Source organism: Uloborus diversus, chromosome 2 (assembly GCF_026930045.1).
Source record: "Uloborus diversus isolate 005 chromosome 2, Udiv.v.3.1, whole genome shotgun sequence".
NCBI lineage: Eukaryota > Metazoa > Arthropoda > Arachnida > Araneae > Uloboridae > Uloborus > Uloborus diversus.
The window spans coordinates 14590841-14662929 of record NC_072732.1 but is presented as its reverse complement, the minus strand read 5'-3'; the positions used below and the strand labels follow the sequence as shown (position 1 = coordinate 14662929).

Sequence of the window (72089 nt, the reverse complement as noted above, 5' to 3'; positions counted from 1 at the left end):
GAGAAACAGGGGCGTTCTTAGAGTTTTAGGGGCTCTGTGCGAAATTTGTTTTAATAGTCGATAAATAATGTTTTTTGTTATTTGTTTATTCTCTCCTAAAACATAACCCGACGTAGAGTGTCACTCAGCTGTATAAGTTAGTTCGAGATTTTTATAAGTAATTACAAAATTAATGTGAAATAATATGACAGAAAATATGATTCTAAAGAAAACTTTTGGAATCCGAAAGAGTTGTAATTGATGAAATAAAGGCTAGTATCCAAATTGCGTTGTTTACAGTTCGGGAGGGGGGATATGAAATACGAAATTAAAATTTAACTTCAGAACAATGTTCGGAAAAAGAATAAAATATTTTGACCTTTTTATGCATTTTCACGAATTTTGACTACTAGTAAATACAGTGGCCGCCGCTTATACGACTCTCGTTTGACTAAAAACAGTTTCGATTCCACAACGCGGCTGATTCAATAAAGCTGGATTTTGTTCTGTTTTTGACAATTTGATTTATTAAAGTGGTTGATTCATTTAACCATCGATTCAATTAACCACTGATTCAATCAACCGGTGTCCACTGTATAGAAGAGTAATATTCCATATCAAGTGACCTAGGGGTCCCCACTCGACCATCTCCAATTTGGATGAAATTTTATAGAAGTGTAGAGATGCCTTTAAAACTAAACTACGCAAATTTTATTCTCTCACAGGAAAGGCTTCCGTTTCACTTCCGCGGCAATTTTTCGAAATTCAAACTCCAACAACGCAGTTTTAAACAATGGTTTGGTAATGTTAGAGGGAGAGAGGGGGATCCGGGGGGGGGCTCTCCCCCGGAATGTTTTTGAAATCATAGTTCTAAAAAGCTGTTTTAGACGATATTTGGTAAAGTTCGCAGAGGAGAGGCTTAGTGACCCTCCCACGGCAATTCTTCGAAATTGAGACCTCCAAAAACACATTTTTGGATTGTCTTCGGTTATGTTAGGTAAAGAAGGTTCGGCAGGTGTTCTTGGGAAAATTGTGAAATTAAAGTGTTAAAAACGCAATTGAGAGCCATATTTGGCAAAGTTAGGTAGCTATGAATTTTTCAAAACTGAAGCTCTCCAAACACAATTTTAGCCGACCTTCGATGATGTTAGGAGGGGGAAGGGGTTTGGAAGCTCTCCCACGCATTTTTATTGAATTTGTCGTACTGGAACGCAGTTTTGGGCGGTCTTCAGTAATGTTTGGGGGGGGGGGGGAGTTGGTTCGGTGGCACTCACTTTCGAAAAGAAAATTCCAATAGCAGTTTTACACGATCTTTGGTAACGATAGGGAGAAGGGAGTTCAGGGGTTCCTGTTTAAACTTTTTTGAAATTGTAGGTCTAAAAACGCAAATTTAAATGATCTTTGGTAATGTTAGGCAGAGAAGTTCCATTGCCCTTTGCGGCAATCTTGAAATCGGAACTCCAAAAATGTACTTGTAGATTGTCTTTAAGCATGTTAAGGAACGAAGAGGGGATTTCTTGAAATTTTAGTGTTAACAAGAAAATCCGTCTACAACTAAACGAGCCTACTTTCCCGTATACCAATATCGACTTTCTTGTATATGATCAATATTCTCAAAATTAACTAAAATCGCAAATTATTTCAAACGTAATATTTTGATTTTTTAAGCGGATTTTTAAAAACAAAATATGCCTCGCTCATCTAAAGAATTAGATGCGTAAAAAATAAGTAAACGAACAAATAAAGTAGCAACACCTTTTAAACAAAGCAGCTAATGCTTTTTTTTCCATCAAAAAAAAAAAAAAAATCAAACCGTTTTCAAAACGAAGAAAAAAAGAAATAAAATTAAAAGCGCATTAAAATAAATACTATCAAGGGGAAAAAACATTAATTTAATAATTTTTAAAATTAACTAATGTACTTTCAAAAATAAATAAAACAATATAATGTCTACTTAAAGAAATAATTTTCATTGTGGAAAAAAAAACCGTCTGCCCATATTTTATGTAGAAACATAACGTACTCCGAATTTCTTCGCCAAAAACTGAATACATGAATTAAAACTTTAGAATGAAAATAAAAATAAATCATATCAAAAATAATTATTTCACGGTAAACACCATGGCTGTGGAGTCGGAGTCAATCTCATTTTAAGATAAAGGAGTCGGAGTCGAATATTTAAGAATCGGAGTCAGTCATTTGTCTGACAAAAAAAAACCGTCTGCCCATATTTTATGTAGAAACATAAAGTACTCCGAATTTCTACGCCAAAAACTGAATACATGAATTAAAACTTTAGAATGAAAATAAAAATAAATCATATCAAAAATAATTATTTCACGGTAAACACCATGGCTGTGGAGTCGGAGTCAATCTCATTTTAAGATAAAGGAGTCGGAGTCGAATATTTAAGAATCGGAGTCGGTCATTTGTCACCATGGCTGCAGAGTCGAAGTCAATCTGATTGTGGAGTCAAATTTGAGAGCCGAAAGTTTTTTAATCAAAAACTCGGAGTTGGAATCGGTCATTTTCCCTTCAAGTCCGCAACTCTGCCAATGTTTGTGGAGTTATTTTTTGATACAGGAGTCAGAGTCGAATTTCCAAGGGTCGGAGTCAGTCATTTTTCCTCCATGTATAAATTTTTACCAAAGCTACGAAGTCAGTGTCGAAGTGGGGAGTCTGAGTCGAGTGTAAGTCGTCAAGAGCTATTTCCAACAAAATTTGTTTGAAGTAGATTCGCCTTTAAGTTCGGAATCTATATTGACTTTCAGTCTCTCCGTAGGAACTAATGTTAAGAGATTTGAACTGTTCAAAATTGAAGGAGGGGAGGGAGATTGAGATTTCCAATTTGTTCTATTTCTAACGTGTATTTCATTCTGATTCTTAATACAGATGAATTAAATCTTCGCGCTACCAAGTTAGATAGCGAACAAATCTTCGGGGGCTGGTGAACCTCAACGAGCAGGGGGCCGATCCTCCTTGTATTTTTTTTTTTTTAATCAAAAAGATAATGCACGCAATGTACCAAAAACCCGATTATGACATCCAGAGACTATACAGTTTTGCCCTTGTTATGGACTCATCAGCCTGGGTTGTCAATAACCGAGCAGGACGCAGATGTTATATTTCGCTACCAGTTTGTAGTCACTCTCAGCTTGAATGAGATGACATCTGCCTCCAACTCGTTTATTGACTATCCTAGACAGATGAGGAAAGCCCGACTAACTAAGAGTGAGGCCCTAGGCCCACATTAATTTGGAGGCCCCGTGATGACTATGCAGTGTTTGATTTACATTTTTAAAGCACGAATGCACTTTTGGAGGCTTCTTTGTCTAATCACACAATTATGTATAAATCACTTACGTGCATTTATGAATCCCCTTTGGGCCCCTCATAATCGTGACCAAGTAAATTCGTTACTGGCAGAATGATTAAAAATTCCCCTTTAAAGAAGTTTTTTTCCATTAACACTCCGTCGGGCGCAACTGATCTATTAGGCACACCTCGAATTCTTTAGTTAGCCACGCGCCCTCAATAGCTTATGGAAAAATGTATATTAATTTTCTCAAATAAACTTGTTACATTCGAAAATCATGAAAAACTTTTATTTCTCTTCTTTGGTGTTTGTAGTTGACATTTTTTTCGTAAGAAAATGTGAACATGCGTAGAAAAGATCAGTAGATCAAAGTGTGCTTCCCAGGCTCAATTCGCCCGATCATGTTCTACAACATATTGCGCCCGACGGAGTGTTAATGAGTAATATTTTTTATTTTTTTTAAAAAATACATGTATTTTTCACATAGTTGCAATGCTATGCATAATTCTTTTAAAAATGTGGGGTCCCTTAGGAACATGGGGCCCCAGGCCTAGGCCTAGTCAGCCTGTGTGGTAATCAGGTTCTGCTGATGAGTCCATAACAAGGACGAAATTGCAGTCTCTGGATGTCGTAACCGGGCTGTAGGTATATGGCATATATAATCAGTCGCGTCATTTTGGGGCGGGGGAGGGTCAATTGACCCCTCCTGACTTTTGAACGGAATGTTTTTATTCTCAAGTGGGCATCGTTTCTGCTGTTTTCCGATAAAATGCATTGAGTTACTCAATTTGAGTACAGTGCCCGCCACTAATAAAATCACTGGATTATAAAATCAGCCGCTTTATAGAATCAAATCTGGAAGAACAGAATCATTTCTATATCAAAACATGTTAGGTTTATCCTTTAATAAAATCATCCTCGCCGTTTCATAAAATCAAACTTTTGGAGAGCATATGTTAATTCTTCTCTGAATAGAACCATGATTTTATTTTTTCTTTTAAGGATTTAAAACATTGCTGCACTAATAAAATAACAAATTCCACATAAACAAAAACGAAAAAAAAGGTGAAGGTTGTACGATTTTTTTTTTTTGGGGGGGGGGGGGGGGGAGTTGAATGAAACAAAAGGAAGAAGAATGAAGCAGTCTCAAGAGAATTTTTTAAGAGCCATGTATTATTAGTTGGTGCTGCCCGTTTCCACTTCGCAGAACTGTTTCGACATGCAGCCCTGCTCATTCACCACTGAGTCAATCAGTTCGTGCTCATTCAGCTATCTACAGGGGTTGACAGTTCATTTTTACAATTGAATTAAAATTGTTAGCTAGCAAGTCCTGACGACTTGAGTGTGAAAGATTAATTCGAAATTTTGAATTAGTATGACAAGCTTCCTAAATGTAGTTAGTGTGATGCTGCAATTAAATAACTGATTTCTCAATCTTTACTTTCAAATTCTCTTATTCAAACAACAATAAGTCAATATTTTATGACCCTTGAGAAATTTTAACTTTACATAAATACCTTATGTAAGTTAAAATGTCAACTGTATTTTGCAACTGAACTAAAATAATACACTACAACTAGACTAAAAATAAAATACAACTAATAGTTATTTATTTCTTTTTTAGAGTATTTATACATAAAAACCTTTTTTTTTTCTTTGCATGAGTGCCGGTTTATAAAATCAGCCGCTTTATGAAATCAAATGTCCTCAGAACGAATGTGATTTTAAAACGCGGCGGGCACTGTATATACCCTGTTCCCTCTCCTGGAAAAAATTGAAATGAGGAACCTGCATGTAGTTCTGCCGTAGCCCTGGCTTAAAAGCGGTAACTTATTGCATAACAATAAGGTAATGTTTTCTAACCATTTTCATCTTTTAGCATCAAAACTATCATTCATTGGGTAAAAACATTAAATAAACAAACTTACTTGAAAGTTGATTCCAAATTGGTTTATTTTAGCAGCTACCAACTGTATGACATTACATTTTCTTAATTAATCATCATTAGTAATTATTTGTGAGAAAAATCCATTCATTACCATTTAGAATTTTGTATAATCTTGTTAACTTTGCTATTGACTTTTTTAGAAATATTCTTCAGTATCTTTTTCCGAACTTTTTTTTTCTTTCTTAAATTGAGGGAAATCCTTAATTTCTATTAAAATTAAGGAATCCTTAATTTTTATCCTTAATTTCTATCAAAACAAAGCACAGAAATTATAATAAACCTTTTTGATGTTAAGATTAAGGCAGAATACAGGAGCTTAATCATATGATGGGGTTGAATATTTTGACTGTTGAGTTTATCCTAATATCTGTATTTTAGAGCCAGACTAGTCCAAAAATTGCGATTTTTTGTTTATTAGTGCATTGTATGTAGAATCCTACTCCGCATCGAACCATTTGAACGTTCTTATAAAAATACTCCTCTGTAATTTTTACCAGTGTTAAAAGAGCACGTTCCATCCTTTGCATGAGCCAGACAAACGTTTTCTCTCTCTCCTGTAAAGTAGCGATTATGTGACTTACATTGTTCTGGCTCTGAGGTATACAGATATGTGTGCAATTTGAAAATCGCAAAATACAAACACGTTTGAAGTTCTCACTGGAATGAAGCATACTGTTACAAATTCTGTAAATAGTAATTATTTTTGTGATTAATTTGTCGTAATCTAGCCAAATTTGGCGTTTATTAAACTATCTTTTATCTAAAATTATTGTAGTAACGTAACCTGTAAATAGTTTCTTGTAATGAGTATACAGCCCCCGTACATTCGGCTGAAGTATACGGTCACGTCATTTCTGAATGATAAATTTGTGAATGGAAAAAAATAAGAAAGTGTAGAACGGTGTAGCATTTTCTGCAATAGTTCAGAGGTCTCTTTCGATGTCTATAAAAAGCCGTTACGCATGATAAAAAGTCAGTCTCGATTGAGAAGTTGTACTGAGAGTGTATTAGCTCTGTTTATTGCGAGGCATTTTGCTGTGTTGTATTTGGAAGTAAATACGTGTGTAACCGTTGAGTTTACGGTGTTGTGTGATATTTGCTTAATTGCTGATGATTAATTTAGCAGTTGTTAATGATCTTTCCTGTATATAGTGTAAATAAATTTCCTGTGTTTTTCTCAAGAACTGTGTCGTCCTTTCAAGAAAGTTGGAAGTCGCACCGGATCCGTAACAATACTTATAATTACTATTTGATTTATGAGTCCTTTTTCCCGGGTTGAATTTTAAATGCTCGTGGGCCATAGTTTGGTGATCCCTACCTAAGAGCATCAGGTTATCTTTCTGTTATTCTTAAATATGCTTTTTTTTCATATAATGTTTTTTTTTCCCCTTTCAGGATCCCCTGTTGTGGTCTGTTGTCGTTATTCAGCAAGTAAATTCAATTCCCATTTTAAAAATCAGCTGAGTGGATAATGTCATGTTTTAATATTGGACGATTCTACTTTTAGAAGAATAATATTTTATGTAAAAATTGTACCTGAACGTTCAGAAGAAACTAGTTTCCTTCATGGTAAATAAAACTTTCTCTCGAAGAAGATATTATCCTTTGGCGTTTGCCGAATCATTTCAAGCAATATATTTCTACATTGAACAAAAAATAGATCATAAAAAAAAAATAATAATAATTTGAATTTCGACCTCTTGAATTCATTTTATGTTTTTCGCAATCACGAGTGTGTGTGTGTGTATGTAGGGGCGTGTGTTTATGTGTGTGTGGGGTTGAATGCGTGTATGTGTCTGCGTGCAGGTATGAGGGTGTGGGTAGTTGTGTGTATGAGTGTTTGTGTGTGTGTACGTGCGTGTACACACACACACAAAGTGTAGTGTAGGATATTGACGCAACCTGAGGACGGTTTTCGCTATAGGAGCAGCATCGTGAGGCGACCGGTCGACGGTGATGCTGCAGGGGTGCTGGTGGGAAAATAAAATGATAGCACATCAAAACGGTCAAATGAAAGCAATAAGCAATCGTGATTGCTCAAAAAAAGGCCATTTATTGAATCAAAGCACACGCTTAGCGAATTTCATCACCGTTTGTATTTTACAACTCAGTATGAACAGGAAAGAAGAACAGAAAATGAATTCTGCATTGAAACTATGTTAAGCTGGACCTATTTTTTGATAACGTTCATGGTCGTTCTTTGCAGAAAGTAATCGATAATTCGGTTCCAACACTTTCGGACCATGGGTAAGAATTCGACCAGCGGGACAGAGGGCAGCTCGTAGGCCGTCGAAGTCTTCCTGATACGTTGTCACAAGGTGTCTATTGTCTTTGCTTCCAGAAACGTTGTTGCCAACAGAGCTGCGTAGTTGATCAGGTACTTCGGGCTACATGAAAAAAAAGAGAAAAAAGGAAGAATTGTTGTTTTTAACTCATCAGTGATTTATAGATTTACTACAAAATGTCTTACAATTGGTTACTTGGTTTCTGTCGGTGCATTAGACGTTAGAGCTTTACAGGGCTGAACAGGGCCGGATTTGGAAGTGTGGAGGCCCCGGGGCAACGAAAGAGTGGAAGCCTCTAATCAGGGTTCGAAAAGATCATCATATTTTCGAAAATATCCGATACTTTGATATATATCAGAATATTTTGGTATATATGTATACATCCGATATTTTCGACCCGTGAAAGTTAGGATTTTTGTAAAAATTTTATTGTGGAGGCCCCGGGGCTGTAGCCCCACCTGCCCTCCCTTAAATCTGGCCCTGGGGCTGGACAGCACCAAACTATAGTTCAAGTTTTGGATAAGATGAAACTTCAGAAATTAAAGACCGAAATTTTCAAAGTTATTCCAAAGGGTTTGCACAAATACGAAATTATTACCTTCTTTTTTTTCAGACGAGAACTAGAAGATAACTAACTGCAAAAGTTACATCTAGCTAGAGCAGGAATCGGCATGCTGCGACTCAGGAGAACTGTATTTGTGGTTTTTGAGTAGTTTAATAGTATTGAAAAGTTAGCTGCTGTGTTGTCATTGCCCTGCACACACGAAAATGCGCTGCATGCATGAATATACTGCAATTGAGATATCCGGACACTGCTGTGGATGGCAGAAAAGGACGCGTTCTGCATGGAACCTTAATAAGTGTTGGATCTTCTCACTGCAGTGAACAATTGTTTTCAACTATGTCTATCATAAAAACAAATTATGAAATACATTTAGTGATGAAAACCGCCAGCGTTAATTACCCCATTCTGACATATCATGGGCATGTTCAGCTACATGTATTTACACGTGTTAACACATCTGACCCTAGTAGATCTCCTGATTGGTCTTTCACTCCACTCTGCCTTTTCGTTCCGATGAAATCTTGATTTTTCAACTTCATCCTTAAATTTTACACACCAGTATATGTACAGTACAAGCATTAAAAAACAAAACTTTTCACATCTGGGAAAAAAGGGCTCTTAACTTCAAAAGGATTATCAACCTTAAACAAGAAAGCCAAAAACACTACGATTCTCAGACTGAAGTGAACTTATTGCTTCAAGTCAACTTCAGTTGGGGTTTAAGCACACATAAACGGGGAACTAATTCCACCATTGGAAATCAGTGTGCGTCATTTTAGCGTCCAGTTTATACCTTTGGTGGTTCGGAGACTTCCTTTTTAAGTCTCATGGAGGGACGCTGTGTTGTGCTTCATCGTAGCCCACACAATCGAACATGGTCTTGAACACCGCTTCTAAATCGGGCCTGTCGCCCCAAATCCAAGATAGGTGAAAGCGGCTCCGCTTTCGATTGTTCTTGGATTGAAGTGAATTAATAGCTATTATTCCTCTTCAGTTTGAGTTTATACACCATGGTTTATACTTACCTGAACGGGTACCTCATCCCACCATTGGAAATCAGAATTATGCGTCGCTTTAGCCTCCAGTTTATACCTTTGGTGGTTCGGGGACTTCCTTTTTAAGTCTCATGGAGGGACGCTGTGTTGTGCCTCATCGTAGCCCACACAATCGAACATGGTCTTGAACACCGCTTCCAAATTAGACCTGTCGCCCCAAACCCAAGATAGGTGAAAGCGGCTCCGCTTTCGATTGTTCTTGGATTGAAGTGAAGTAATAGCTATTATTCCTCTTCAGTTTGAGTTTATACACCATGGTTTATACTTACCTGAACGGGTACCTCATCCCACCATTGGAAATCAGAATTATGCGTCGTTTTAGCCTCCAGTTTATACCTTTGGTGGTTCGGGGACTTCCTTTTTAAGTCTCATGGAGGGACGCTGTGTTGTGCCTCATCGTAGCCCACACAATCGAACATGGTCTTGAACACCGCTTCCAAATTGGACCTGTCGCCCCAAACCCAAGATAGGTGAAAGCGGCTCCGCTTTCGATTGTTCTTGGATTGAAGTGAATTAATAGCTATTATTCCTCTTCAGTTTGAGTTTATACACCATGGTTTATACTTACCTGAACGGGTACCTCATCCCACCATTGGAAATCAGAATTATGCGTCGTTTTAGCCTCCAGTTTATACCTTTGGTGGTTCGGGGACTTCCTTTTTAAGTCTCATGGAGGGACGCTGTGTTGTGCCTCATCGTAGCCCACACAATCGAACATGGTCTTGAACACCGCTTCCAAATTGGACCTGTCGCCCCAAACCCAAGATAGGTGAAAGCGGCTCCGCTTTCGATTGTTCTTGGATTGAAGTGAATTAATAGCTATTATTCCTCTTCAGTTTGAGTTTATACACCATGGTTTATACTTACCTGAACGGGTACCTCATCCCACCATTGGAAATCAGAATTATGCGTCGTTTTAGCCTCCAGTTTATACCTTTGGTGGTTCGGGGACTTCCTTTTTAAGTCTCATGGAGGGACGCTGTGTTGTGCCTCATCGTAGCCCACACAATCGAACATGGTCTTGAACACCGCTTCCAAATTGGACCTGTCGCCCCAAACCCAAGATAGGTGAAAGCGGCTCCGCTTTCGATTGTTCTTGGATTGAAGTGAATTAATAGCTATTATTCCTCTTCAGTTTGAGTTTATACACCATGGTTTATACTTACCTGAACGGGAACCTCATCCCACCATTGGAAATCAGAATTATGCGTCGTTTTAACCTCCAGTTTGCACCTTGGTGGTTCAAAGACTTCCCTTTTAGGTCTCATAGAGGGACGCTGTGCCACATCGTGGTCCACATAATCCAACATGGCGCTGGACACCACTTCCATCGGACCTTTCCCAAGACCCAAGGTGGCTGCAGGTGGCTCTGATCTCGAAGGTCTTGCTGCTTGAAAATCTTGAGGTGGATAAGAGTAATCGGACTGATGCGTCGTGTCAGAGGACATGGGTGCGGAAGAGCGTTTTGGACTCTGGATTGTCTTCGGTTTCCTGTCGATAAGATACCTATTTTTAAAACAAATTTGTCTGCATTAAACTTAAAGATTGTCCAACAAAATTTTGGGTCGAACTAACAAACATGGAGCTTTCAAAATACACTTTTGCCAAAAAACACCTTTATGCAACAAAGTAACAATAGTAAACACAACGTTGACAAGACACAAATTATCGAAAAATATCCCATTGCTGAAATTGCTGCTGTCATTTGTTTCTCCTCATGATTTAGTTTTACATTTTAAATGATTTTTCATGACTTAATGCATTTATTTGGTGAATTATTTTACACTAGCATTTCCGTACCCTGCGTTAAGCGCATTAGCTAACAGCACGCAGAGTATTTCACTATAAACTTAACGAAAACCTGAAAACGAACAGAAGAAATGTTACACTGAAATTTGAAATAAAAATAGCTTTTTGATTTGAAAAAATATGATCTTCTCTGAAGGAATTGGATTTTTTTACTGTGCACGATTTCTTTTCCTTCCATTTTTTGAGCAATCACGATTGCTTATTGTTCTCATTTGACTGTTTTTGGCGTCCTATCATTTTATTTTCCCACCGCCACCCTCCGCACCATCACCGTCGACCGGCTCCTCACGATGCTGCTATTATAGCGAAAGCCGTCTCCAGGTTGCGTCCATGTCCTACACACACGCGCATACAAACACGCACCTACACACACACAAACACATACGCACACATACACATATACACCTACACACACATACATACACATACACCTACACACACATACATAAACACATACACACAACTACCCACACATTCATGCCTGCACACAGGCACAAACACATATGCCTACACACATACACATACCCCCCCACACACACACACATTCATACACACAACTACCCACACACTTATGCACACAGACACAAACACACATGCCTACACACACACATACACATACCCCCTAAACACAGACACACATACCCCCACACACAAACACACACGCCTACATACACACACTCGTGATTGCGAAAAACATAATTTGAATTCAAGATGTCAAAATTCAAATTAATTTTTTTTTAATTATTTTCTTTTTTTTTTAAATCCAGTAAAAATAAATGCCGACCCTAAAAGCACACTCTTCACCGCACTGACCGTGTGGGCTCCTTTGGACAACATGCCTGGCCGTTTCGACTTAATGGTCCGTCTAAGGTTCTGTAAAGTGGCTGGATAGCACTGAACATTGATGGTGATTTCCCGCTCCAGGAACTCGACAAGCAGGTACCCTTGAGGTAAAAAAAAGGACATGTTCCGCAATGGGTGATAACTTGTGTAACCACCTTCTCTTCGGTACGGAACCACACTGTCGCTGTGCAACATCAAACGTTGCGCATGCGTTAGTCCCTCTACCAATGGATGGTGGCTCCATACACGCAGTTACGTGACACCATCTAACGTCTAATGTGAAGTTAGACACGCTGACCGGGTTTCATTTGAATGAACCATAAGGTTCGTTATAGATATAAATCAATTTTAGAAAACCCCTCATACTCGGGACACATGATGACGGAGACCTAATATCTAAGCAGAGATCCTGAACAGTCTATTGACGTTCTATGAAAAGGAGACCACCACTCAGGATGTCAATCTGATCTTGAGGAACGGAGAGCCGACCTGTGTGTCGTAAATCCGCAGTCTCATTTTAACTGAAACGAAATACTTTAAAGTATCGTGCAACTGCAAGGTAATGCATTTTTTCCACAGGATTATCGTGTATTTTTACCACAGGCTTCCTGCAATCCTCGATATCATTCAGTTGCATTTTTGCCACTGGCCACCTCGATTTTAAGCTACGATCCCTGAACATCTTTGGAAAACATCTTTTAGAACGATGAAAACGAAACTCTTCTCTTTGATGCCTCCCAACAACTACCTTCAGACTAAATCGGCTGTTTCAGTATTTTACACATTGACAAGACCCTCACCTCTCCACTGCCACAACCTTGCTTGCGCATGCCCGCTCCTCGTCGAGTTTGTAGATTAAGTTACCATCATTTAATTTACAGGAACATTTTCAAAATAACATATTCGCATTGTTTTTTTCCCTATTCATATATGTTTCCTTTTAATTTCGGCTTTTAGAAAAGGTCTGAAAGGAGAAAAAGTTTGAGGTTGGGAGATCTACTGCTTTGAGCAAATATGGGAGGCGGTGTGGCATAATTTCCTGCACGGTTTGGGAGGCTTGTTAAAGCAAACGTATTTCAAATGCAGCTACAACGTTGACTTACTGGAGCAAGAAACTCTACAAGTTTTGTTTCACAAATGGTCGATATGTGAACCTTTCGTACTGCGGCAGATATCAAGTTTTATCCTCGTTTCACTAAACAAGTCGTAATATTGGTTCACTGGACGTAATTTTTGGTTCATTGCTGTAGCATGTTACGATCAATGGTAGCAAATGCGATTGTGATCTTTCCGTGTGAATCTTGTAAACCGCGTGGCATCGGGGGAACGAGCACGCGATATTTGATGCGCCCCATAAAAGAATTTGGAAGGAGCTAGGTCTCGAGATCATGATGGCCGCTTAGGAAGTCGATTGTCAGACCCTCATCCAATTCAACGACCAGGAAGCTTGTTATTGAGAAAATGGCGGTCGTCTCTTAGATAATGTGTGTGTGGGGGGGGGGCAAGTTGTTTTTAATAAATGACCATTGGTCGCTGCATGTTACAGCTAGTGAAACGTGAATTATACTTTAAACTTGACATCTGCTTCATCACGAAACGTTCACATAAATCGACCGTTTGTGAAACAAAACTTGTAACATTTTTACTTCCTTTTACAAAAAGGGAAGTATTGTATTCGCGAAAAAATTTTCACTCAAAAATCGGCCTTAATTTCCATTTTTCTCACCCCCGAATGAATTTTGAGTTTTTTTTTCCGACCCGACCACACGTGGATATATGCCTAGGAACGTACAGACACCCGAAATATCCATTTTGACGAGCCCCGAGTTAATTACAACGAATTTTCTCGTGACGTCCGTATGTACTTATGTGTTATGTGTGTATGTATCTCGCACAACTCAAAAACGGTATGTCCTAGAAAGTTGAAATTTGGTACGTCGACTCCAAGTTGGGTCTAGTTGTGCACCTTTCCTTTTGGTTGCATTCGGATTTTCTTAAGAGGGTCTTTTGCCCCTTTTTGGGGGGAAATCATTGTTAATTTCGGTGTAAACTCAAGTTGTTTTATAATTTGTTGGACACCTGGCGATTTATCGCCAGTCTTTTGGTCGCCAAGTTTTTGTCGCTAACTTGGCGACAAATTTGGCGTTTTTTTTTTTTTTTTTTAAGTTTCAATTTGTCCACTGTTGGTGATATTTAGAAAGTAAACAATTGAATCACCTTAAAATTGCCAATAATGGGGAAATGACATTAAATTGGAGTAAAAAGAAGTCATGTGATGCACACATCCTCTCGTTTTCTCCAGTAAAGCTGCTACTGCATTGCTAATATGTTTGTTTTAGCAAGCCTTCCAAATCCCACTGGGAACTGTGACACATCCTGTATGTGAGGACACTGAGTTATCGCTTTTAATTCTTTCACCTCATGGCACATTCATGGGGCACATAATCCAACTTATAGCTAGTGAACTTCGAGAACGGCTTCCGGGGTTTTACATCGAACTCTTGCGTCTTCTTGGAAGGCGGACCGAGGTTAAAATGCCTTTTGTACTGGGCCATGACATTCTCAGTCGAAGGTAATTCATCTCCAGCACAGTGCGGTGGGAAATAATACAAAAGCATGTCATCTGAAACAGAATGCAAAAAAATAAATAAATAAATAAAATAAAGAAATTTCAAGTATCTCATTGAATTAGACCAGAGGATTGTTGGTTTGGGCGAAATAAATCTGTGGGATGTTGCACTTTGTTGTTATCTGTTTAGACATCGTGGTACGGACGAATAAATGATCTGCAGTTGACACAACTCCTTTTCTATCGGGGTCCTTTAGGTACGTCATTTCGAATTTTCACAGAGGGGGAGGGGGGGCAATATGTGTATACTGAATGGAAAAATATCACCAAAAAAAAACAGCAGAAACAACGTTCATTTTACATAAAAACATTAATTTTTCAAACCCACGGGGGACAATTGACCCCCGCCCATTGGCACTCCTAAATGACGAGCAGCCAGTCCTTAAAGAATTTTTAGGTAACCAGTGATGAAAACTATTGTCTATAGCAGTTCACAAACTTTTTCCTTCTGTGGACCCCTTTCCGATTTTTTTCTGCTTTTCTTGGAGTCCTTACGATCCAAAATTGACTTGACAATGTAATATTTATATTTCAGCTCGTCGAAACAAAAGGAATCAAGGGCAGAGCAGATTTAAGTGGGGGCCGAAGTAAAGAGTGCTGTCGGATGCGTCTTTCCCCTATGTTCCACATATTTTCTAAGGGGTTAAGATATATGGGCTATATGCGGTGACTGGGGAAGGTGTTGGAAGTTAGACTGATGCTCAGGGAAGAAATTTTCAACACTTGTGACACGATGTATAGTTGCATTATCGTTCATGAAGTATCCGTCGCCATCAGGATAAAAATGTTGCATCGCAGGGTGCACTTGATCTGCCAGTATATCTAGGTTTTGCATAACTTTTTGTTTACCCTCGTGGAACACCATGGCACCACTTCTATGCCAGCAGAACTTGCTCCATATCATGATACTCCCTCCAGACCCTTGCACAGTGCAAGTAAGGCAAGAAGTTTATCTCAAAGGCTTCTAATTCATTGGCCAGTGAGTGTATTTAGGTTGTCCTAAGCACCATTAAATTTAAATTATCTTGATTGAATCATGTAATTTACAGTTACCATCAATTGGGACTACTTAGCCAAGTGGGACATCTTTTTCGGTTTTAACGATAATATTTGACGCTCTACAAAATTCCAAAATCAGAAAATAGATGCTTTAGGGCACAAAGAAACCTTGGTATCTGTATTAGCTGATTTTGGAACCTAACATAGAGTCCCAAATGTCATCGTTTTCAAAAACCGGTAAAGATGCACCTCTGGGTAAATCTTTGTTCCTGTTGTCTGTATATTAAGAGTTATTTTGAAAATGTGTACGTCCGTCATGCCCAACGAAAACTGAGTGCAATACCTGTTACAATCTTTTTGGCATCAGCTATCGGCTTCGAATTTTCGTTGACCTCACTGATAGGTCTCTGCAGTTTCGCTCGGCAGATTTCTATCTCTTCGGGGTGCCAAGGAACGTAGCTTCTGGCACTAATGCTCTTCTTCTCCATGTCCCCCGCTTCTGGTTTCAGATTGGCGACATGTCTGAACTGTTCCAAAGGAAATGCGTCTACAACGTTTCTGTGGGAACAGTAGCCATGCTTGTATGTAGTGTTGTGATAAAGATCGCTTTCTGGTAAGTTGCTGTAACCCTGTAAGCAAACGAACAGCTTACAAATGAGTGACCGAGTGTTGAGAATAAACGTTCTATGAGGCAGTGAGAAGCAAAAGGATGTAAGTGGCAAAATGAAAAATTTGGAGACAACCAGTACAAACAGTAGGGGAACCTCTCCTCTATCTTGGGGCAAGAGATTAGCTCTGGTTAGGTGCTGCTATGCAGCATGATTGAGGAAAAATTTTCAATGGAAGCCTACCTAGGACGTTTTCTTTCAACGCATTTTACTCAAAACTTGAAAATGTCCACTTACTTCCCTTTGCTTCTCACTGCCTCATCTATCTTCATTAGGATGCCTCATCTATCTCCATTATGAGGCAGTAAGAAGCAAAGGGATGTAAGTGGCAAAATGAAAAATTTGGAGGTAACCACTACAAATGGTAGGTGAACCTTTCCTCTGTCTTGAGGCCCGAGATAGTACTAGTAGCCCTGGTAGGTGTTGCTGTACAGAATGATTTAGAAAAAAATGTTCGATGAAAACCTACCGAGCCCCACAACTTTAAACACATTTTTCTCAAAACTTGAAAATGTCCACTTATATCCCTTTGCTTCTAGCCTGGCTGGTGGCGTGATGGCTAGGCGCTGGCCTTCTACGCCTGTGGACCCCAGGTTCTGACCTGGGGTGGCCAGTCGGCGGATTTTCGAGATGCAGAAAATCATCAGCGCCCATGTCGTATGACTATGCGGCATGTAAAAGATCCTTTGGGTATTCGTTTGGCTTAGAATATCCCTCGGCTAGATTAAATTCCTATTGCAATTTCTCATCAAAAGGGAGTCCAGCTTCTTTTCCTTTTAGTCATGTAATGCCAGTAGAATCAAGTTTATTTGGTACATAGCATGACCTTAGCGGCGTTGATATGACGTTTATTTTGGTAGACTTTGCCACAATCTGAAACTCGACGATTATTAACAAGCACGTTGAAATAATAAGTCAGTGTCGGTTCTTAGAGGGGAGCGAGCTGGAGATCTTGAATTGAGTTAACTTCGTACAGCTGTTAAATACAAATATACAAATACAAAAGTGACGACCAGCAACAGGCTCTGGGCCCAGCTAGACTGGTCCTAGTCAATTTACAATCCAGAGTGAAGATCAATGGCCCTCTTAAAACTATCTACTCCCTTGCTCATTACCACCTCTTCCGGTAAGCTGTTCCAAGGTTCCACTACCCTGCTAAAATAATAATTTTTCCTAATATCCATGTTAGCCTGAGATTTAAATAGCTTAAAACAGTGACCCCTTGTCCTGTTTTCAGTGCTGAACTTAAGCCTCGTAACATCTTTCATTTTAATAAATTTAAACAACTGAATCATGTCCCCTCGGTCTCTTCTTTGCTCAAGACTGTACTGCGGTTCAGTCAAAAGTTTTTTCGTATTTTCACCTACAAAAGAAATGCACAACGAGCCCCAGTTGGTGGAGGTGTCGATTGATGGTACTTTGGGAAGGACCAAGTTCTGCTGATAATGCTCGGGTGCTAGAACTCGGCTGGTATTGGATAGCTTCCAGCAAAGTTTCGTTATAGACAACAGACCTTGTTTTCTCTTCAAGGTTTTTATCATCTTCCTTGATACGCTTAAACCAATTTTGAGCAGTGCGCTCCTTCACAGAACCTGGATAATCAACTTCTTTTGCCGCTGTCCTTGAGTAAAGACCTTTTTTCCAGAAGAAAAGCAAAATAAGACGAATTGCTAGCTTATCATCCGCCATTTTAAGAGACTGCAACGTCGAAGAAATAACAGAAACTGATAAGGATTAACAAAGTCAAACTCCGCTCTATCATTTTAAATCAGCTGCGTAGGAACTGTAATTTGCAAATGTTACATTCAGCCTGCCAATCCGGGACAGGGAAAATACGAAAAAACTTTTGACTCAACCTGGTATTAAAAGTAGAGCTGATAAAAATTTGTTTTTTACCTTACAAATCAGGTTTCGTTCTTCCGGTTTACATTTAGTGTCGGCACTGAGTTCTCTCCTAAAATCTCCTTTCAACTTGAGGCTCATTTGCTGGGGGCATTCGTGATTGCCACAAATACACATCTCGCAGAGGCAGGTCGGATGTGCCGAAGTTGTCTCCGAATTCCTTTCGGCCATTTTCTCGTGTGAGTTCAATTCTATTGGAAAAGTTTCAATTGTAAGGCAATTCAGAGTGTTTGTCACATTGAAAATGTTTAAAACTTCCTTTAGCAGCGAATTTAGTGATAAATCAGGTTCAGCTTAGTTATTTGCAACTTATTTGGTTGTCTCTAAGGGGGATGATAATTGATTTTATTTTTTACAGATCTAGTCATTTCTCCCACGCGGAGGAAGCAAGAGGGTGTAGAGCAATAGGGCTTAAAATAGGCTCAAAGGAGATTAAAATACATTGTAAACCAACATATTTCTAAGCTTGACAAAACTGCATTAGGGTCCACTGCGTGATCAGATAAGGGAGCCTTGGGAGGCCATGAATCTAGTGCCCCCCCCCAAGAGCCTGGCATTCAGAACAGATTGGGGTTCTATTTCGAAATAAAATAGTAATTTTTCTTAGTACTTAAATTTTAAAACACCACAATTTCGAGGAACTACGAAGTCAAATCAAATTTTATAAATTTTAAACGTCGTCACTAAACCAATTTAATCAACGCTGCAAACTTGTGAAATATTACAAGTTTATCCTAAAATGTATTTCGTACAGTATACCTCTCTATTGTCGAACCAGAACAATTTCCATCAATGGTATCATTTAACAACACAGATGTTAATATTATTGTAAGCTTGTAGTGTAAAATCAAAACTGTAGATCACGAGGAACGATATTTATATTCTATTAACAAATAGCTGGAAGAACGCAGCAGGAAAGTATATATATATATATATATATATATATATATATATATACCCCGAAGTGGTTTTTTGGGGGGAAAAAGTAGGAAAATTAGGAAAAAAATCACGTAAAAAAGTAGGAAAAAATAGGAAGAGATAAGAATAAACAGATTTTGTGTAAACTTTATTTCTAATGTAAAATAAACTAACAGTATTTTTGATTTAAAACTGTCCCAAAAATAAACTAACAGTACTTTTGAATTATTAAAGGGATTTAATGAAAGACCGAGTCAAATAACAAAACGAAAGAAACAAACTGATAATTTTCAATATGAAAAATAAACTAGTGGAAATAAAGGTATTAAATACAAAAATATGAAAATAAAATCCAAACAAAAAAACACCTTTCAACAATACAGTAATAAAAATTTCAAGAAGAAAAGAATAAAATGCAATATGGCGATCGCAATAATAATAATAATAATGAATAAAAAGAATAATAATAATAATAAAACTCATATTTTGGTGCAATAAAACCATTTTTGTTAAAGATTTGTTTTGTCAAAAACGAAAACATTCCTTCGAGAGCATCCATTTATCATTTGAAAATACTAACAATTTCAGTTCCTGTTGTCATAAACTATGATACAAAAAGCAAAGCAAATATTAAATTAGTTTTAGTTGAAAATAATCAGCAACTGACATGCGGTTTTGCATAAGCAGGGGCAGATGTTTGAGTTTGAAAAAAAAGGAAATAGACTATAAGTGCAGAACTAAAATAAATTTGTTCTTAAATATGGGACATAAAATTCATAATAAAATAATTAATCTAAATAAATAACGAAATAAGTAAACTAAAGGGTTTATATTATGTTATATATTTTTAGTATACAAGAAAATTTTTCTTTCGGGAACGTCATTTAGGGGGGTCAGTGAGAAAAATTTCTCCCTTCCCTGGCTTTAGAAAATTAATGCTTAACTATAAGTTTGTGTGGTTTTTGTTGTTTTCAGACAAAATTTGCATTCAGAATACATACTTCGCTAGCCATCCCCGGTGGAAAAATCAAAATGACGGGCCAGTTTTAATTTTAATCAAGCAATAAAAACGAATTGTTTTATTGGTTTGATGATTTTTTACCTCCTTCTTCCAAAATTTTTGTCACGGAAAAAAAGGGATAATCATGCACGGTAAACAATTCATTCCTCACCATACAACAAAAATATTCATCCGGAAATTGTTCACGAAATTGAGAGTGATAGGGGGAGGGGGGAGCAACTCCTCGATATTGATGATATATCAGATTAAAAATATCTATTAAAGAGGAAAAAGAAATACAGTACATATTTGCTTGTGGCTCTATCCCCCCCCCCCCCACTTTTAAAAATGTGAAGAAATAAAAACGGTATCTTGCATTTAAATTGATTTCCGATTTTTCTCCAAAAATCGGGTACGTTTTGCCCATCTAGGTTTTGCCGAGTTTTTTTTTCTTTGCAAATACACTCTTTCCAAAGAAAGAAACTGAAATTTTATAAATTTTATAATCATGTTTCCTATTTAAAATGAACAATAATCATATTTATGTATGAAAAAGGTTAGTTTCTGCGATTATTTTTGAAGTGTTCCGTTTTTGCGAATTTCTGTTATATGTCGCTTTTATTTTGTACTAATATCAAGAAAATATGTACTGTGTACAGGTTTTTCAATTTTTGCTTCCTTACGTTCCTTTTAAGGTTTTACACTGCCTTTCTGTTTAAATGGAGCTCCATTTCCCTTGTAATCATCTATACAAAAAATTGGTGAATAGGAAATTCTGCTTTTCCCGCACTTCTTTTACACTCGGCCGTTTACTTTAATTAAAGCTTCTAATTAACGGGTAAGTAATATATAATTGCATTAGAATGTGTGGTATCCACTTCTTTGTTTCGTTAAAACAGTAGGACTGAAGTCGGAGCGATAAAAAGAAAAGTCGATCATAAACGGAGCAATGGTAAAAAAGTCACTTTCGAAAATTTAACTTTTAAACACGCAGACGCCGCCCCGCGGCAATCCTTAAAGAAATTACTGTAGTCAGTCAATGTCAGTTTAGGAATGTCAATGTAGTCGGTTCAGGAACCGTTTGTTTCTTTTGTTTTTCAAATTTGAAACATGCAGAAAATTATGGGGGCGGCATGGTAAAAATAATAATCAATGCACAATTAGAAGTGCTATACTAAAGAAAGAAAAAGTAGGGAAAAAAAAGGAAAAAGTAGGAAAATAAGGACAGTGCTCTAAAAAATAGGAAAAAGTAGGAACTCTTCGGGGTCTGTATATATATATATATATATATATATATATATATATATATATATATATATATATATATAAATATATATATATATAATACACCCTGGAAGACATATGAGTTGTTGTTATTCTTTAAGCCACCAGAGTAATCGAGCCGTCAGACGTTGCTTCCTGATTTAAGTCATATAAGGCTTCTGTTTACAGAGCACCACTGAGGTGGAAGTCCGATTTTACTCAGACAGCACACGATAGGGGGAAGCACCATCTATTAACGTTTCGATAATTTTTAATCCAAACCAAAAGCAGAAGAATTCCAAATATCCTTGTTCAGCACCCCAGAGGTGTTGATATGGAATGGGATGCTAAAGGACTTTGTGAAGACGACGGATTTAATGTACACCAGTCACAATTAGCGTAGACAGAGGGTCTTAGACTGGCCGGTATCGAACTCGTGACCCTTCAGTCACGAGCCCTGTGCCTAACCGATGGGGTTGTCTCGTCCTGGTGGATAGAAATTAATCTGCTCCTGTAACGTAGCGAGGGGAGGTTTGAAGGTCAACCCCTCCGAGCTCTTGATTCAAACATTATTACTGATCCTGGGAGTTTATCTCGTAAGTACTGTTACTGTTCCAAGGGGTGTTCCCCGTAAAGGGGAACTCTGTATTACCCAAATAGTAAGTTTGAAACGGTGTGTTCGTCGTACAGTCTACCCTTTCCCGCAGAAGGTAAATTCTGGCTGCCCTAGTGGTTTGCGCAAATGATCAGTTTGGAAAACTTAAACACAAATCCTTGACTTTCCAGAAATGTCAGAAACGTGTGATTTCCCCTCACCTTTTCAGGTCATTTTCATTTTTGCAGACGCATCCTGGTTCTTCGTTACGTGACAGTCCTGTTCGAAATGTAATAATTTAGTTAGTTTATTTTCTATGATACGAAATTAGTCAACACACGGATAAAACGCCGAATTCTATCTTAAGGCAATTGATGATGTTCTCGATAGGTGGCGCTCTTTTTTTTTATTGAACTATTTGTCATAGAAAATTTATTATTCGGATTCTTATTATGATTTTTCGTAACGCTGCAAAAGTACTAAGAAGTTTTTGATAGTTGATATTTTTGATAATTTTTCCGACTGCCCCAAAATTTTTTTGATGTCAAAGGATAGACAAGATTTGGCAATATCAGCATTTTGACCTAGCTGATATTGTCAAATAAAATGACTGTTCTCGAAAACTTTCATCAGATCTTAGCAATTCTTCAAAATCTATATGTGAAACTTATCGTGTAGAACAGTATGGTAAAATAATGCAAGTGGCGATTTTTTCTCTCTCCAGTTAGTGGTACTTTTCCCAAAACGGTTGGCCCAGGACTCTTGGTGTCGAATATACTATCAACAATGTTCATGAGCGACGAATTACAATAACTGAGAAAACTGGCGACGTTTTTGAATGTCTTCGGACATTTCGGCTCCGAAGCTTAGGCAAAAATTATGTTTTCTCCTTGACGATGAAAATATCGGAAATTTTGCTAATGGGAAAATTGAAATTTATTAGTATGAAATTTGTTCTTGGGGGATATTTCGATAATTGGGAATCTGGCGATTGTTCTTCATTGGTGTCGATTTTTGGCTCTAGCGCTGGCGAGAGAGGTATTTTTCTTCGCAAATTTAAACAAAGAGATCGGAAACCTCTACTCGCATAGGGTTACTATAAACCAGTAAGGTTACCAAAATTAAGTTATTTACGCCAAAAGTGTGACGATTGCGCCAGATTCCCAATTATCGAAATATCCCCGCAACAAAAAACACGTGGAAAGTGATTACACGTTAAGGGAAAAATGAAATTTTGGGTTACTTGGGATTATACCTGGAAAACACGGAAAAATCCAGAAATTGGAGGGGCCAGCATAACCCTACTATCGGCAAAAATTTGGCGATTGTGACAGTGCATTGCTACCTGCGGTCTTAGGAAGAAATGGATACTGGACAGTAAGTATCCCCTTACTTAGTCTGCCATCCTGTATACACGAAAAGAAAGCAAGTGTTGCATTTGAAATGTCAGTGCAAATAATACGAAAAAGATAGAGAGAGAGAGAGAGAAATAAAACTTACAAAAATAAACACTTCGTTAAGTCTGAAATTCAAAATTTTTCTGTAAAGTTTCGTTTCATTCAGGCATTGTCACTATTGTTATTACTATTTTAATAGCCAACAAAACAACACATTATTCTGCATGTTTAGTTTACTTGTCCTTTTCAAGGCTCTGCTTTAGCAGTGCTGATTTTTCATTCTTCTTCTTCTTCAAGGATTAGGCATCTCCGAACATGGCGCTTTACCTTCCTTTCTTCGAGTAATTCAAAACATTTCTGCCATAAATACGAAATTCTGCTTTAACTGAAAAACTGAAAATAAAAACTACTATCTCTGTGGTTAATTAAATCATCCCCTACAATAATGTGACCAGATTTTTCAAGCTAAAAATCAGGACGCATGACGGGGGGGGGGGGGTAGAGTAGTTTTTTTTTTAGTTTTTTTTCCACAGGCTTAATATTTTACGTAACTGAAAAATGCCAAGAAATAACTCAAATGTACCAATAAAGAACTCAAGTTGAAAATATTATTTAATATTATTATTAACATTATTTATGTTGAGAATTTATTTTCCCCCGTTCGCGGCCGACACCTGACGCTTAACAGCTCCTCCTCTTCGATCCAAATCATGGTGGAGGTAGTTCAGCGTATTAAACATTAAAGAATAACATTTTACATGGCGTTCTTACGTTTACTGACAGCAAAAAATCGAAAAAGCGTCTAAAAAATCTAGATTGCACTATATTTCTTGTGTGACGGAATTTAAACAAAAAAAAGCGGGACTTTTTCGACAAAGCGGGACACTTTGGCGGGACTGTCCCGCCAAAAGCGGGACGTCTGGTCACATTACCCTAAAATTAAGCATTACACCTTCACTTTCTTGAGAGATTAGCGGGCATCATAAAAAGCTGAAACAAGTATATCTTGTGGCAGAAAAAAAAATCATTTGATTTTCGATGTCTTGCATTTAAATTATGATTTTCGCAATCACGAATGGCGATAGGACCCTCTTCATTGTGTTTCTTGTTTCTATTTAATAAAAGTCGTGTTATGACTGGTGATTTTCTAGATTAGATGATACGACGCACGTCCATCAAAAACGAAATGGTAATTAGGATGTGGTAATTAAGATATGGTCATTATGGTCAATTATCGAAAAAAATATATTTACTGCGAACACCGTTATGAAATTTTTATTACTTTTTACTTTAAGTGATAAAAATGAGTAATCTGGAAATATTGTATTCAGATGAAGTTTGACTATCTAAGTTCATGTTTATAGGTGTTTTTGCAAAAGAACTCCCAGTTTTTTTTTTTTTTTTTTTTTGAGCAATCACGATTGCTTATTGTTCTCACTTGACTGTTTTTGACGTTCCTTTGATTTTTCCCACCGCCACCCTCCGCACCATCACCGTCGACGGGATCCTCACGATGCTGCACCTCTAGCGAAAGCCGTCTCCAGGTTGCATCCATGTCCATGTCCTACACACACGCGAATACATACACAACTACACACACACACGCACACATACACCTACACACACATACACAAACACAGATACAAACACATACACACACGCATACATACAGATACCCACACATACACACACAAAAACATACACACACATACACACAACTACCCACACATTCATGCCTGCACACAGACACAAACACATATGCCTACACACACATACACATACCCCCTCCCCACACACACATTCATACACACAGCTACCTGCACACTTATGCCAGCACACAGACACAAACACACATGCCTACACACACATACACATAACCCCTACACACAAAAACATACCCCCACACACAAACACACACGCCTACATGCACACACTCGTGATTGCGAAAAACATAATTTGAATTCAAGATGTCAAAATCCAAATTTTTCTTTTTTTTTTTGAGCAATCACGATTGCTAATTGATTTTACTTGACCATCCTTGACGTTCCGGTTCTTTTTTCAACCCCACCGTCCTCTGCAGGCGCGCGCTCCTCCGGTCCTAAGCTATGGCCCCCGGAATCCGCTTCTCCTGGTCGGTGGCGTCCCTGTCCTACACACGCGCACGCTCATACACATACACACACGCGCCTTTACACACATACACTACACACATGCCTACGTGCATTCGTACGTGTAGCTGCTTCTCTTGGTCGGTGGCATCCATGTCCTACACATACACACGCTCACACACATGCACACGCACCTTTACACACATAAACACACGCCAACGTGCATACACACAGGTCTACGCACTCACACAAGCCTACACATATACATACATAACTACACACACGTAACCGCCCAAGAGCAGGGGCAGGCTTGGGGGGACAGGAGCCGTTTCTGGAAACAATAACTCCAATGAGTACGGTCCTGTCGCAGCTCGTGATTGCGAAAAACATATAATTTGAATTCAAAGTTTCAGAATTCAAATTAATTTTACTTCTTTTTTTTTTCTTTACTAATAATAAAGCTGACAGTCTGTATGTCTGGATGTCTGTTACACGCATAGCGTCCAGACCGTTCGACCTATTTTCCTGAAATTCGGCACAGATTTAGTTCGTAGCATAGGGGGGAACACCTCGAAGCGATGTTTCGAAAATTCGATTTTATTATTTTTCTATTCCAATTTTAAGAACATTTCATCGAGCAAATTATCATAACATGAACGGGTAAATTATCATAACGTGGTCGAGTAAATTATCATAACGTGTACAAGCAAATTACCATAACGTGGGCGAGCAAATAAACATAGCGAATGGGCGAGAATGGAGGCCGGTTCTTGAGGAATTTTACTAGATCAGCAAATGGTGAAAAACCAAAACGCAACCCCTTTGTTAAAAAACAAAAAACAATTTTGTTTCTCATGGTTATAACAAAATATTTCGTTATATCGTTGCCTCAAAGCAACAGTAGAATGTCTTATTAGAGTCATTCCATTTCAAATCAGGCAGGCAGGTATGAAAAGTGTCATATGACCATCACCGATTTTTTTGAAAAAAATACAGTAGTTACAACTAAGGGACAAATGAAATATCCCAAAAGGATTTTGCAAGAATTTTTTTTTCTTCAATTACAGCCTATTAAAATTCTGCACAAAATCCGCCATTTTGGAAAAAACCGGCAAAACACTCCATTTCAAATGGACGTTATTTCAAAAGTATTTAACCTATTTGAATAATTCTTTTTTCTAAAAATAAATAAGGACCCATATATCCTCTAGACATCGTTTTTGAAAGTTTAGTTAGGTTTTTTGATAAAGAAAAAAAATCATTTTTGTCGCGAAAAAACTGCATTTTTACCGATTTTATGATTTTTTTCTCCATGAAAAAAAAGTTTTTTTTACTAAACGGAGATGGCAGTCTAAAGCCCTTATATGATAGTTTCATAACATATTTTATTATAATCCTTGGATGCATACAGCCTCGGAAATAAAATTTGAAATTTTGAAAATTTTCAAAAATTAGCGATTTTTGAAGTGATTTTACTCAAAAAACCCATTTTTTAAAAATCTAAAAATTGGCTCATTTGAACCCCATATAATGCTTAACAAGTGGGTAGACACTGCATCCCGTATTTTTTCCCATAAAATGTTTTATGATTTTTTGAAAGTGACCTTATCGCCCATGGCATGCATGTAAAATAAAAATTTCTAATAATTTCAGTAACTGAAATTCTGGTTATATTAATGCCTAATAACTACAATAAAGGTTCCCTTTATCAGGAACAACTAAAATCTTACTAACTTTTAATAATATATCAGTAACAAACCGCTGTTGATGACCTAGTCAATTCGTCTTTTTGTAAGACTCTGTGTGTAGCCTTTAGATAGAAGAGCCTTTGGTGATTATATTAATGACTAATAGCTACGATAATGATGTACTTTATCAGAAACAGTAAAAATCTATATTTTTTAAATAAATATTAGTTTATTTTGTCTCCAAAGCTATGCATTCACCGTTACTTTCATATGCAGCAACGAATCATATTTTTTCTCTTTCAATTCTCTTTCTCTTCAACTCAATTACGCGACAGGGGAAACCATCAAAGGGAAGAACAATGCAATGCATTTAAAACGATTAATTTTAATTTCGTGCTTTGGTTGACATTGGCGAATGTTGTCACATAATTTTTGGATCCTACCTAGTATGATTACTTTTATACGTAAGAATATGTATACTAAATTCATACCGCAAAACTCACTTGTAGTTTAAGAATTTAAAAAGCCCACTGTTTTATGAGAGAAATAATTAATTGAACATCGTTGTAAGTTGAGGTAACCAAACAGATCTCACCAAAGGTAGCTATTATAGCCAGGGATCCAATTTCTAACAAAAGAAGGTCAGGATCCCTATAGTCTTCAGAACTTATTTTAATGCTTAAGTGGCCTGAATTCGGTCAAAAATACAAAAATTTGAGTGAAACAAATAAGGAAGTATGGGATCTCAGCTCCCATAACAATTAGGCACTGATCAGCAGAAAAATATATTCATTTAACAAAGTACAAAAAGACGAATTGACTGGGTCATCAGAAGCGGTTTGATACTGCTACATTATTAAAAGTTAGTAAGATTTTAGTTGTTCCTGATAAAGGGCACCTTTATTGTAGTTATTAGGCATTAATGTAACCAGAATTTCAGTTACTGAAATTATTAGAAATTTTTATTTTACATGCATGCCATGGGCGATAAGGTCACTTTCAAAAAATCATAAAACATTTTATGGGAAAAAATACGGGATGCAGTGTCTACCCACTTGTTAAGCATTATATGGGGTTCAAATGAGCCAATTTTTAGATTTTTAAAAAATGGGTTTTTTGAGTAAAATCACTTCAAAAATCGCTAATTTTTGAAAATTTTCAATTTTTCAAATTTTATTTCCGAGGCTGTATGCATCCAAGGATTATAATAAAATATGTTATGAAACTATCATATAAGGGCTTTAGACTGCCATCTCCGTTTAGTAAAAAAAACTTTTTTTTCATGGAGAAAAAAAATCATAAAATCGGTAAAAATGCAGTTTTTTCGCGACAAAAATGATTTTTTTTCTTTATCAAAAAACCTAACTAAACTTTCAAAAACGATGTCTAGAGGATATATGGGTCCTTATTTATTTTTAGAAAAAAGAATTATTCAAATAGGTTAAATACTTTTGAAATAATGTCCATTTGAAATGGAGTGTTATGGCGGATTTTGTGCAGAATTTTAATAGGCTGTAACTGAAGAAAAAAAAATTTCTTGCAAAATCCTTTTGGGATATTTCATATGTCCCTTAGTTGTAACTACTGTATTTTTTTCAAAAAAATCGGTGATGGTCATGTGACAGACCCTGCCTGATCTGAAATGGAATGGCTCATTATTATTCCTGGGCATAGATGTCGTACTATTGCTCTGAGGCGACGATATGTGCACTGAAATCCCGTTACAACGAATACCAATACAACGAAATATTCGTTGAAGCGAAATAAATTTTTATCCCGACTTATTTTCCACTAGTGGTACCCGCACGGCTTTGCCCGTAATAGAAAAATTAAAAGGTCTTTTGGTTTGCCTGTATATTTACAAATAATGTATGGTGAATTTTCTCGCCAATTGGCTTGTACCTATGTTACGGTTCCACGTTATGATAATTTTGTAATTTACTCGTCCATCTTATATTTTTGTTCTTAAAATTGGAATAGAAAAAGAACCACATCGAATTTTCGGAAAATCGCTTCGAGGTGCACACCCCCATGCTACAAACTAACTTTGTGACAAATTTCATGAAAATCGGCCGAACGGTCTAGGCGCTATGCGCGTCACAGAGATCCTGACAGACAGAAATCCGGACAGAGAAAGATCCTGACAGACAGACATCCGGACAGAGAGACTTTCAGCTTTATTATTAGTAAAGATTACATTACTTGAATTCCATTTTAACGAAATTTCCGTTACAACGAGCAAAGTTTGTGGTACGTTTAATACCGATATTTCACTGTGTGTCCGAATTGCGAATTCTTCAACATATTGTAACGGATCCGGCGCGACTTCCAACTTTCTTGAAAGGACGACACAGTTCTTGATTAAAAACACAGAGAATTTATTTACACTATGTACAGGAAAGAGCGTCAACAACTGCTAAATTAATCATCAGCAATTAAGCAAATATCACACCACACCGTAAACTCAACGGTTACACACGTATTTACTTCCAAATACGAAAAACAACACAGCGAAATGCCTCGCAATAAACAGAGCTAATACACTCTCAGTTCGAATTTTCAATCGAAACTCACTTTTTATCACGCGGGACGCTTTTATAAACATCGAAAGAAATCTCTCAAATATTCCACAAGATTCCAAACGCTTCTCGAAAACAGTAGACCGTTATCAAATTTTATCAATGAACCAAAAAGAAATAGGGGATCGTATACTTTAGCCGAATGTATAGGGGTTGTATATTCATTACGGGAAACTATTTACAGGTTACGTTACTACAATAATTACTATTTACAGAATTTGTAACAATATATACGTAATTAAAGACAATGATCTTTTATTATATGACCCTATTTCATCATAGAGTAAAATCGTTATTATGAGCTTTGATCTGCAAACCCTTATTGAATGGACTTTTTTCTGACAACCAAAGCGCAGAGATCATCAGAGAGTCAGCGCGTTGAAAACAATGTGGCACTGCAAGAACCACTTCAACAAGCTCCGGCGGCACTTGTAAGATTTCCTGGAAGGCTTCAATTGAACTCAGAAACAGAGAGATGGGACGATTTCTTTTTTCTCTTCTTTATGAAATAAAAGGACAAAAAAAAAATGAATTTCATATTCAGACGGGTGCTGATTGAACATCATTGGACAAAAAATTTCCAAGCCGAACTGCTCTGAAATGCAATGGAACTGGGATGATTTGTTTCGAGTCATTCGAATTAATTTGGAGTTAACTTTTTACAGCGATGCTTCAAAAAATAATGTTATCGAATTGGTGGGAAAAAGAATAATATGCATGCATTGAAGGAATACATATTCTGAAAAGTGTGCAGAGAAAGTCATTGGAGGTAAGCATTTTTATATTTCCAAGGAAATATTATACTTAAACAAATGTTTAAATATTTGTTTTTACTTAATTGCGGTATTCAATTTACTTAGCGAGATCGTTCCCCAAGAAGCTGTCTAAAAACGAAGTCTCATTCTTCCCCGACGGATTAGAACCCCTTCCTCCCTTTGTCTCTAAATGTCACACTCTCACTTACCCCCTCTCCTCTTGTCACTAGCTATGTTGCATAAACATATGGACATAAAAAATGTTTTTATTTTAACTAAAATGCGTAATTGTCATACTCCTTGTTGTCTCTTCCTTCCCCCATGTCACAAACCATCCCAATTTTACTAACCCCCTAACGTCAAGTATGTGCTATATTTAACTCCTTCAGTCGGAATTATGAAATATGGGACCAAAAATGTTGATATTTGGTACACAGTGTACTATGGTAAAGGGTATCTTATAGACAAAATTTTGAGTTTGTAGGAGAAAAAATAAGAGTTATGGCACGTCCAATATTCCGGACTTATATTTTTGAAATCAATATTACAGTGGTGGACAAAATTATAGACTCAATTTTTTTTTCTTTTATTTCAATTACAACATGACTCAGTTTAAATTATTTTCATTGAAGTAAAGATGAATAGTTGAAGAAATAGTTCTAAAATTAGTACATCTTATCAATTAAATTAAAAAATTCATAAAGTGAGAAAATTTGCAAATTTAGTATTTTATCATTACGTGAAACCTGGACAAAAGTATAAACTCAGAGGTAAAAAATCCAGGATTACGAGAAAGTTTCGCTCCAAAATGTTAATTTAACGCCATAGAATGAATACATGTTGCCATCAGTAATTGCTAAAAGTTTTGTTTTTGGAAATTAATGAGAAACAAATAAATGCACCGCTGGACAAAATTATAAACTCATTTTTTTTTCATTTTTTCAATCATAATTTAACTTAGTTAAAAAACGTTTTGTTCCAGTAAAGATAAATAACTGACTAAATAGTCCTAAATTCAGTATAACTCATAAACTTTATAAAATAAATTAATTAATTAAAAAAATCTCAACTTTAATATCTTTATAATACATGAAACCTGGACAAAAGTATCAATTCAAAAGTAAGAAACTCTGAAGTTTGGTAGAATTTTATTCAAATACTTAATCATTTAATATCTAAAAATGAACCAAAGCTGAATTACAAAATTACGAACTTACAATACTGCGTAAACACAATTATAACCTGACAATTTTTTTTCTTTCTTTTTTTTTTTTTTTTTTGAGTTTAATTAAGTTACATTTGCAATTACTTCAGTAAAACAAAAGATTAGTTTTATTAAAATGTAATTTTGCTTTTAACATGGATAAATTGAAAAAAAAATCAATATATGAAATGTTTAAAAAATTAACACTGCATTAAATCTAGCCATTAGTGTAAACTACAAACTTTTAAAAACGAGTTGGGCCCTCAGTTTTCTGAATTACCTCGAATATGCGGCTGGGCATGTAGATTTCACAAGAGTTTCTAACAACTGCAGTGACATATGGTGCCATGCTGAAAGTATTGCCCTTTTTAATTCCTCTTTGGCTTGGTACTGGTGCCGATCATGATAAACTTTGCGAACCGAGGTCCCCCAAAGATTTTCAATCGGATTTAGATCCGGACTACAAGCTGGTCATTTGATAACTTTGATACCCCAGCGCTTGAACCATTCTTTTGTACTTTTCGCTGTATGTACACTCGCATTATCTTGCTGAAATAACCAGTTACCTCCAGGAATCAGATGATCAAAAGGTAAGAGATGATCTTCCACTATTAATTGATAATCTTCAGCGTTCTATCTTCAATTAAGAAACGCCAATCCTGCTTTACTATGCTGAGAGAGTTATTTATCTTTACTGGAACACAATTTTTTTTAACTGAGTTAAATTATGATTGAAAAAATGAGAAAGAAAAATGAGTTTATAATTTTGTCCAGCTGTTCATTTATATGTTTCTCATAAATTTCCGAAAACAAAACTTTTAGCAATTACTGATGGCAACATTTATTCATTCTATGGCGTTAAATTAACATTTTCGAACGAAACTTTCTCGTAATCCTGAATTATTTACCTTTGAGTTTATACTTTTGTCCAGGTTTCACGTAATGATAAAATATTAAATTTGCAAATTTTCTAATTTTATGAATTTTTTAATTTAATTGATAAGATGTACTAATTTTAGAACTATTTCTTCAACTATTCATCTTTACTTCAATGAAAATAATTTAAACTGAGTCATGTTGTAGTTGAAACAAAATAAAAAAAAAATTGAGTCTATAATTTTGTCCACCACTGTACATATACAAAAACGATAAAATACCGAACTAACTTCATTATAAAATGTTCTACAAGCAATTATAAAACATAATATAAGCGTTTGAAACGATTAATTAAAGATTATATATTTTTTTTAAAAATCAGGTAAAAAACCTCGCTTTTCAGATGAAAATCCATGGTTGGAAAAATGAGCAAGCTCTCTATCTCTCAATCCTTATATGTCAGTGTTGTCAATCCCAAAACGAAAAATTATTTCACAGATTATAATAAGCAGAATGTAAAGAGTCAACTACAAAAAAAAATCAACTAATTAAATCAATTATTAAATGATTAGCAGTTGTTTAAAGTGGTTGTCCGGTATACCGGACACCAGGTCTGAAGAGGTTAAGGCAGTGAGAAGCAAAAGGATGTAAGTGGCAAAATTTAAAAAATTGGAAATACCCAGTACAAATGGTAGGTGAACCTCTCCTCTGTCTTGGGGAATGGGGTCCTGGTAGTCGTCTGTCTGGTAGTCCTATGGTGGGTCATGCTGTACGGCATAATTTGGAGAAAAAAAATTCAATGAAAGCTTACTGAGTCCCACATCAATTTTACTCAAAACTTGAAAACGTCCACTTACATCCCTTTGCTTCTTACTGCCTCATTTCGATCATTCTATGTTTCAAAAATATTTTTAGATAAATTTTGAACCTTTTTTTAAACCACACTTTTATCTATCGACTCACTACATTTCTAACTTATAACTATGCAACTATTAATATCAAACGACAATAACACTAATACATGAAATACCCGCCAGCTCGGTCAATTCCAGCCGGGGACTTCAGTTTCGTGCTTATTAGCACTCATGAGCCCGGCAGAGGAGTGAATGAGCTGAAGGTGGAAAACCTCCTGGACTGAGCTGGAGGTTTTCCACCTTCAGCTCATTCACTCCTATGCCGGGCTGATGAGTGCTAATAAACACGAAACTGAAGTCATCGGCTGGAATTGACCGAGCTGGCGGTGTATTTCATGTATTTCTGCCTTAGCCCTGGCTATAGGGCGGTACCTTACTGAATATACCTGCCTTGCCTTCAATATTCGAGTTGCACCGAACCATTGCTTCGGTCACTCGTCTGGTCAGTGCTAATTCTGTATTAGCTACCTGTTTGTTTGGCAATCTTGGCTTCCTTAAGAGGTTTTCCACCTCCAGCTCAGTCACTCCTATGCCGGGCTGATGAGTGCTAATAAACACGAAACTGAAGTCATCGGCTGGAATTGACTGAGCTGGTGGTGTATTTCATGTATTTCTGCCTTAGCCTTGGCTATAGGGCTGGTAACTTACCGAAATAACACTAATAGCTTGGCACAAGTAATTTTTTTTATGCATTTAACATGTGCACAGATCTATTGAAATAAGAAATCACAAAATCATTTGAAGACTAAAAATGGAAAACGCAGTAATTGCCAAATAAATTTTTTTACAGGGCATCGAAAATAAGATTACAGGAGGATTGTGGTACTTACTGCGTTTTCCATCTTATTGCATTATGGACTTGGACTAACCAAGATAAGTAACCTTTAATAACCTTCTATGGCACTTACTGCGCTTTCCGCCGCACGGGCGTTAACACTTGCGCCACTGGCGGACCCTAACAACGTTATTTTAACTACTTTTAAGGGGAATAAGCACATAAATCGTTTACCACAGTGAAATGCTTGGCATTTACTTCACTTCGACGGGATTTTTTTTAAACTTTCTTTTACAAAAAAGGAAGGATTGTATTCGCGAAAAAAATTTCACTCAAAAATCGACCTAAATTTCCATTTTGCTCACCCCCGAATAAATGTTAAGTGTTTTTTTCGACTCGACCACAGGTGGATAAGTGCCTATAGAACGTATAGACACGCGAAATATCCATTTTGACGATTTCCGAGTTAATTACAACGAGTTTTCTCGTGACGTCTGTATGTACGTATGTATATTTGTGCGTATGTGCGTATGTATGTCAAATAACTCAGGAACGGTATGTCTTAGAAAGTTGAAATTTGGTGCGTAATCTCCTAGTGGGGTCTAGTTGTGCACCTCCCCTTTTGGTTGCATTCGGGTGTTTCTAAAGGGGTCTTCTGCTCATTTTTTGGGGGGAAATCATTGTTAATTTCGATGTAAACTCAAGTGGTGTTATAATTTGTCGGACACTTGGCGATATATCGTCATCCTTTTAATCGCCAAGTTTTGTCGCCAACTTGGCAATTTTTTTTAAAATTTGGTTTTAAATTCGCCACTGTTGGTGATATTTAGAGAGTAAACTATTGAATCACATTAAAATTGCTAATAATGGGGAAATTACATTAAATTGGAGTAAAATGAAGTCATGTGATGCACACATAAGCTGTTTTTTTTTTTTTTGGAATTTAATGCGTTTTCCAATTTTAGTCTTCATTTCGCGGAAGAAAAAAAGGAAATTCTTCAAAGTTTGGTAATAGCAACCCATGCTTCTCTTGTTTTTAACCGGTTTTAAAGTGGACTCGCCAACAATCCTAACCAAAGACGAGGAACCACACGATTAATGCAATAGTAAAAAAAAAGTTCAAAAACGTATCAATCTGAAGAACATCTTGGCACATATTTTTGACGCAAAAACTATTTTCCTTTGAGCCTCAGTTAACGAGACATAAAGGCTTAAAGTCAGCCAACATTTTAAGAAAAACGTCAAATTTCAAGATGTGGCGAGAAATGAAACACGCAATTTCACAATCTGCAACCATCTACAAATACTGTGAAAGATGACTTCCATTTCGGACTGAAATTCTTTAAAGCTGGGGACTTTTTTTTAATTTCGGCGGATTTCACGTCCTTATATTTCGATAACAGGGACACGAGGGCAAATAATTATGCGTTCAGAAACATGCTTTACAATGCTCTTTCTATTGCTACTTATATAATTTTTTGTCATTTTTCACACTATCGTGTGGTTTCCTGGTAAGATTCGCTATTTCGTGACATCCTGCAAAATTGATCACGGGTTGAGACTAACCTGTCACTGCTTCGTGGTACCAAACTAATACATAACGAGCTGATGTGTGCATCACATGACTTCCTTTTACTCCAATTTTATGTTATTTCCTCATTATTGGTAATTTTAATGTGGTTCAATTGTTTACTCTCTAAATATCACCAACAGTAGCCAAATTGAAACCAAATTAAAAAAAAACACATCGCTAAATTTGTCGCCAAGTTGGCGACAAAACTTGGCGACCAAAAGATTGGCGATATATCGCCAAGTGTCCGACAAATTATATCATCACTTGAGTTTACATCGAAATTAACAATGATTTCCCCTCAAAAAGGGGCAAAAGAGCCCCTTAGGAACATCTGAATGCAACCAAAAGGGAAGGTACACAACTAGGCCTTACTAGGAGTCTACGTACCAAATTTCAACTTTCTAGGGCATACCGTTTTTGAGTTATGCGAGATACATACACACATACACACATACGCACATTACATACGTACATACAGACGTCACGAGAAAATTTGTTGTAATTAACTCGGGGGTCGTCAAAATGGATATTTCGGGTGTTTGTAGGTTCCTAGGCATATATCCACGTGTGGTCGGGTCGAAAAAAAAACTCAACTTTCATTCGGGGGTGAGAAAAATGGAAATTAAGGCCGAATTTTGAGTGAAAATTTTTTCGCGAATACAATACTTCCTTTTTTGTAAAAGGAAGTAAAAAACATAGAAAAAATGAGCATAGACTTTTAGAAGTTTTGTAGCAGCTTAGATTTTGCTCCATAAAACTTCAAGAAATAATTGTTTTCATTATTTTTTAGATTTCAAGAAGGAAATGAGATCAGCCACAATCCATAGTGTAAAGATCACGTCGAGAATTCTCTTTCTGAAAATGTGAATGGTCAATTTGTAACGATTTAGTCATTCGCTTTTCACTCAAGTGTTTTTGAAGTTCCTGAAATTCGACTGCTTGTGCTCATTAACTTCTTAAACTATAGCGAAAATTACATATTCTAATCTGGAGATACAAGCATCAAACGGCTCTTCAGAGTCTTAAATCGTGTAACAAGGCATTCATATTAACGGAGCTCTATTTCGTGGAAAATATTTTAATGAGGAATAAATAAAATTGGAGTTAAATACAAAGGCAATTGCAGTTAAAAATAGTGCCCGAAAAATTTTTAGATTCATAAAAAGTGTTTTAATGAAAAAAAAGAGATGTTTTGAAAAATAAAACTTTGAAGGTAGAAAAGGGCATTTGTTATCACAGAAAATTTAAAACGAGATTTAAAAAGAATTTAGAATCAAAATATGGAATTTTGAAGTTGAATATTTTTTGTAATTGATGCCGAAGTATTGATGTGCTTACCAGAACTACTTTGACGTACGAGGAAAATAAATACATCGCAGATACTGTGAAGGTATTAATAGTGACTCTTCACATTTGCGCTAAAAAACCTTAAAGGGAATGAAAAAAAAAATTCTTAACAAAGTTCAACCTTTCGTACCTGATGTAAAAGTATATACGAACAACTTAGAACTGTAGTAACGATGAAATATTTATGTATGAACATTGCCTACTTCGTAAGAAACTAAATCTTTAACTCAGGTGAAAATTAGTAATTATACTACAGAAAGAGTAAACAAATTCCTTTAGAAATAATGGATCAACAGAATGAAAAAATAAGAAAACTTCGATCAGACATACGAAATCACACGTCCATACCACCACACTCAATCATGAAACGGTATTCAAAAGTGGCACCAAATGCTTTGTGCATTATGCCCCGAAAAGCGATAGCTTGGATCATGTTGGCCATGGCAGTTCTGACAATCGTTTCATTCATATCGATAGAAATGCGAAGATTGATATCGATCAACAACCTGCTCAATCAAAGAGCGTTGCAAGGCCACATGTTGATGCATTACCTGAAGACCCTCAAGAATGAAACCACGATGGAACCGAAGGAAATGGCTAATCTCAACCATTCTGTAGAAGTCCTTTCGGTCGCGACTAAGACACCGATTTGGCACATCGAAGATCTTTTCGAGGAACAGCCTCACTGCTCCAGCAAGCCCTTTCTGCTGGTACTGGTGGCGACAGCACCAGAAAACTTCGAACGCAGAAATGCGATCAGGAAAACTTGGGCTGGTTCCGAGAGACAGAAGCATTGGATCACGCGAACACATGCTAAGACGGTGTTCCTCATAGGTCTATCCACAACGAAGTTCCTGAACGTCCTAACACAGAATGAAAATGAGCAATATGGAGATGTCTTATTAGGTAAGTAACAGTACAGGTTGACTCAAAAAGAATGGTGGGGTTTCAAAAAAGAGGAATCTTGAATTTACATCTCTTTGGTGGAGCTTGAATGAAAGAGCGAGTTAAGTTTTGCTAGATGTCTTACAACCGTACAGGTTGATTCAGGGGGTTTCATAATAAGAGGAATCTTGGATCTACAACTCTTTGGTAGAGCTTGAATGAAAGAGCGAGTTGTTAGGTCTAGCTAGATGTCTTTGCGTAAGTAACAATACAGGTTGACTCAAAAAGAATTTCAAGGTTTCATTTCATAATAAGGCATATTAGGGGATATTAGATTTACTACTCTTTGGTGGAGCTTGAATGAAAGAGCAAGATGTAAAGTCTAGCTAGATGTCTTTGCGTAAGTAACAATATAGGTTGACTCAAAAAGAATGGTGAGGTTTCATGAACTACCGATTAGGGAATATTAGATCTACAACTCTTTGGTGGAGCTTCAATGAAAGAGCAAGTTGTAAAGTCTAGCTAGATGCCTTTGCGTAAGTACCAATTCAGGTTGACTCAAAAAGAATGGTGAGGTTTCAAACTAAGGCAACTGATTTGGGAATACTAGATCTACTGCTCTTTGCTAGAGCTTAAATGAGAGAGCAACTTTTCTGTTGTCAAGTTACCCCTAACCCAGTGTGAGTTTCCCCCAATTTTTATCCTAACTACACCGCTGTCCATGGGAAAGTGGAAATAGTGGTTTATTTCCCCATGAATTTCATATAGGTAGATAATGGTGATATATGCAATCTGTTCAGAAACTTTAAAGTTTCTGCACCTACAACATTCAATATGCGGCCCATAGGTCATTTAAAAAGAAAAATCATACAAAAAATTAAATTATGCGCTTGAATTTATGTAAAATACACACAAAAGTGTCATTTACAAGAACATTTATTCTTCCAAAAAAATATGAAAGTGACAAACTCAGTTGTTTCCATTTTCCTCAGAGTACAGCATGCACGCTGTGCATGAATTATGAAAACACCTAAATTCCGCATCAAAAAAGCACGAAAGATGAAATTCATAACTAAATGCTCTTAGCAACCTTTCGCATAAAGAATCAAACTAGTTGAAACGAAACCAGTTATTTCGCACTTAAATAAACTTGCTGAAGAGGAAAATGGAGGATATCTTAGCTTCAAAAAAAACAACTTTTTTCAGTGATTTCAGAGAGCAATGACGCCTACACTATTGTTTGTAAACACGCGAAACTTTAAGAATGTTTTCTTTATGTTGCCTATTTCTCAATGACTTAGTTTCAAAAATGATCACAAGTTCGGCAATAGAGTTGTGTTTATTTACCCTAACCGAACCTAATAGCTATTGAAGCGAAATATGACCCTAAAAGTCATTTGAGCGAAATATTAGTTCTAATAGTCACCCAGCAAAATCAGGGCAACAGTCATACAATCAGTAAAAATGGACCGCACAACGCTCATTTCATCGTATGAGCTTCAGGAACTCCCCCCCCCCCCAGACCTATATTTCGACTTCAAAGCCATTCTTCCGCATACTTCAATTTTTAATTTTATCTTTAAAATTTCCTCTTTCTTTTTATCTTAAATCTTCTCTTTAAATTTTCTGCATGCTTGTAATTTGCATTTATTTGAATCCTTCAAAACGTACCTTCAAAATACCCAAACAACAAAATCTATTTTACATCGTTTGTCTGTTGCTTCCCTGTCAACTGACGAAATTTGGGGAAATCCTGGAGAAAATTGTGCGAAACGTTTTACATTCGAATTCTCCTCGAACCACTGCTGTGGTTGTTTTTAGACTTTCAACGAGACACGATTGTCAAAATGCCTATTTGTACTCTTTTTTTTTACCTGACGGATTCTCCAAATCGTTCTCAGGGCCGGCTCTAGTATTGCCCTAGGCGATATTAACAAGTGCCGTCCCTCCCCTCCCCCTATTGAATTAAAATAACTTTATTAAATAATATGTTAATAAAATAAAAATAATAGTAAAGTTCTTAAAATTAAAGTGAGTTTCTAGTTAAATTCCAAACTGGGTTTTGCATATCCAAGCACCGGTACACTTTAAATTGTCTTTTTTGCCAAAAGTAGTGCATCTTTTGGCCAGGGCCAGATTTAGACCAAACGGGGCCCTAAGCTATTTCAGGAATGGGGCCCTACAAAATATCAGGAAAAAATAGGCAAACAATTTTTAAAAAAAAGTTTTATGCTTTTTTGCAAATGCACAGTAAAACTTGTTTTTGATTCGACTAACAAATGAGAGCAATCAAAACAGAGAGAATTCAGGGAAGAAAAAAGGTAATGTATTCAATCGGCTTTCGGTAAAATTAGTTTTTGATCACCCTTTCAACCCTCCGACAAATAAAACACTGAATTAAATATAAAAAGATCAATAGTAAAAAATGCTTCAAAAGAAATTTTGTACAGATTTAGAAAATAATTTACTGTGCGCATTTAAATAATTCAAAATTTATTTACTTGATCTTCTATCTATCTATACATATAATAAAACTAGTATGTTGTGGCCATCACGAAACTTTCTTCTATATTTTTCTTTTTTTTTCTGATCCCTCCCCATGCTTGACGAGGAAGCAATATTCCCAACAAAAACAAAATTACACATGCAAAAACTTGACTACCATCCCAATGTCTGAATTATTGCAAAAGCAAAGCAAAGAGCGAAAATTGAAAGTTATTTTAAAAGCCTTGCTTGAATTAATTACAAATATTTTATTTGTTAACAAACATAAGATGGCAACAGTTAAAAATTTTAAATCATTGAGATAATATTTCCGATCATTTTCATTCAATTAAAATCACGAGAAATACGCAGACGACAATCTATTACGATTTATCTTTCTTATTGTTGCATTAATAAAGCTATTTTTATTCAAAAAAAAAAAAAAAAATCAACACCTCTTGGAGCGATTGGCGTCAAAATTGAACCAAAGCCTGTTTACATATGGATTCACATATATTCCAAATTTCAACCAGAACGTAGCATTACTTCTTGAGATAGGGCACTCACAATGGAAAAAAAGAACGGGCGATTGCGCTACCCCCTTTTTAGCTGTTGACACCAAAATAAAATCAGCTCTTATACCCACTAAGGACTACTTGCCGATAAATTTTTCTTTCATTCTGTTCATTATTTCTTGAGATACAGCAGTCACAATTGACGACAAAAAACGTTCTATAGCTCAACCCCCGTTTGAGTTATTGACACCAAAATTGAATCAGCACCTGTTCCTGTTAATGGCAACATATGGATCAAATTTTGTCTGATTCCGCCAGTTAGTTCCTGAGGAATAGCAAGCACGCGTAACTCAAAAAACATCCCATTGCTCCACCCCCCTTGGAGGAATTCGCGCCAAAAACCAATGGGCACAAGTTCACATAGGGGCACATATGTGTACCAAATTTCGTTCGATTTCATGCGGTAGTTTTTGCTGTAGAGCGGCCACAAAAAACTGGTCACACACAGACGTGACACACACACACACATACATACATACACACACACAGACAGACAGACATTTTCCAAAAATAGTCGAAATGGACTCAGCACACCTCAAAACGTTCGAATCCGTCAAAATTCGAAATTCGAAAATTTGCACGAATCCAATACTTTCTTCTATGTATTAGATCAGCGGTTCCCAACCTTTTCCCCCTTGCGAACCCCTTCCAAACCCCGAAAGAAGTTGGCGAACCCCTTGGGTACTAAGTAATAAGTAACAAGCAAAAAAAAAAAAAAAAAAAATTGCGCGGGCACACAACTACACATAGACAATAAAATTTCTGAGATTTAGTTTGATGCTGCTGCATAGTTTATAACAAGAACGAAAGCATAATTGTAAAATATTGAATTGCAAATATTACTACGAACTAAAATGATCGCTAAAAAATGAATGAACAACAAATTCAACAAAAAATAAACACAGTGATTATTTTGTGTTGAGCTTCAATCAACTTCAAAATTATGAAAATAGAATGTTTGGAACAAAGAGGCTCTAAAAGTTTGGCTGAAATTTTTCTGACCCTAGGGTACATTTATCTCTATTATCACTAAATCAGAAGTGAATTAAATATTCATCTTTAAAATACCTTTCAGAGAACTCTCAGATTAACTAAATGAAATTTTTTTTCTTACTGTAAAATGAGAAAGATCTCTCTAAGTCTTCTTGAAAAAGACTACGAGCCTAGCTGTTTGATAAAGATTTACTGCTTACATCAATTGTTTGATTGCCGAAAAATTTTCTTGTAATTATGCTATAAATGCGGTGTAAACTGCGTATATTGAAAAATAATAGAAGCGTATATTTTCAATATACGCATTTACACTAATTTTTACTCTAAAGGTAATTTTAACAAAACAAATATTGTTAAGCTCACTCACTACAAGAAAAATTTTCTGCACAAATCTCATAAATTCCTTATTTACATACAGCGCAAACTAAGTTGCATGGTTAAATTCCGTTGATTTTTTTTTTACTGCTTAAACTTAACACTGCCAAACTTTCACCCTCGAAAATTTTCTATAGTAATGAATTTTTCATACTTCCTGCGGTATTTTTAGTTGCTAACCGTTCTTTCCCTTTTCCAACAATAAAGCTCGAAGTAAATTATAGTGTATGTAGGGTGAAAATTATAACAACAAGCAAGCGCGTGATCACACTTCTATGCATTTTTGACTCAATATAAGAAAAGAGCGATAGACCTTCGTCAGACGACTCAAATGGTAAAGAAACTAAGCATGAAAATATTTTAGACGCTCGTATATGCTCCATACTCCATGTAATGTTTCCATCGAGTCAGAAAATCAGAGCTGTCTTTAGGGTCCCATCCAAATGGTTAAGCCACAAAAAGTGATAGGTACGGGGGATTCTGGAGTGAAGAATAGAGCCTTTTTAGCATGTCTTCAGGGCTATCACCTATAATTGTCAATCGAAGCACTAAAACCGGCACTTCGCAATGACGGACTAAATCATTTAAATGTAAAATATGTCAGGAAATAGGCAAATATTTTCAAGCTGAGAGTATCAAATGTGCGAGAGACAAATGAATAGAAAAGGAGCAAAATTTGGTTGAAACCGATTGAGCATTAAACTTCATCAGAAACAGGCATGTTAAAGCTCCGCCATTACAATATTTTTTTTTGTGAACCCACTGAAAACCTCTCGCGAACCCCCAGGGGTTCGCGAACCACCGGTTGGGAAACGCTGTATTAGATATAGAAGAAAGTAATAAGATGTTTGTGTGTGTGTGGCGCGCATCCCGGGAAAACGGTAAGGCCCAGAAAGATGAAATTTGGTATACAGGTGTAGTTTTTGCTGAAGTTGTGCACCTCGGGCTTCGATTTTTGATATTTTAATTAGAAAAAAATTTATTTAATGTTTTATGTGATTTTTAGCACTTTTTAACCTCACAGACCCCGAACCAATCGCGCCAGACAAATATTTTTGGTACTATAGTGTCGGAAATTTAATTTTAAATATGATGAACAAAAAAATTTTGAAGATAGAGCATTTTTTGTATTTTTTATGAATTTTTGAAAAAACCTTTAATTTGCATGTTTTCCTGGGTTTTATTTTTACTTTCTTCTATATCTAATATATAGAAGAAAGTATTGGATTCGTGCAAATTTTCGAATTTCGAATTTTGACGGATTCGAACGTTTTTAGGTGTGCTGAGTCCATTTCGACCATTTTTGGAAAATGTCTGTCTGTCTGTGTGTGTGTATGTATATGTGTGTGTGTGTGTGTGTGTGTATGTATGTGTGTCACGTCTGTGTGTGACCAGTTTTTTGTGGCCGCTCTACAACAAAAACTACCGCATGAAATCGAACGAAATTTAGTACACATATGTGCCCCTATGTGAACTTGTGCCCATTAGTTTTTGGCGCGAATTCCTCCAAGGGGGGTGGAGCAATGGGACGTTTTTCGAGTTACGCGTGCTTGCTATTCCTCAGGAAGTTACTGGCGGAATCAAACAAAATTTGGTCCATATGTTGGTATTAACAGGAACAGGTGCTGATTCAATTTTGGTGTCAATAACTCAAACGGGGGTTGAGCTATAGAACGTTTTTTGTCGTCAATTGTGACTGCTGTATCTCAAGAAATAATGAACGGAATGAAAGAAAAATTTATCGGCAAGTAGCCCTTAGTGGGTATAAGAACTGATTTTATTTTTGTGTCAACAGCTAAAAAGGGGGTAGCGCAATCACCCGTTCTTTTTTTCCATTTTGAGTGCCCTATCTCAAGAATAATGCTACGTTCTGGTTGAAATTTGGAATATATGTGAATCCATATGTAAACAGGCTTTGGTTCTATTTTGACGCCGATCGCTCCAAGAGGTGTTGATTTTTTTTTTTTTTGCGAATAAAAATATTTTTATTAATGCAACAATAAGAAAGATAAATCGTAATAGATTGTCGTCTGCGTATTTCTCGTGATTTTAATTGTATGGAAATGATAGGAAATATTATCTCAATGATTTAAAATTTTTAACTGTTGCCATCTTATGTTTGTTAACAAATAAAATATTTGTAATTAATTCAAGCAAGGCTTTTAAAATAACTTTCAATTTTCGCTCTTTGCTTTGCTTTTGCAATAATTCATACATTGGAATGGTCGTCAAGTTTTTTCATGTGTCATTTTGTTTTTGTTGGGAATATTGCTTCCTCGTCAAGCATGGGGAGGGATCAGAAAAAAAAAAAGAAAAATATAGAAGAAAGTTTCGTGATGGCCACAACATACTAGTTACTTTCTTCTATATCTAATATATAGAAGAAAGTATTGGATTCGTGCAAATTTTCGAATTTTGAATTTTGACGGATTCGAACGTTTTAAGGTGTGCTGAGTCCATTTCGACTATTTTTGGAAAATGTCTGTCTGTCTGTGTGTGTGTGTGTGTATGTATGTGTGTGTGTGTGTCACGTCTGTGTGTGACCAGTTTTTTGTGGCCGCTCTACAGCAAAAACTACCGCATGAAATCGAACGAAACTTGGTACACATATGTGCCCCTATGTGAACTTGTGCCCATTGGTTTTTGGCGCGAATTCCTCCAAGGGGGGTGGAGCAATGGGACGTTTTTTGAGTTACGTGTGCTTGCTATTCCTCAGGAAGTAAAAGGCGGAATCAAACAAAATTTGGTCCATATGTTGCCATTAACAGGAACAGGTGCTGATTCAATTTTGGTGTCAATAACGCAAACGGGGGTTGAGCTATAGAACGTTTTTTGTCGTCAATTGTGACTGCTGTATCTCAAGAAATAATGAACGGAATGAAAGAAAAATTTATCGGCAAGTAGCCCTTAGTGGGTATAAGAACTGATTTTATTTTTGTGTCAACAGCTAAAAAGGGGGTAGCGCAATCACCCGTTCTTTTTTTCCATTTTGAGTGCCCTATCTCAAGAAGTAATGCTACGTTCTGGTTGAAATTTGGAATATATGTGAATCCATTTGTAAACAGGCTTTGGTTCAATTTTGACGCCGATCGCTCCAAGAGGTGTTGATTTTTTTTTTTTTTTTTTTTTTTTTTTTTTGCGAATAAAAATATTTTTATTAATGCAACAATAAGAAAGATAAATCGTAATAGATTGTCGTCTGCGTATTTCTCGTGATTTTAATTGTATGGAAATGATAGGAAATATTATCTCAATGATTTAAAATTTTTAACTGTTGCCATCTTATGTTTGTTAACAAATAAAATATTTGTAATTAATTCAAGCAAGGCTTTTAAAATAACTTTCAATTTTCGCTCTTTGCTTTGCTTTTGCAATAATTCAGACATTGGGATGGTCGTCAAGTTTTTGCATGTGTAATTTTGTTTTTGTTGGGAATATTGCTTCCTCGTCAAGCATGGGGAGGGATCAGAAAAAAAAAGAAAAATATAGAAGAAAGTTTCGTGATGGCCACAACATACTAGTTCAGACATTGGGATGGTCGTCAAGTTTTGCATGTGTAATTTTGTTTTTGTTAGGAATATTGCTTCCTCGTCAAGCATGGGGAGGGATCAGAAAAAGGAAAAATATAGAAGAAAGTTTCGTGATGGCCACAACATACTAGTTGGAAAATGTCTGTCTGTCTGTGTGTGTGTGTGTCACGTCTGTGTGTGACCAGTTTTTTGTGGCCGCTCTACAGCAAAAACTACTGCATGAAATCGAACGAAATTTGGTACACATATGTGCCGCTATGTGAACTTGTGCCCATTGGTTTTTGGCGCGAATCCCTCCAAGGGGGGTGGAGCAATGGGACGTTTTTTGAGTTACGTGTGCTTGCTATTCCTCAGGAAGTAAAAGGCGGAATCAAACAAAATTTGGTCCATATGTTGCCATTAACAGGAACAGGTGCTGATTCAATTTTGGTGTCAATAACTCAAACGGGGGTTGAGCTATAGAACGTTTTTTGTCGTCAATTGTGACTGATGTATCTCAAGAAATAATGAACGGAATGAAAGAAAAATTTATCGGCAAGTAGCCCTTAGTGGGTATAAGAGCTGATTTTATTTTGGTATCAACAGCTAAAAAGGGGGTAGCGCAATCACCCGTTCTTTTTTTCCATTGTGAGTGCCCTATCTCAAGAAGTAATGCTGCGTTCTGGTTGAAATTTGGAATATATGTGAATCCATATGTAAACAGGCTTTGGTTCAATTTGGACGCCAATCGCTCCAAGAGGTGTGGATTTTTTTTTTTTTTTTTTTGCGAATAAAAATAGCTTTATTAATGCAACAATAAGAAAGATAAATCGTAATAGATTGTCGTCTGCGTATTTCCCGGGATTTTAATTGTATGGAAATGATAGGAAATATTATCTCAATGATTTAAAATTTTTAACTGTTGCCATCTTATGTTTGTTAATAAATAAAATATTTGTAATTAATTTAAGCAAGACTTTTAAAATAACTTTCATTTTTCGCTTTTTGCTTTGCTTTTGCAATAATTCAAACATTGGAATGGTCGTCAAGTTTTTTCATGTAAAATTTTGTTTTTGTTGGGAATATTGCTTCCTCATCAAGCATGGGGAGGGATCAGAAAAAAAAAGGAAAAATATAGAAGAAAGTTTCGTAATGGCCACAACATACTAGTTTTCTAATATCATCCTGCGAGAAGTATCAAAGCCTCATTTCTGAAATTTAAGTTGGTAATAGTAAAAACATTTCGCCCTCTTCAGAAGAAAAAAGTTCTTAAAAATACGCAATAGTTTTTTTTTTTTTTTACAATTTTTTTAATGCTGAACTTATGCCTGTGACGTCACTACTTGGGTTTCGATTCGATATTTACGATGGAATCTTAATCGCAAGCAATGTTAATCTTTTTTTTTTACTATATAGCTTACTTCATTTTCTGACGTGATGACCACGTGTTTTTTCGGCAGCGCTTGCTTTTTTTCTTTCCTTTTTTTTTTTGTTTTATTTAGGGATTGCATCTATTTCTTTTTCCATCCTCCCCCCCCCCCCCAAGCTGGACCTTTCGCTGTATCTATATTACGTTACATTTCATAGTTGTGCGCATTAATTCAATAAAAACAGCGAGATATTTTTTTATCTTTGTCAAACGCTACTTTTTGCACACTGCGGGGAATTTGAGCTTTTTTTTTTTTTGCTCTACTTAAATGAAAAAAAGCGGTTTTTTGAGTGTTCTTTGTTTTTATTAGGAAATTTGTGAGGAGGTCAAAATAAATAGAGATGGATAAGAAAATGTAGAGATAGATTGTAAAGGTAGATAGCCGCCGAAGGCGGCAATCTTGGCGTAAAAATGTGAATGGCACAAAAAAAAGATAGTGATGGATTGATTAATACTGCTGCCAAATTTATTTAAACAACCGCCGAAGGCGGCAAACTTGAAGTAAAAAGGTAAATGACAAGTTAGGCAAACAGCCGCCGTAGGTGGCTGCTTGCACATTGGGTGTCAATGCCCCTCCCTCCCCCACATACACCATGACTTTGAAAAAACAATGCTTTCACATAAAAATGGAAGTGCTTTTTGTTATTTTTCTACAAAATTTGCATGAAGAGTACGTCGTTTGTGTCTCCCCTCCCCCTCCTTTAAAAATATTCCAAACGACGAAACTGGAGACAGATCTAGAAAATATTTTATTCAAATTATTAATGATATAGATAGATATAGATTGATTGACACCGCCACGAAATTTATTTAAGCAGCCGCCGATGGCGGCAACATTGGCGTAAAAAAACGAATGATAATACTGATTTATAGAGAAAAACATTGATTAACGTCGTCGCTAAATTGTTTAAGCAGCCGCCGAAGGCGGCACCCCTGGCGTAAAAAGGCGGACCAGCTGGTCGCCGCAGGCGGCTACTAAGAAATAAAATAGAAGCAAAAAATCTTTGTTTAGAAGTTTCAAAGGCATACCTAATTATTTTCAAGGACTGTAGATCAATTAAAATTATTTAAGGCGCTTCAATTGCACTTTCCAGTCTCTGACATTTTAATACTCGAGTGTATATTTTTACAAAATTGTTATAACTTAGTAAGAAACAGCTTTTTTAAGTTTAAAAGAAAAAAAATAAACTACATATTTCTCATTAGACCAACGTTTTCAATTACAAGTAGTAAATGGAAGTAAGATAAAAGCAAGCACTAACAAAATTTTTTCCAAAATACTGCATTCGGGATTAAATAAATAGCAAGATATGAGTCACAAAAATTTATCTTAAGTAATATGTTACAGAAGCGAGAGAACCATGATTTTTACATTTTTGATGCATGATGTAACAAGGAGCTGAATTTGATACATTTTGGAATTCCCCCCCCCCCCCTCCTGTTTGCTAGAAATTTTAAAATTCAAGATTTGTAGACACTTTTCCAAAGTTTTCTAGCACTTGAAAATTCACGCAATTTGCCGCTTCTAAAGTTAAGTTGAATTTCTAGTTAAATTCCGGAATATGTTTTGCATATCCATCCAAACACTGTAACACTCTTTTTTTTTCTTTTCCTAGCATTAAAACAGTGAATTTTATGGCATTGAAACAAATATTCATTCTTGAAAAAAATGTTTCGACTTCGACATTTGCTGCCCTAGGCGGCCGCCTACCCCAGGAGCCCGGCCTGCCCATTCTTTATGTACAAGATAGACAACTCATAGACGCTACTCATTTGGTTGATTGCTCTGCACTAAATATTTTTAATTGTGTAGCCGGAGATATTGGAGAACCCGTGGTCAAATGACCTAATGGTGAATAGACCCGGCATTTGAGAAGTAAATACAGTAAACTCCCGATTATCGGCGGTCCGATTATCCGCGGTTCGGATTATCCGCGGGGCTTTTAACTTTTTTTTTCTTCAACGGTGGTGACTTACGATTATGTTATTGCATGTTTATAGCTTTTTCATATATTTTTTTGAATCAGTGTTATTGTTTTTCCTATAACTTTTCAAAATGTGTGAGTTTTATTCCTATTTTTCAGCTATTGTATACGCAGTATTGTTTTTTACCTATACTTCGGATTATCCGCGGTTTCACTTATCCGCGGTTACCGTGCCACCCTAATCCGCGGATAATCGGGAGTTTACTGTAAATCTTTTTTACATAATCTATGTCAAATGTTTTGTTCATTCCACTTAAGTTCTTCTTGTTTTTTTCATTCCACAAAAGGAAACCACCTTTTAATTCAGGATTTATATATGCTTATCTAAATCATGGTGGCAAAGAGCTATTTTTTATGAAGTGAAACTTTTTATGCGAGGGCATTAAAATTCAGACCTACAACTTTTTCGTGTAACAAAAAATGGTGGCGGTAAACATTGTTTCGGTTAGAGTGGGAGCAGTGTCTCGCTTGCCTTCGGGTGTCGGAGAAGATTGAGATACACGCTCTTCTCGCTATTTTTCCTTCTTGTTGTCCATGGTTGCGTGTATAACTGCGTTCAGGTGGCGCACAGTGGGGTGAAAACGCAAAAAGCGCTTTAAAATTGTGTTTTTCCTGTTTTTAATCAATTGTGGATTAATAACAAAGCACAGACCTACCTCTTAGGCAACCAGAACTGGAATTTTAGAGCCCTTCGTCTACTACAAAGCTAAAGGGAGCATTTAGACAGATGAAGAAACTTGAGTGCGGGAATTAAAAAAAATTGCTTTTAAGCAGTTTATAATTTTTTTCTTATGAAAGGCGGGTATATTTAATATATCTCGTGTCCAACGACAGCAATTGGACAAAAAAAAAAAAAAAAAAAAAAAGAATAATCGAATATTCAAACCGAAAATCAGTTTTGTTCAGCACCGCAAACTAGATAATAAAGTAACGGAACAATAAGTAGTTGTTAACATACTTTAAACACCTTAAATATGTTCAAAAGCTCTAAAAGCTACAATATGATCAAATGCCTTTACTTACGCGAGATTTCGAAGATTAATCCACGAAATTTTCAGTTTTGTACTTCATTCAATGTGAAAGTAAATTTCGTTGCAACTTCCTTCGTTCGCCATTCAAACTGAAGTTGTCGTTGGACGATAAGTCAGAGCGCATGCGCAAGGAGTCGCTCTCCTATTGAATGCTTTTTTAGCACTTTTGTTAACGTCGTTATTTTTTTCGAGGTTATTTTTTTCAAAACACTCGACAAAAAAATTTACTTTTATGTACTCTTTGAAATTAATATTAATTAGTCATATAAAAAGACCCTGAAAGGGAATTAGCTGCGTAAACCTGCGAACTTGAGAACCTGAGCACAAACAAATCGAAAAAACTCGTTCATTAAATGCCTGTGAAAACAAACAAGCGAGAGAGGTTTAAAAAACATTTTTCAGCGCTTTTTGGCATTATCGCCCCACTGTGCGGCTTGACGATCACTGAGCACTGCAGTTAGTTATCAACAGAGCATCTGTTAGCACACAAGTGTGCAGGGCCTGATTACCGCACAGGCCTACTAGGCCTGGGGCCCCTCTTCCTAAGAGGCCCCAAATTACTTAAAAGAATTATGCATAGCATTACAACTATACAAAAAACACACACATTTTTTAAATAATAGCCTTCAGGGGGCCTCAAAATTGATGTGGGCCTTGGGCCTCACTTTTAGTTAGTCGGGCCTTGCAAGTGTGCATGAATGTAAAAAACCACACGTCATGGAACAACAATTAATGCAGTTTTCTCACAGCTCCTAGAAAATTTAGAATCCAGTTTTTGTTTTTATTACTAACTAGTGGTACCCGCACAGCTTTACCCGCAAAAGAAAAATTAAAAGGTCTTTTGGTTCGCCTGTATATTTACAAATAATGTATGGAGAATTTTCTCGCCAATTGGCTTGTACCCATGTTACGGTTCCACGTTATGATAATTTCGTATCTCGCCAATTGGCTTGTGCCCATGTTACGGTTCCACGTTATGATAATTTTGTAATTTACTCGTCCATCTTATATTTTTGTTCTTAAAATTGGAATAGAAAAAGAACCACATCGAATTTTCGGAAAATCGCTTCGAGGTGCACACCTCCATGCTACAAACTAACTTTGTGCCAAATTTCATGAAAATCGGCGGAACGGTCTAGGCGCTATGTGCGTCACAGAGATCCAGACATCCAGATATCCTTCGGACAGAGAGACTTTCAGCTTTATTATTAGTAAAGATTTTAGCTGTCATACACCGATAAGTTCTCTTCTCAAGAACAAAGAGGTTGATGCACAGTAACACGTACGTAAATAAATGAATCATAAACACAATCTAAGCTATTCAAAAGTGATTCATGAATAATTAGTGTTTCCCAGCAATACACGAGTCTCACTTCTATCGTGTGTCTTTACGACACACCCAGTTTTTTTTTTTTTTCAAAAATCAGGATCTAAACTCAACTTTTTATATTCCATACAGAGGTACAGAGCACTAAGATTAAAATTAATAATTTTTTCATTTTACATGCTATGCCCGTAAATCGCATTCCAGAATACAAATCATCACAAAAGAAAAACTTGAAACTCATTTCCTGGCAAACTTGGTATTTCTGACTTAGTACATTGACACGTATGAAAGAGAATCCTACGATTGTATCCTACGATATATATACTGTTAAAACTACAGGTTGCGTTTCGCACCTTTCAGGGGTGAAACGCTTGTTCACCAGCGGCACCCGAAAGAGAGCCGAAATAGGGAAGTTGCAACCTATTAAATGTTCATATTTTGGCTATTGCATATTGTTAATTGACCCTCAAAACTAAAAAATTCACCATCGCCGAATTTTAAAACACCGTGGTTGATTTTTAATGAATTTTTAAAAATCCACGCGCAAAAGTGCGCTCTTCTGAAACGTCACGAGCCTACGTCACAGGGCGCGAATGGGCAGCCTTCCGCCGAAGATCCCTTGTTTTCGCCAGAGACATTTTGAGCGCGCTGATATTTTTATTTTTTAGAAATTCAATAATCCTTTTGAACACATTATGGAGGCCGGATTCGTTAAAGCACAATCTAAATAATCTTCCTCAAATAATATCAATGGTGAAATTCGAATATTTCCGAGAGGATGAGAGGTTTAATGTTCCTGAAACGCGAGGAGATAAGCCTTTTACGTTTCATCTTCGAAGTCGATGCACGTTCTTCGATTTCTCCCATGACATGGGAACCGGTTCGCTAGCGTTTCTCTCCTATCGGACGTCACTTCCTATGCCATCTGACGTCACAGGCGCTTGAACTTTAAAAATTAATTTAAAAAAAAATACTTATCGTATCGCAAAAATTTTTTCACCTATGATGTTCATACATGTTACTCTATCATACAAAAATAAAATTGAAAAATCGAAAACTTCCCTATTGCACCTTTAGCAAGGGTGAAAAACTGGCTCCCTTCACCCAACGTGCACCCTAGGTGAAAGATGGTACCCTAGGTGAGAAAAATGGCGCCTTTATTGCTTCCTATAGAGATTCCCCCCCCCCCTCCCGTGTTGTGTGAGTTTTTGAATACAATTGTGTTTTATTTATTTTTGATTTATATATACGAAGGCATTTGATCACATTTCAACTTTCGAACATAGTTTAGAAGTGTTCATGACTTTAATTTGTCTGTTCGTGCACTAACTTTCTTACATTCACACTTGGACTGCTCAGTAATTAATATGTTGTTGACAACTTTTAGTGCATGATCCGTACTGAAAATGAACAGGGAAGGAATTTATCAATCATTTGCCGGAACAACCAGAAATATTAGGAAACATTATAGATTAGAATCATGGGAAAATAAAAGCGTTTCATTAACGTTTAAAATTTTAATCGAGCATAACATATCAATACTTATTATGAGATTCGATATTTGAGTATCCTTATGCGTACAAGATAAATACTAATCTAAAAGCCCTTCGTTCCAATGTCAAGTTTTCCGTCAGATTAAAAATAAAAACGAGTAGATAACTACATTCGCTTCATGCAATAATGCCTAAGATATGTTAACCAAAACACGATGTGAAACTCATGAGTCAAACACTGAGGGAGAGAGATATATTTTCACGCGTTCCCCCCCCCCCCCCGCTGTTCTGTTCGTTTACACTACGTAGTTATTTCATTGAGAAGAAATAGACATTGACATATAGGCTGCTCGCGTCGATGTATTTTTATCCCGGAATTAGCTATTTAATTACCAGCTGATTTAAACGTTTTTATTTTTAATGTTGTTGTTGTTCAAGATAGTACTCATAGATAGTTTTAGGTAACAGTTTTGCAGGATATAAATAACAAGACATTAAATGTTTAATAAAGTAACGGAACAATAAGTAGTTGTTAACATACTTTAAACACTTTAAATATGTTCAAAAGCTCTAAAAGCTACAATATGATCAAATGCCTTTACTTACGCGAGATTTCGAAGATTAATCCACGAAATTTTCAGTTTTGTACTTCATTCAATGTGAAAGTAAATTTCGTTGCAACTTCCTTCGTTCGCCATTCAAACTGAAGTTGTCGTTGGACGATAAGTCAGAGCGCATGCGCAAGGAGTCGCTCTCCTATTGAATGCTTTTTTAGCACTTTTGTTAACGTCGTTCAACCACTGAGGAACCAAAAGCACCTTGACGACACTTCCTAGCCTCCGTTGCTCCCTGAGGTACCGTTTTTTCCCCCTAGTGTGAAATTCTTTACCCCTGTGGCACTTCTGGTTTTAACAGTGTATATGTGATTAACTTTCACTGTTCAATCTTGGTCAGCTGATTTGCTTCTTTGAATTTAGGTAAATTTGACCTCCTCGGGTTCTTATTAAAGACTAAGCATAGATACTGCATCATGCTATGTACTTTTATTTGTATACAAATTAATACTATGAAAAATTTCACCCGTAGGGTCATACGTGGACACTTACCGAAATTTGACAGCAAAAGTTATGCATGGATTCACATGGGCTTTCAAACAGTGCAAGCCGATGTTCCTCCTGAAGACAGACGATGACTGTTTCGTCAACTTACATCTCCTGACGGAATTCCTTCGGAAGTACAATCCTATTCGAACAAATCTCTACGCAGGACGTATAAGGTGGTCAGCTCCAGTTATAAGGGACCCGACCAGCAGGTGGTACGTATCGGACAAAGAGTACAGGGGATCCAGATACGCTCCTTACGTCAGTGGTGCAGGGTATGTCATGAGTCTGGATGTACTTCACAAACTGGTGCAGCTGTCTGGAAAGGTGGACGTATTTCCGAACGAGGATGCATATGTGGGGTACGTCTTGAACTTTGCCAGGGTGAGGCCGACATACAGTGCGCGATTTGTGACACACAACGGACCTTGGCAAGTGTGCAATTTTTTGTATTTGTTCGTAGTGCATCATGTGAAACCATCAAGACAAAAAGAATTCCAGGATATGGTAGATTTGGCAAGGCAGAAATGCCCAGAAAGTGATGTTGCAAGGGACTGGGTTTGAGAATTGGGAGTTTTGTGCAACAGGGTGGCGACAGAAATTGGAAAAAAAAGTTCCCTGACTTTTCCCTGATTAAGTTCACCAAATTTCCCTGATTTACGTTACCAATGATAATGGCTTCTTTTCTTTGCCCTACCTGAAAAGCATTACATCTATATATATAAAAATAATAGTTTAAAAAACTAAAAAAACACGCTTTCGTAGCAAAGTGAACTAAAAAGTGAAAAATAATCTTTGGATGATAGTAGTTGACCAATCACTTAATTTTAATGTAATATAAAAAAGTGTGGGGTGCTCTGTCTATTTACATTTTTGCTTGGACACCAAATGGAAGAAATTAAAGACAACTGATAAGAAACCCCCGAGCTTTTTTGTATTACATTAAAATTAAGTGATTGGTCAACTACTATCATCCAAAGATTATTTTTCACTTTTTAGTTCACTTTGCTACGAAAGCGTGTTTTTTTAGTTTTTTAAACTATTATTTTATTTTTCTGCTTTTTAGTCTTATGTGGGAGAATTATCAGGCGACGAAATTATTTATAAAACGAGTGCGAGGTAATATCATAAAGTTAAGACAAGGGCACCCCGATAGGAAGCTACTGTGAGGGAAGAGGGAAGGCAGTAAGTCACAATTTCGAGGTTTTCGTTTTTTCACAGAAAAAGCAGAAAAACGCAGAAGCCAACGGCATGGGATGAGCAACAAGTCAATCGGCGAAATGTTTTAGTTTCTTCTAGCGACGGAAGATGGCACTCGCATGTAGTCCACGATACTTGGCCTGGTATATTTTTTGCTAGCCCTTTAAAATTTACTTTTCATGACTTACTGTCTTACCCATGATGTCAGCCCCTCAATTGCTTCAAAAGCAATAAAATAACTCTTCTTTCGCAAAAGAACCTGTTACATTGTCTGACAGTAAATTTTATTTGAGCAAATTTAAAAATTATGTACAAGTAGTTTTCACTTCTCATTCCCCTTATATCAATGTAGATGACTCTGGACAAGTTATGAACAGTAAACACTTTGACTGATGCTCTGCTCTAAATGCTTTCTGGGGCTCTGAAGTATTTATTGGGGAGCAATAAATGCAAAGTCTTATGGGTAAGTGGCCAAAGGCTGGCATTTGGGCACTTGTATAAATAAACAAACATCTCTGGAATTCTGCAAATTTAAATATAATTTTTCATTTTTTTTTTTTTTTTTGAGCAATCACGATTGCTTATTACTTTCTGTTTTTTTGGCGTGCTATCATTTTATTTTCCCACCAGCACCACCGTCTACCAGGCTCCTTACGATGCTGCTCCTATAGCAAAAGCCGTCTCCAGGTTGCATCCATATCCTACACACACACACAAACACATACACCTACACACACATACACACATGCATACATACAGACACCTACACATATACACACACAAAAATATACACACACTTACACACAACTATATATACATTCATGCCTGCACACAGACACAAACACATATGCCTACACATTCATACACACAACTACCCACACACTTATGCCAGCACACAGACACAAACACACATGCCTACACACACATACCCCCTACACTCAAACTCAAACACGCAAACACACATGCCTACATACAAACACCTACACATATACAAACACAAAAATATACACACACTTACACACAACTACCTATACATTCATGCCTGCACACAGACACAAACACATATGCCTACACATTCATACACACAACTACCCACACACTTATGCCAGCACACAGACACAAACACACATGCCCAAACACACATACCCCCTACACTCAAACTCAAACACGCAAACACACATGCCTACACACATACACATACCCCCCCCCCCACTCATTCATACACACACTCATGACTGGACACAAACACACATGCCTACACACACATACATATACCCCCTACACACAAACACACATACCCCCAGCCCCCACACACAAACACACATGCCTACACACACAAACACACACGCCTACATACACACACTCGTGATGGCGAGAAACATAATTTGAATTCAATACATCAAAATTCAAATAATTTTTTTTAAATTTAATTTAATTTATTTATTTTTATATATATTTTTTCACGTGATTCTCAAAAACATAATTTGAAGTCAAGATGTCAAAATTCAAATTAATTTTTCTTTCTTTTTTTTTTTGAAAGGAGAGACCCGACAGAAAGAATTTACTTACACATTCTGCATTGAAGGTTCTATTGAAACCAATTCAGTACTTTCATTAAATTAGAGAGAATTAAAAAAAAATTCATGGAGTCTAGGATTAATGCTTTCTAAACTTCAAAATTTGACAAAAAAACTTAGCAATGATAAGGTTTTGTTAAGATTTTTTAATCACTTAGTATTAACAGGGGTGATTGTGAGTTCATCAAAAAATACCTGAAAGTTTCAAACCGAGAACGGGGGGGGGGGGGGGGGTAATCTTTGGCCCCTATTACTTAAGTGCACCTTTGCCATAATATTAAATAGTTCTGAGTCAAAATATTGTGTGTACATTTGATTAAATTTTTAATGGGTTACAAAGTTACTTTTGAGCTGGTGTTATACAAAATTTTCTTGACATTTGTCCATCTTAAGGCTCTTGCAGGTACATTTGATGAGTATTATATAATTTTAAAAAATTGCGGATGTAGGGAGATAAAAGCATGACAAAAAAAAAAAAAAAAACATAATTCCGGTATTTTTGGACATAAAAATACCGGAAATACGTCCGAAAACACCGGAAATTCGGTAAAATACCGGAACACAATCAACCCTGTATTAAGCAATCAATATTTTTAACAACAAAACACAAATGGGTTTGCATACTCATTTGAAGTAAGCAAGTCAGAATTATGTTTCATAAACATACATTTTTTAAAAAATGAAATTTGAGTTGTATAGGAATTCCGATTTACATCCATTCAATAATAGTGTGGTATGTATTGCAAATGACACTTTCAATTCAAAGACGTTAATTTGATGTTTATGATGGCATCTTGGATCTTAAATTACAAGAAACTATACAGAAATTATAAAGGAAAAAGTCCATAATAAACATATGTACAGTAAATGCTTCATAGCAGCAAAAAGGTTTAGTCTGAATCGCATCACCATTTAAAGGTTATATGAGGCCCCTAGTTTCAAAACCGGATACTTGTAGAAAACCAAATTTTACAGGAGACGTAAAAGTCCGGTTTTGAAACTGAGGCAGACTTTCCCGCCCCATTTCAAGGGGGAAAGAAGCGGTTTTTGAACCTAATATTGAGCAGGCAAATAGGCCTTATGATTCTCTACAAGATTAACAAAAAAAAAAAAGAAAAGCGAATTTTTTGCAAGTATCCGGTTTTGAAACTAGGGGCCTCATATGTTATGACAGATATTACCCCCTATCTCCAGAGCCAACTTTTAGTTTTCTATATTTTCAATTAAATTTGACTTTTGTTCAATTTTTTTACTGTTGAATTACACTTCTGACAAATATTTAAGCTAACTCCACTGTTTACTTTAATTTCAGTTTTTAACTCTGTACCGTAAAGGGAAATCACTTAAAAAAAAATTTAAATAACTTTTGGTGCAGAGTTTTGCAGAAAATATGAGCACTTGCCTGAAATCTGCTCTAATAATTCCCCTTGTAAAAGCAATTTTAATTAACAATATTTACACTAATCTGCAAACATTTAAATTCTCTTTTCTCTACTTGATAATCTGTCTGAAATACAGTAGAATACCTTTATAACGCCGACCTATATAACGCAATTCTCTATAAACCGCACAACTTTTCAAAAGTAAACAACAGGTTTTTAAGCTTAAAAAATCCCTTTGTTTTGCCTTGCTAACATAAAAATTGTTAGGAAAATTAAATTTTGAAATAGTTTTTCATCCTTCCAGCTTAATTTAAAGCTTTTAAATGAAAATTAATATTCACAGTAAAGAGAAAATATCAGATGGCTCTTGAAAATGCAGCTGTTATGCAAACTATGAAGCTGCCAGAAGTGCAGGATAATTCACTCTTTTAATCAGGGCTGTGGAGTCGGAGTCGGAGTCGGAGTCAAAGAGTCGGAGTCGGGCTGATTTTGGGGTAAAGGAGTCGGAGTCGGAGTCGTTAGAAAACATGTCGACTCCGACTCCGACTCCGGGCTTCTTTTTTTTCTTTCCTTTTCACTGACTCGCCTTTCATTTTTTAAAAACTGACTACCAGTTGATTCGATTACATGTATAAAAAGATACTAATGAGAACATAACTGCCATTATGACTATCAGCTAGCTTGAGTGCTTACCGAACTTTCTGTAGCCGTCCCCTTGTTTGCTTGTTTTTTAACTTAACTAATAGCAACTGTCAGCAAACGGTGCCTAAACATTTTTAAGTAATCGCTTTCAAATAAAAATAGAAATATAGTGTTTTGTTCGATCTCAGTTATATAAAACAGTAAAAGAAACGTAACAAATTAGTGAGTCGAGGCCCGTAGCTAAGGTTGAAACGTTTAAGGGTGATCGGCAAATTCAAAGAAGTTCTGCCGCGAAAGCACGAATCCAAAAGATTCGATGAAATAATCTAATGTTTTTTTCTTTATTAAGACTATTTCTATAAGCTTGGTTCCCACAACAAAGTATGGAATAAAATAAGTGTAAATGATTTCTTGCTTACAACACTCAATAATTTCAGTAAATCTTAAAATTTTCATATTAAGGTTAATTCTAAAGCAGCCAGTAAAATTTAAATTAAAAATTTAGCGAAGAAATATAGGTATAGTAAAAGCTATTCGTACAAATTTGTATACCATTGCATTTTGTGTAAAATTAGCTCCTGACGTATATGTGCCCTATTTTTGTTGAAATTTTATTGATGAAATATAATTTAAAATATATTCACGAAAACTTTCAGAATTAAAATTTTTATATTTTTTATAAACTCTGAAATTAACTTTGGGTGTCATCTACCAGATGGGTGTCACCCGGAGCAAATCAACCCCTCTCAAAAACTTGGATTTAGAAAAAAAAAAGCTTTTTTTTTTCTCTCAAGTTACAGCTTTCAAAAATTGAAAGCACACGATTTGATCAATATCTATTTGTTAAACATTAAAGGGGGGCGAATTACAGATAATCCTTTTCAATTTTTTTAAAAGGGATTTTTTTAAGTCATCTCACTTTTTAACTCGTAACTATTGGAAAATTTGATTTTTAAATTGAATTTCTAACGTTGTATGCGTCTAGGGTTTACAATAAAAAACAAAATACGCAATTTTCATAAAAGGGTATTAATATTGCAATCTCTGTTTAATGGTTTGCCCCCTTCCCCTGAAGGGAGAGAGGGGAGTACAATTAAAAAATACAATTAAATTTTTTTAAAAAATCCGGAGTCGGAGTCGGAGTCGGGCGTTTCAAAATCCAGGAGTCGGAGTCGGGGTCGGAGTCGGCCAATTTCCTTCCGACTCCGCAGCCCTGCTTTTAATCGTAAAGCATATTTATTTGTGAATGATTAGTTGTATAATTAGTGTTTTAATACTAATTGCAGATAGAACTCATTCTGAAGTGCTAATATATATATATATTCTGAATATTAGTTGAAAAATTTATGAAATGACCTATATAACGCCAAAACCTGTATAACGCAAAAGCTCTGGTCCCAAGGTGTACGTTATAACGGTCTTCTACTGTATACAAAAAGTATAATTTACATTAAAAAATCAGTGAAATGCTTAGAATCCGCTTAAAGTCTAATGTTGTGCTGAGTTTTGAAAAAAATGCAATTGAAACTGAAATAATTATCTTAAAATTAGTAATCAAACAGAAATGAATCAAACAGAATTTAATGAATGGAAAATAACACATTACATGTAAAAAAGATTATTTATGCCATTCTAATTTTAGAAACCACGTAAATAATATTTTAATTCTGCAAATTTCATAAATGTTAACATGTTCTGTGTTTTCATTGAATATCTCTTATTACGAAAAGTTAAATGTCATTCATTTATGCACAGTAAAAACTAATTTTTTCAATTTTCCATTTAATGCAGCGGTTATGTCCTAATATTTATCCGATAACGATAATGATATATAAACTATCATATGTAACGATATTGTTAAATTCTGTAAATGGTAATTGTTTTTATGATTAATTTGTCGTAATCTAGCTAAATTTGGCGTTTATTAAATTATCTTTCATCTAAAATTATTGTAGTAACCTAACCTGTAAATAGTTTCTTGTAATGAATATACAGCCCCCGTACATTCGGCTGAAGTAGAACGTCCCCTCATTTCTGAATGATAAAATTTGTGAATGGAAAGAAATAAGATAACGGTCTACGATTTTTGAGAAGTATTTGGAATATTGTGGAAACTTTTCGATGTTTATAAATAGCCGCCGCATGATAAAAAGTCAGTCTCGAGTTAGTGTCTGCTTGTGAATCGTTGCAGCAGTACGCTGGAGAGCATTTATTGCTCTGTTTTGTGAAGCCTTTTGAGCTGTATTTTTGCTTATTTGGATGTAAATACGGGTGTAACTGTTGAGTTTACGGTGTTGACTGTTATTTGCTTAATTGCTGATGATTAATTTAGCAGTTGTCAACGATCTTTCCTGTACATAGTGTAAATAAAGCTCCTGTGTTTCTTTCAAGAACTGTGTGGTCCTTTCGAGAAAGTGGAAGTCGAGCCGGATCCGCTACAATATATAATAATTTATACATCATTATCGTTAGTAATGACAAAATAAAGTAACGACAGACGTGATTACTAGCTTTTATTTTTCAAGCTATAAATAAAACTGCTATAACTTTGGTAGGCATTGTACAGTTAGCTATTTAATAGCAGAATACAGAAGACAAATCTAAAAGCATATTTTTTTTATAATACTTGTACTTTTATAAAGCCTTTCTTCACACCCTACTTTTAGCTTATAGTTTAAAGATTGCCACAAGGTGAACAATGGTATGAGTGTAGGATGCTAATTTTCCTCACGATTATAGAAATTGTGTCCTTTGCTAATTAAGGGATTACAGTACCTCAAAAACGATGAAACGATCAAAAAATTTTTTTATTGCTTATTTCAAAACTAAAAACTATTCTGAACACAGAAGAAAAGTTTCAATGCTTTAGTTCAAATATTTAAAAAGTATGAGTGGTTTTAGGCCAGGCTCGCTATGTGTTCTTATGCAAAAGAAAAACTTTAAACTGCTTTTTTTCGATGATGTTTTTTTTGTGTTTTCATGTCATTAGAATCCCTAGGATTTTTTTTCTATTAAAGATACAACTTTAAAATAATACTTTTTGCAATTGGGATAACATATTAGACAGAACTGTGCATTGGATAAGCATTTCGTAGATTACTTTAATGTTTAGAGCATGTTAAACCTTTAAAAACCTATTTTTTTTTTTTAAAAAACTTTGATTTTTTACTTAATTAATCACAGAAAATTTTCTAATAAACTCATAAGCAAATTAATGCACAGATTTTTAGAGATGATTATAGTGATCGTTTAGCAAAAAAAAATTTTTTTAATTAGTGCAAAAATAAAAAAGCCATAGGGATTTCAAAAAATTGAAATTTTCTTCAAGTTTTTGAATTTTTACAGGGTTCATACACTTTTGGTTAAAAAAAGTTCCCTGACTTTTCCAGGTTTTCCAGGTTGTTTTTTTAGAAAATTCCAGGTTACTCGCTTCATTCAAAATTTAAGTTTAAATAGTAATATTTTCAAAATAATTAAAATTGTTTAAAGTAGCAATGCAGAAGAACTGAAACTTCTCCCCTTAGATTTAAAAAAAAAAAGGATTTTTTTTCCTTTGTTTTCTCTGTCAAAATTTTAAGTTTTCTTTAAACATTTTGTTCAAAATTGTTTTAATTTGTTTACTATTTGCTGAAAACAGAGTACTTTCAACTTATTTTAGCGTTTCTTTGATGTCACGCGTAATATTATAGCGTTTTGCTGTAGTCCTACAGCAACCTTTTAGCATCCGCTTTTGGTTTACAATACTTTTTATTTTCTTATAAGTAGGTTACACAAAACATATTGAGCAAAATGCTAAGCTAAATTTCAGTATAAATATGGTTAACTTGTTGCATCAATCGGCATACCATGTAATGCATAGTAACAAAAATCAACATCCGCCGATCATAGGCCAATGCCAATAATCTTTTTTTTTTTTTTTTCACATATTAAAGGACGCTTACATTAAAATTTCAAATTTTCTTTCCCAGAAAGTAATAGTTAATTTTCAAAAATTCATAACTTTTTGCACATTTAATGTTATTTTCAATGTTACTCATTGATATAAAAATCCAATTCTGTTTCTGGAAGTTTAATTCTACTTCCATTGTGCAAACGATCAAATATGGTGACAAAGTGAAAAATTTAAAATAATAAGTAGATTTTTGGATTTGTAGTATAAAAGTAGTAATAAATAATTAATAATCCTTAAAAAGCTACAATAAAAGCAAAATAGTCAGTATTTAGCACATCTCTAATCTAGTCTAACGAGTCTAAATCAATTAAAACAAAAAATGTTATGAAGATTAAATTTTGCATTTTTCCAGAAAATGATTACAAATTATCCGGAAAAAAAAGGCACAATTTGTGTTGTTTTCGTTTGCATTGCAATTAACATCCAATGCCGTTTTCGGGAACTTAGGCACTTAAAAAGTCTTGTGTACTTCCATCTTGGGAATGACCAAATATGGCGGCTATGCCCAAAAATAAGAAATAGCTTTTTTAATTTGTCGCATGAAGACAATTAAAAAATAATAAATCTTCATGAAACTACAATTCATTGAAAAGTTTTTATCACATTTGCGTCCGAGGCAGTGAGGATAAGATTAAGTTTTAAGAACAAAATTTTTCATTTCTCAAGAAAATTATTTTAAATAACTATAGAAAAACAATTTGTGGACCATTTTTTGTTACTTTCATCAGTTTTCAATTAAAGAAAACATCCAATTCTGCTTTGTTTTTAGAAACTTAGGCATTTTAGGGTCGTATCTACTTCCATCTTGTGAATGACCAAAGATGGCGACTACGTTTCACACGTAGCTGAAATGATTTTCGATCAAAAAAAAAAAAAAAAATAATAAAAACGATTTTCCCCGATCGACCCTCCCATCTACAGGTTGTGCTTCCGAAGCAGTAAATTGTCTTCTCTCCTTTTGAGTTTGTGCATAATTGCTGTTCACCTGATTTTTTTTCCCTTGGGAACTACTGAGAGCCAAAAATGGCGGCTGCTGAAGATTTTTTGGGTCGCCACTTTTTTCATTGCTATAAAATTGTTACAATTTTTTTTAAATACATCGATAAAAATGAAGATTAGATCTCATAAAACCAAATTCCCTGGGGAAAAATTGGGAAAAGAAAAATTTTGGGGACACATTTGGAAAATTCCCTGACATTTTTGACTATGTCATTTTAAATGATAATTTTAAGTTTTCCCGAAGCGTACGAACCCTGAACCGAATAGAATGTTGTGGCAACCCATCTATAACTTTAGGCAGTAGAAAGAAATGCGTTCCCCTCACTGACTCCATGTAAGAAAATCTTCGCTCTTTTGGCGCATTTTTCGTTGTGAAAAAAACGTTCATTTTTCGATTGCAGTTTTTAAGTGCCAGTCGGTTTAGATAAAAATTTACAATTTTTTTCGTGAAATCACAATAAAAACGAAGACTAGACCTCATGGTACTTAATTCCTTGGGAAAAAAAATTTTTGGAGGACAAAATTTGAAATCTCCCTGACTTTTCCCTGACATTTTTGACAGTGTCATTTTCCCTGACAATTCCCGGTTTTCCCGGAATTCCCGGAGCGTACGAACCCTGTTTTAAAAAAAGGTAGGCAATATTTTTAAAATTTGAAAATAAATTATTGATTAAGAAATAAGTATGCATGTTATGGTTTCAAAGAAATATAAAATTTACTTAAATTTAAAAAAAATGTTTGAAAGGTACTCTGACCCCTTAAGAGATACAATAGATCAAGCAAATACCAAACACTTCATTAGGGAATCCAGAGGCTGCAGTTTCACCTCTGTTAAGGATCATTAGTCTGAAAAGTCACAAGAGTTAGAGGCAGTAAACCCCTTATGTAAGCTGAGATTACCTCAACACTGGTAGCAAAAATTATTCAGCACTGTAGCAGAGGGTCGTCAGTGGTATGGTGTTGTAAACAAAAGGTGAAAGCTAGGGGGGGGGGGGAGCAAATACCAAACCACTGTCTACAGCATCCCTTGTTAGGGATCAACAGCCTGGAATAGACAGTGAGAAGCCTACCAGTAAGAAGATAATCTGAGAAATTTACTGCCACCCTTTCTGTTGTATCTCTTCCAGACTGATGATCTTGAACAAGATGAAAACTGCAGCCTTTGGGTGCTGTAGCAATCAGTTTGGTATTTGCTTGTAGTTCTGCCTAAGCTCCTGCTAAGGCCTACTCGTAACTGCATAATTGGTCGTGGTGGCTTGAGCCGTAAATCATCGAATTTGTGACAGAAGGGTCGATGGCAGCCGGGCAAAGATCCTCTGTGTTTGCTAATGGTAACTGGGGCATGTTAAATTAGTTAAATTATGTTGTGGTCACAACATCCTCCTAATATTTGTTCCAAATCAATACCTCTGGGAGTAATGAACTGGGAGTTGCTCAGCTTCTGATCTGGATCAAAAAACTTCAGGGCCTCATCCAAATGGTTGAACCACAATTAGTGGTAGGTATGGAGAATACTGAGCGAAATGTAATGTTACTTCATAATTTTTTTTATGAAGTAACTCATTAAAAGAAAGTGAAGTTCTTCATTGAAAAAAAAAAGTATGTGAAACATAAAATACAAATGTCTGCATCTTTCTAGCTTTCTGTAAAAGTTCTAAAATTTCATTGCTTAATTTTTTTCCCAGCTTGAAATTTTTATTTCTTCCCTGTGCCTTTTCCCGGCACAATGACACGAAAATCCAGATTCCAGGCTGAAACACATTACTTCTTAAGGGGTTATAGTACCTCAAAAATGATGAAACGATCAAAAAAAAATTTTATTGCTTATTTCAAAACTAAAAACTATTCTGAACACAGGGGAAAAGTTTCATTGCTTTAGCTCAAATATTTAAAAAGTTGTGAGTGGTTTTAGGCCATGCTCGCTATGTGTTCTTATGCAAAAGAAGAACTTTAAATTGCTTTTTCTCGATGATGTTTTTTTTGCGTTTTCATGCCATTAGAATCCCTAAAGATTTTTTTCTACTAAAGATACAGCTTTAAAGTAATGCTTTTTGCAATTGGGATAATATACTTTACAAAACTGTGCATTGGATAAGCATTTTATAAATTACTCAAATGTGTAGAGATTGTTAAACCTTTAAAAACCAAAATTTAAAAAAAAAAAACTTTTATTTTTTACATAATTAATCACAGAAAATTTTCTATTAAACTCAAAAGCAAATGAATGCAGATTTTTAGAAAGGATTATAGTGATCGTTTAGCGAGAAACTTTTTTTAAATTAATGCAAAAATAAAAAAGCCTTAGGGATTTTAAAAAATTGAAATTTTTCTCTACTTGTTGAGTTTTTAAAAAAAGTAGGCAAGATTTTTTAATTTTGAAAATAAATTATTGATTACGAAATAAGTATGCATGTTATGGTTTCAAAGAAATATAAGGATTTTAAAAAATGGAAATTTTTCTCTACTTGTTGAATTTTTAAAAAATGTAGGCAAGATTTCTTAATTTTGAAAATAAATTATTGATTACGAAATAAGTATGCATGTTATGGTTTCAAAGAAATATAAGGATTTTAAAAAATGGAAATTTTTCTCTACTTGTTGAATTTTTAAAAAATGTAGGCAAGATTTCTTAATTTTGAAAATAAATTATTGATTACGAAATAAGTATGCATGTTATGGTTTCAAAGAAATATAAGGATTTTAAAAAATGGAAATTTTTCTCTACTTGTTGAATTTTTAAAAAATGTAGGCAAGATTTCTTAATTTTGAAAATAAATTATTGATTACGAAATAAGCATGCATGTTATGGTTTCAAAGAAATATAAGGATTTTAAAAACTCTACTTGTTGAATTTTTAAAAAATGTAGGCAAGATTTTTTAATTTTGAAAATAAATTATTGATTACGAAACAAGCATGCATGTTATGGTTTCAAAGAAATATAAAGATTTTAAAAAATGGAAATTTTTCTCTACTTGTTGAATTTTTAAAAAAATGTAGGCAAGATTTCTTAATTTTGAAAATAAATTATTGATTACGAAACAAGTATGCATGTTATGGTTTCAAAGAAATATAAGGATTTTAAAAAATGGAAATTTTTCTCTACTTGTTGAATTTTTTTAAAATGTAGGCAAGAGTTTTTAATTTTGAAAATAAATTATTGATTACGAAATAAGTATGCATGTTATGGTTTCAAAGAAATATAAGGATTTTAAAAAATGGAAATTTTTCTCTACTTGTTGAATTTTTAAAAAAATGTAGGCAAGATTTCTTAATTTTGAAAATAAATTATTGATTACGAAATAAGTATGCATGTTATGGTTTCAAAAAAATATAAGGATTTTAAAAAATTGAAATTTTTCTCTACTTGTTGAATTTTTAAAAAAATGTAGGCAAGATTTTTTAATTTTGAAAATAAATTATTGATTACGAAACAAGTATGCATGTTATGGTTTCAAAGAAATATAAGGATTTTAAAAAATGGAAATTTGTCTCTACTTGTTGAATTTTTTAAAAATGTAGGCAAGAATTTTTAATTTTGAAAATAAATCATTGATTACGAAAGAAGTATGCATGTTATGGTTTCAAAGAAATATAAGGATTTTAAAAACTCTACTTGTTGAATTTTTAAAAAAATGTAGGCAAGATTTCTTAATTTTGAAAATAAATTATTGATTACGAAACAAGTATGCATGTTATGGTTTCAAAGAAATATAAGGATTTTAAAAAATGGAAATTTTTCTCTACTTGTTGAATTTTTAAAAAAATGTAGGCAAGATTTCTTAATTTTGAAAATAAATTATTGATTACGAAACAAGTATACATGTTATGGTTTCAAAGAAATATAAGGATTTTAAAAAATGGAAATTTGTCTCTACTTGTTGAATTTTTTAAAAATGTAGGCAAGAATTTTTAATTTTGAAAATAAATCATTGATTACGAAAGAAGTATGCATGTTATGGTTTCAAAGAAATATAAGGATTTTAAAAAATGGAAATTTTTCTCCACTTGTTGAATTTTTTAAAAATGTAGGCAAGATTTTTTAATTTTGAAAATAAATTATTGATTACGAAATAAGTATGCATGTTATGGTTTCAAAGAAATATAAGGATTTTAAAAAATTGAAATTTTTCTCTACTTGTTGAATTTTTAAAAAAATGTAGGCAAGATTTTTTAATTTTGAAAATAAATTATTGATTACGAAACAAGTATGCATGTTATGGTTTCAAAGAAATATAAGGATTTTAAAAAATGGAAATTTGTCTCTACTTGTTGAATTTTTTAAAAATGTAGGCAAGAATTTTTAATTTTGAAAATAAATCATTGATTACGAAAGAAGTATGCATGTTATGGTTTCAAAGAAATATAAGGATTTTAAAAAATGGAAATTTTTCTCTACTTGTTGAATTTTTAAAAAAATGTAGGCAAGATTTCTTAATTTTGAAAATAAATTATTGATTACGAAACAAGTATGCATGTTATGGTTTCAAAGAAATATAAGGATTTTAAAAAATGGAAATTTTTCTCTACTTGTTGAATTTTTAAAAAAATGTAGGCAAGATTTCTTAATTTTGAAAATAAATTATTGATTACGAAACAAGTATACATGTTATGGTTTCAAAGAAATATAAGGATTTTAAAAAATGGAAATTTGTCTCTACTTGTTGAATTTTTTAAAAATGTAGGCAAGAATTTTTAATTTTGAAAATAAATCATTGATTACGAAAGAAGTATGCATGTTATGGTTTCAAAGAAATATAAGGATTTTAAAAAATGGAAATTTTTCTCCACTTGTTGAATTTTTTAAAAATGTAGGCAAGATTTTTTAATTTTGAAAATAAATTATTGATTACGAAATAAGTATGCATGTTATGGTTTCAAAGAAATATAAGGATTTTAAAAAATAGAAATTTTTTTCTACTTGTTGAATTTTAAAAAAATGTAGGCAAGATTTTTTAATTTTGAAAATAAATTATTGATTACGAAACAAGTATGCATGTTATGGTTTCAAAGAAATATAAGGATTTTAAAAAATGGAAATTTGTCTCTACTTGTTGAATTTTTTAAAAATGTAGGCAAGAATTTTTAATTTTGAAAATAAATCATTGATTACGAAAGAAGTATGCATGTTATGGTTTCAAAGAAATATAAGGATTTTAAAAAATGGAAATTTTTCTCTACTTGTTGAATTTTTAAAAAAATGTAGGCAAGATTTCTTAATTTTGAAAATAAATTATTGATTACGAAACAAGTATGCATGTTATGGTTTCAAAGAAATATAAGGATTTTAAAAAATGGAAATTTTTCTCTACTTGTTGAATTTTTAAAAAAATGTAGGCAAGATTTCTTAATTTTGAAAATAAATTATTGATTACGAAACAAGTATACATGTTATGGTTTCAAAGAAATATAAGGATTTTAAAAAATGGAAATTTGTCTCTACTTGTTGAATTTTTTAAAAATGTAGGCAAGAATTTTTAATTTTGAAAATAAATCATTGATTACGAAAGAAGTATGCATGTTATGGTTTCAAAGAAATATAAGGATTTTAAAAAATGGAAATTTGTCTCTACTTGTTGAATTTTTTAAAAATGTAGGCAAGAATTTTTAATTTTGAAAATAAATCATTGATTACGAAAGAAGTATGCATGTTATGGTTTCAAAGAAATATAAGGATTTTAAAAACTCTACTTGTTGAATTTTTAAAAAAATGTAGGCAAGATTTCTTAATTTTGAAAATAAATTATTGATTACGAAATAAGTATGCATGTTATGGTTTCAAAGAAATATAAGGATTTTAAAAAATGGAAATTTTTCTCTACTTGTTGAATTTTTAAAAAATGTAGGCAAGATTTCTTAATTTTGAAAATAAATTATTGATTACGAAATAAGTATGCATGTTATGGTTTCAAAGAAATATAAGGATTTTAAAAAATGGAAATTTTTCTCTACTTGTTGAATTTTTAAAAAATGTAGGCAAGATTTCTTAATTTTGAAAATAAATTATTGATTACGAAATAAGTATGCATGTTATGGTTTCAAAGAAATATAAGGATTTTAAAAAATGGAAATTTTTCTCTACTTGTTGAATTTTTAAAAAATGTAGGCAAGATTTCTTAATTTTGAAAATAAATTATTGATTACGAAATAAGCATGCATGTTATGGTTTCAAAGAAATATAAGGATTTTAAAAACTCTACTTGTTGAATTTTTAAAAAATGTAGGCAAGATTTTTTAATTTTGAAAATAAATTATTGATTACGAAACAAGCATGCATGTTATGGTTTCAAAGAAATATAAAGATTTTAAAAAATGGAAATTTTTCTCTACTTGTTGAATTTTTAAAAAAATGTAGGCAAGATTTCTTAATTTTGAAAATAAATTATTGATTACGAAACAAGTATGCATGTTATGGTTTCAAAGAAATATAAGGATTTTAAAAAATGGAAATTTTTCTCTACTTGTTGAATTTTTTTAAAATGTAGGCAAGAGTTTTTAATTTTGAAAATAAATTATTGATTAAGAAATAAGTATGCATGTTATGGTTTCAAAGAAATATAAGGATTTTAAAAAATGGAAATTTTTCTCTACTTGTTGAATTTTTAAAAAAATGTAGGCAAGATTTCTTAATTTTGAAAATAAATTATTGATTACGAAATAAGTATGCATGTTATGGTTTCAAAAAAATATAAGGATTTTAAAAAATTGAAATTTTTCTCTACTTGTTGAATTTTTAAAAAAATGTAGGCAAGATTTTTTAATTTTGAAAATAAATTATTGATTACGAAACAAGTATGCATGTTATGGTTTCAAAGAAATATAAGGATTTTAAAAAATGGAAATTTGTCTCTACTTGTTGAATTTTTTAAAAATGTAGGCAAGAATTTTTAATTTTGAAAATAAATCATTGATTACGAAAGAAGTATGCATGTTATGGTTTCAAAGAAATATAAGGATTTTAAAAACTCTACTTGTTGAATTTTTAAAAAAATGTAGGCAAGATTTCTTAATTTTGAAAATAAATTATTGATTACGAAACAAGTATGCATGTTATGGTTTCAAAGAAATATAAGGATTTTAAAAAATGGAAATTTTTCTCTACTTGTTGAATTTTTAAAAAAATGTAGGCAAGATTTCTTAATTTTGAAAATAAATTATTGATTACGAAACAAGTATACATGTTATGGTTTCAAAGAAATATAAGGATTTTAAAAAATGGAAATTTGTCTCTACTTGTTGAATTTTTTAAAAATGTAGGCAAGAATTTTTAATTTTGAAAATAAATCATTGATTACGAAAGAAGTATGCATGTTATGGTTTCAAAGAAATATAAGGATTTTAAAAAATGGAAATTTTTCTCCACTTGTTGAATTTTTTAAAAATGTAGGCAAGATTTTTTAATTTTGAAAATAAATTATTGATTACGAAATAAGTATGCATGTTATGGTTTCAAAGAAATATAAGGATTTTAAAAAATTGAAATTTTTCTCTACTTGTTGAATTTTTAAAAAAATGTAGGCAAGATTTTTTAATTTTGAAAATAAATTATTGATTACGAAACAAGTATGCATGTTATGGTTTCAAAGAAATATAAGGATTTTTAAAAATGGAAATTTGTCTCTACTTGTTGAATTTTTTAAAAATGTAGGCAAGAATTTTTAATTTTGAAAATAAATCATTGATTACGAAAGAAGTATGCATGTTATGGTTTCAAAGAAATATAAGGATTTTAAAAAATGGAAATTTTTCTCTACTTGTTGAATTTTTAAAAAAATGTAGGCAAGATTTCTTAATTTTGAAAATAAATTATTGATTACGAAACAAGTATGCATGTTATGGTTTCAAAGAAATATAAGGATTTTAAAAAATGGAAATTTTTCTCTACTTGTTGAATTTTTAAAAAAATGTAGGCAAGATTTCTTAATTTTGAAAATAAATTATTGATTACGAAACAAGTATACATGTTATGGTTTCAAAGAAATATAAGGATTTTAAAAAATGGAAATTTGTCTCTACTTGTTGAATTTTTTAAAAATGTAGGCAAGAATTTTTAATTTTGAAAATAAATCATTGATTACGAAAGAAGTATGCATGTTATGGTTTCAAAGAAATATAAGGATTTTAAAAAATGGAAATTTTTCTCCACTTGTTGAATTTTTTAAA

The 72089-nt window shown here is 34.7% G+C and overlaps 1 protein-coding gene across 1 annotated transcript; it reads left to right on the top strand.

Moving 5' to 3' along the window:
• The first annotated feature begins 37469 nt into the window (after nucleotides 1–37469).
• Nucleotides 37470–54852, top strand: LOC129217821 (beta-1,3-galactosyltransferase 5-like). Its single transcript, XM_054852161.1, has 2 exons — nucleotides 37470–37896; nucleotides 54163–54852. Exons 1-2 carry the CDS (start codon nucleotides 37470–37472, stop codon nucleotides 54738–54740), a joined length of 1005 nt encoding a protein of 334 aa, XP_054708136.1. The 3' UTR covers nucleotides 54741–54852.
• Nucleotides 54853–72089: the final 17237 nt, after the last annotated feature.

What these genes read in the sequence shown, in the direction of transcription:
- LOC129217821 (XM_054852161.1), top strand. Translation starts at nt 37,470, where the DNA reads ATGCGAAGATTGATATCGATCAACAACCTGCTCAATCAAAGAGCGTTG. An exon ending in ATATGGAGATGTCTTATTAG is followed by an intron (nt 37,897 to 54,162) that starts GTAAGTAACAGT and finishes TTTCACCCGTAG; the next exon opens with GGTCATACGTGGACACTTAC.